The sequence below is a fragment of the Amborella trichopoda genome, chromosome 1, assembly GCF_054954075.1.
Source record: "Amborella trichopoda isolate Santa Cruz 75 chromosome 1, AtrichopodaSantaCruz75HAP2 v2.0, whole genome shotgun sequence".
NCBI classification, from domain to species: Eukaryota; Viridiplantae; Streptophyta; class Magnoliopsida; order Amborellales; family Amborellaceae; genus Amborella; species Amborella trichopoda.
Window position 1 is genome coordinate 16,715,112 of NC_142336.1, and position 50,617 is coordinate 16,765,728.

A 50,617-nucleotide genomic window follows, 5' to 3' on the forward strand; every position below is an offset into this window, starting at 1 on the left:
CTCTTGATGAAAGCATGGGAGCCACTTCAACAGCCAAACCCCCGGTAGGGGTTGCGGATCATGAACCTAATAAAAGCACTCAAGGATCCGCAACCACCTATGATCTACCGACTCATCTAGGGAAGATCCAGACTCAAATCTCCATCTTGGAGATGCTTGAGAATTCACTGGCACATAGAGTGAAAATTGAAAAGGTTCTTGCTAAGACCCACTTCCCGAGCAACACACAATCGGATGAGTTGTGCGGGATGATCAACCAGCTAATGGCACCAACGCCAATCATATTCACGGACGATGGCATCCCGACTAATGTTAATCGCTTTCACTTTCAGCCTCTTCATATCACTACTTTCATAAAAGAATATGAGATAAGGAGAGTTCTGGTTGATAATGGGGCATCCCTGAATATATGCCCTATGAAAATGGTGAAGCAGATAAGCAAAAGCTCGGATGACTTCGAACCGTGTTAGCAGTTAACCATCGCTACATATGATGGGACCAAGAGGTAGGCTGAGGGCATATTGCCTCTCACACTCAAGATTGGCCCCACCATTCAGCTGGTAAAGTTTCATGTCTTGGACATAAAACCTTCTTTCAACATGCTGCTAGGAAGACCTTGACTCCACGAAAACCTCGTGGTCACCTCCACACTACATCAATGCCTAAAATTTCCAACCAAAAATGGCGTTGTAAAGGTTTGTGATGACCCCCTTCTTTTCTTAATCCTAGCACACATAGTGGAAAGCTGGCCATAGGGGTTGAGCTTGAGGAAAGCTCACTCGCTTCCTTGGAGCAAGCTGATTGTGCCACTTTACGCCTAGAGGCTGACGACCCCGTTCTTCAAATTTTGCTAACTTCCGCATCGATGGAGGAGATTATCCAATGCCAACTTCGATACGGCTTCGGTTCCCTCGAAGCTTGGCACATGCTCCTCTCCCAAGGCTTCCAACCATGCTAAGGCTTGGGAAGTCAAGAGCAAAGTGTAAAGGAAGCGATTTCTGCATCACCTGAAGCCAAAACAAGAAAAAGGGATCGAAGAGGGCTCGAGTGTACTCTCACCCTATTTCAAAGCCAGATAAAGCCTTCAAGCCCTCCGTGCTTCATATCATGGGGCATTCAAAGCCTTAATCCTCTCGATGTCCGTCCTCCAAAATGGCCGAAAGTAATCCTCGAATCCCCAACAGGGGATAGTCCCTCTTCCACATCTCAGCACACAAAAGAACTAGGAATTGAAGACCTATTTGCCAACCTAGATCTAGAGGAGGTGTGCACAGTTGGCTCTAACACAACCAAGGGTGCTCATCCACCAACACCAACCCAGGGACGGAATTGGTCGATCATTCATTTATCTCAAGAATCGCTGAAAGCATACCAGCGGTACCTTCAAGTCCTGATGCCAAAAAACTGATCGGCACAGGTTGGCCATCTAACAGCCCTGTGAGTCCGGTCCCCAACATTTCTCTAGCAAGTCCCATAATGGACACCTCTTGTGACATTTTAAAAACCGTGGAAAATTCAAAACATAATAAAGCTGATAATAATGAAAAAGAATTTTCAAAAAATGGTAATCACTCAAGATGGCCCTATAACGGTGCATAATATCCAAGACGATGAATTGGACGACCAAGATGAAGATCACGAGAGTCAAGAGTCTGAAGAAATCTCTCAACCTAAGGAACTTACTTCCCATGTTGAGCAATTCAAGAAGACGTTCGATGGTGACCCAACGGCTATCATCGAAGAGACGATTGACGTAAACCTAGGAATTGAGAAGGACCCAAAGTTAACCAGGATTGGAACCTCCTTATCTTCTGAGGAGTGGGAAAATATGATTTCCTTTCTCGAGGAATGTCATGATGTCTTCGCCTGGTCATACGATGATATTCCAGGGCTAGATCTCACATTGGTGCAACATCACCTAATATTCAACAAAGGGGCAAAGCCTATAAGGCAGAAACTCCGACATCAAAAGACCCACCTTGAGCTCAAAATCAAGGAAGAGATCAACAAAATGCTCAAGGCAAAGTTCATTACCCCCGTCGAAAGTGCATCGACTATAGAGACGAGAGGATTTGAATGTGCATCGACTATAGAGACCTCAACAAGGCATGTTCAAAGACAATTTCCCGTTACCAAATATAAGACAACACTACGGGTCACGAGATACTGTCATTCATGGATGGCTTCTCGGGTTGCAACCAAATCCTCATGGCAGAAGGGGTTGCAACCAAATTCTCATGGCAGAAGAAGACCAAACCAAGATGTCATTCATAACCCAATGGGGAACCTACTTTTACAAAGTCATGCCCTTCGGTCTCAAAAATCGCAGGAGCAACTTATCAGTGGGCAATGACTAGCATATTCCACGATCTAATCCATACCATTATGGAAGACTATGTCGACGACATTCTGGTCAAGTCGAAGACCAGGTCTGATCATTTCACCAACCTAAGAACCATTTTCGAAAGACTCCGGAAACATCAACTCAAACTCAATCCATAAAAATGTGCATTTGGAGTTGAATCTGGCAAATTACTAGGCTGTATAATAAGCCAAAGAGGCATTGAGGTGGACCCGTCCAAAATACGAGCCATCATTGAAATGCCTCCTCCCTGGAACATCAGAGAAATCTACGGGCTTCAAGGTAACATACAATCCATAAGGTGTTTCATTCTACAACTGGCAAATAAGTGCGCACCAATCAATAGACTCCCATTCATATGGGATAATGAATGCCAAGAAGCGTTCGATCCAATCAAGGAGTACCTCACCAAACCTCCCATCCCTAGTCCTCTTAGTCCAAATAAACCCTTGATCCTATATATGTCAGTGAAAGATAAGACCATGACGGCAATGTTAAGACAATATAATGACCATGGAAAAGAACAAACGATATACTATATCAGCAAAACAATGGTCGACTATGAGACAAGATACACAGATGTGGAGAAACATTGCTTAACACTTGTGTGGGCTATACAGAAACTAAGACATTATGTCTTATCTTATTCAGTCAAGCTCATATAAAAAATTGACCCGCTCAAGTACCTAATGGAGAGGCCAGTCCTCAACGAACGTTTGGAAAAGTGGAGAATGTTATTGAACGAGTTCGAGATCGAGTATGTCACTCAAAAATCAAAGGACAAGCCATTACTGACCACTTAGCTGAACACGCACTGCCAGACAATATTCTCGTTAACGCGAATCTCCTTGATGAGAACCTCAGCACAATTGAGGACTCGATTTGGAAGCTATACTTCTATGGTGCAAAGAACGAATACGGGTCAGGTATAAGAGGTATACTATGCTCGCCCGAGAAGATTTTAGTGCCAACAGCCATTAAGTTGAATTTCCCATGTACCAATAACATTGTTGAATATGAAGCCTTGATAGTTGGGCTCGAGAACGCCTTGGGAATGAAACTCCAACAAATACGAGTGATTGGTGACTCCTTACTCGTCATAAACCAAGTTCAAGGGATTTGGAGGGTGAAAGAAAAAAAGCTTAAACCTTAGCAAGAAAAGGTGGAAAAGTTGATTTCGTATTTAAAGAAAATCACCTTCCAGTACGTGACTAGGGAAAATAATCGGTTCGTCGACACCCTTGCAACCCTTGCCTCAATAGTTGATAGTCCTCCAGAAATCACCATACTCCCATTCTACATCAAGAACAAACATGACCCTTCCCCATCAAGGATCGAAAAAGAAATAGAGCAAGAAAATGAGAATGATGGGGAAGAGCCTCTCTTGGCTTCAGATGCACTAGTTAAGGCAAAACCATGGTTTCACGATGTTCTGTCCCTGCTAAAAGATGGGTTATACCCCGAAGGAGCCACCAAAAAGGATAAAGAAGCCCTTCGAAGGTTTTCTATGAGATTTTAAGAAAGAGGTGTTCTCCTATTCAAAAATTCCTTCGATGACATCATTCTACGGCGCATCGATCTGCTACATATTGACCAAGTACTAATAGAGCTGCACAATGAAGGAGGTCATTCTGGAGCAGTTGCCTTAGCTCAAAAAATTAGGCGCCAAGGTTATTATTGGACCAGCATAGCTGAAGACTACTAGAAGTTCGTTAAGAGGTGTCCCAAATGTCAACTCTATGGAGACCTCATCTATGCACCGTCCGTATCACTCAACTCAACACCGCCCGTATGGCCCTTCGCCATGTGGGGTCTTGATATCATCGAAATGATATCACCAAAAGCCTTAAACGGTCACCGTTTTATATTAACGGCTGCATAATACTTCACCAAATGGGTAGAGGCCGCATCATTTGTTAACATTGAAGGCCAACATATTGCCTATTTCATAAAGAATAACATTGTATTTAGATTTGGAGTTCTTGAGTCAATCATCATTGACAATGGATCCAATCTCAAAAATGAAAAGGTCACTAAGGTGTGCAAAAAGTTTAGGATAACACAGAAATTCTCCACACCTTACTACCCTCAAGGAATCAGACAAGTAGAAGCCACAAATAAAGGACTTCTCATAATCATAGACAAAATAATAGAAGGTGGGAAAGATTGGCACGAAAACTTAAACGACACCCTATGGGCCTACCGGACAATTGAGAAGACTCCTACTGGCATGATCCCAAACTCATTGGTGTATGGTATGGAAGCAGTGCTACCTATCGAGTTTGAGATACCATTCCTTTGAGTCCTTATTCATAAAAATTCAGATGAGGAATAAAAGATTGAAGCACGAATCGCTTCCCTCATTAACTTAGATTAAAAAAGACTATGAGCAACATAGAATACCATTGCTTACCGTTGTAGATTGCTTACCGTTGTAGAACCGAGAGGGCATACCAAAGAAAAGTTGTTCCTCAACAATTCAGAGAATGAGACACGGTACTCAAGAAAATCTTCCACACTCCTACAAATCGAGACCCTTTAGGCACGTTCAAACCTAATTAGGAGGGGCCATTAGTGGTTACCCGAGTCCATGCAGGCAATTCTTATAAGGTCAAAAATCAAGAGGGGTACGAACTCAATGACCGCATTAATGCAATGTATCTCAAAAAATAATACCCGTAATGGGCTAAAAAACATGGTAAAAACCTGAAAAGGCACCACAAAGAAAACTAAAAACATATAAACATAAAAAAAATATAAAAAAACTAAAAAAATAGACATGGTGAACACCTGAAAAGGCATCATGGGTAACAAGAATAAAAATATCTCCAAAAAGGAGCTTTCGATACAAAGCATTCAAGTACAAACAAGTACTTGTAAGGTCCAATAATACTACACAAGCTAACCCTGAGGATGAAGACTCCTCCAAAAACCCCGCAAGTTTCCAACATAACCAACTCAAAAAGATGTAGGAGGGTGACATGAATGAAAAACCGAAGTGATTTTGACGAACCCTGAAAAACGTCGAGACCCTCCAAGAGGAAAGCCCGGCAAGAATCTAGAGGACTCTTCATGGATCCATGAAGCAGAAGATGAAAGCTCCAAAGGTAAAAAGACAACTTCGTGATTTCTGAGTTCTCACGATCCGGCAAGGGAATCCTTTCATCATCTCTGGGTAAAATATAAAAAAAAAAAATTACCACCAAAGGGGCCACAGGTGGCAAAACTGTAAGGCCCATCCCTTTTGAAAATGATGTTTCAATTTGATTGTTAAAATCATCCATTTTCAAAAGCTTTCGCCTTTTAGAAGGGACTTCCTCCATCACTACAAAAGGTTAAACTGTTAGTCAATCTGGCCTCTTTCTCAAAGCCAACTTCCTACGCCTATTATGAAGGCTTGAAACTAGTCAGGCACTCCATGGTTGTATGCGTATAACTACCAACTACCACATATCGGAGATGGGCGAGGTGAATCTCGTTAATGACGATATTGGCTAGTCCGGGGGCGTTTTTCTCTCGACTGGATCTCCTAAGGCAAAATGAGTCAAGCTCATCCCCGTGCATGCGTACGATGTTCCAATAGCTGGAAATTCGAGACAAAGACCTTACAACTAGGGGGCTGAGTAAGTAACAATTCAGTTTGGAAAGTGTGTGCAAAGAAAGTGTTCTACTCTACTTCAACGAGTCAACTGCACACGTATAAGTTAAAAGACCCCCCAACAGGGACAATAAAAATCAAAAAAAATCAAAAAAATAAAAATGCTCCTCGGTGACAGGAGCCTAAACTGTCAACCAATTTCAAAAATAAAACAAAAAAAAATTCAAAAAATAAAAACACTCCTCGGTGGCATGAGCCTAAACTGCTTACTAATTTTTCAAAAAATTTCAAAAAAAATCAAAAAAAAAAAAAAAACACTCCGCGGTGACATGAGCCTACATTGTCAACCAAGTTTCCAAAATTTCAAAAAAATAAAAAATAAAATTAAAAAGAGAGAACACTTCCCTGTGGCAAGAGCCTAAACTACCAACCAAAGTCCGATCCAGGGTATAACCACCCTGTTTCAATGAAAAACGTCAAACTCGTGCGACATTAAAGAGCCGAGACAAGAAAAACTTCAAACTCATGTGACGTTGAAGAGTTGAGATAGGAAAACGTCAAACTCATGCGACGTTAAAGAACTGAAACAAGAAAAACGTCAAAGTCGTGCGACATTAAAGAGCTGAGAAAGGTAACATATAGCCCCGTATGATGTAGAATGCCGGATGTGTTTAGGGCACAACCACCCTGTTCAATGTGTTCAGAGCACAACCACCATGTTCAATGTGTTCAGGGCACAACCACCATGTTCAAATGTCTAGCCCGTATGACGCTAAAGGTCGGGTATATCCAGTTCAACGTCAAACTCGTGCGGTGTAAAAGAGTCGAGACAGGTAACGTCTAGCCCCGTATGACGTAAAATGTCGGATGTGTTCAGGGCACAACCACTCTGTTCAATGTTGTTCAGGGCACAACCACCCTGTTCAATGTGTCCAAGGCACAACCACCTTATTCAAACGTCTATCCCCGTATCACATAAAAGGGTCGGGTGTATGGTCCATCGCTGAATGACATTAAATTACTTAGAGGACTTTAAGGTTGCAGGAGTCAAAACTGCGAACCAACTTTATTTTTCAAAATATCTTTCTCTTTTAAAAACTTGCACTATATGTCTTGTATTTTTAAAACCTTTAATTTCTTTGTCAAAATCATGACATGTCCCTGCTCCGGGTTCTATTTCAAATCTCCCCCTACTTTCAAAATTTCTAATACATTTTTTAAAAATGAAGGAGCTTGGACACCCGTACATGACGAACACCATGTTTACCGTGATTGCCGCGTTGTTGCCTCGTCTCACTTCGAATTCGGCCAGACAAGTCTCTTCCTATAGAAAGCCTTTCCCTATAGACAACTTTAGGAAACCCTAAGGAGATCAAAGAAAATGTCAGGGTTAAAATTCAAATTGTGAACACCCCTAAAGTTAGGTGGCATGGCCAGAAAATTCAACTCGAGTTTCAAGCTTGTGTAACTCATTGACATCTCATGCCGAAAACCCTTAGAGGAAAATGCCCTATGTGGGTGAGCTCGGTGAATGCAATGACTTGGAGGGATAATTGGTATGCCCCCTGACCATGTGACGTCGGGATGAAATTTAAAATTTACGCTTTATCTTTTACTATCGCCTGCCCCCTGAAGGATAGGGATCGCCAAAGAATAGGGAGTGCCAAAGAGGGGCAATTGTAGACAGCCCATTTTAAATCTAGAAAATTCTATAGTTTCTTGAACTTTTAAGATCATACTTAACCTAAAAAACCCAAATCCATAGCTCACACAACCTATCTTGTGACCCGAAATCAGTTTGTCTGCCCGAAACCCTATAGAAACCCTGTTTTGAACCAGATTTTTGTAAACGCCCTGTTTTACCAAATAAATCATTAAAAATAGTAAGAAAATCGTTTTTGATCCAAATTTTCTCTGAGAGATTCACAAGAGGTTGAGAAAGAGATCCAAATTGAAAAAGATTAATTTAAACAAGTTTTGGTTTAGGCGGCACGATGCGTGTTGCCCAAGCGACACAAGGGGTGTCGCCCAAGTCATCCTGCAAATGCCCTATTTTATCAAAAAATCCATTAAAAATAGTAAAAGAAATATGTTTTGACCCAAATATTTTTTAGTAGCTTCACAAGAGGATGAGGAATACACCAGAAGTGAAAAATATCAATTTGGATCAAATTTGGTTTGTGCGACACTGAGCAAGCCTCCCAGGCGACACGACCCATGCTGCCCAGGCAACACGACCCATGCCGCCCAAATACGTGCCCCAAATTTTGATATGTTTGACTCGGGATTTATTGGTTAAGGATGTATATCCTTTCCAACGGGTCTTGGTCCCTTGTATATCCCTTTTTCGTGGCTACTTAAGGGCAGATGAAGTTAGAAATGGGGGGACAGACGGACTTCTTTGAAAAAGGCTGAAAACCCTAGGAAAGAGTTAGCTTCAAAAACCCTAGCCTCATGCAACCCTAACCTTAAGTCAAAAGCCTAGATATCTAGGGCACAACAACCCTAGTTATCCTGTACATCTTAGATCTTCTAGTCAACATCCGGATAAGAGAGGCAAAGAGGACGCTGGTGCTGATACGGGCGAGCCCACGAAGGCTCGGGAGTCCCAGGGCATCCAGCCTGGTTTGGTATCATTTTATTCCTTTGTTTTACAACTTTAATTTTATTTTGATCTTATTTTGGTTAGTTTTCTTTAAAAAGTTGTGTTTTTTATCCCTTGGATCATGCTAGCTCCACCACAGATTTGAGAGCAGATATGCTCGTTTCTAGGCAGATTTGGCCTTAGATCTGAATTCAATTTGTCCCACTTATTTCCATTTCATATTTATCAATCTAAAGTGTCAGATCTGAGTGATCTACATTCACAGATCGCTTCAATTTTGCACTATAAACAATGGAGCAGGAGGCCAAGGCGTCTTCCTCAGTGATCTAAGGTATGCTCTTTGTTTGTGATAGAGAAGCTAAAATCTTGATTGACCCTGGTTCCTCTCAATCTTGTGTTGCACCTCATTATGCATGTCATCTAAATATTGAACCTTCATGTCTTGATTATACTTTAGTAGTGTGCACACCTGTGGGGGATTCTATGGAAAGTGATAGGGTATACAAACAATGTGAAGTTTTACTTGAGAGGTGTGACTTTCCCAGAGACCTAATACTTTTAAATATTCTGGATTTTGATGTTATACTGGGCATGGACTGGTTATCCACACACCTTGCTACTGTTAACTGTTATGATAAGATTGTGACCTTTAGACGCTCTAATCAGCCTGAACTGCACTTTGTGGGTACCAAGGATGCTCCCCCTCTACACTTTATTTTTGCCCTTCGGGCTTCCTGTCTTCAAGCTAAAAGATTGTTGGATACTTAGCCTATGTAGTAGAGAATCGGGACGTCCAGTCCAAGTTAGAGGAGATACCTATAGTAAGCGAGTACCCAGAAGTTTTTTTCTGAGGAATTGACTTCCTTGCCTCCAGTCCGGGAGATAGAGTTTGCGATAGATGTGGTCCCTAGCATTGCTCACATCTTTAAAGCCCCTTATAGAATGCCCCCAGTAGAATTGATGGAGCTGAAGGAGCAATTGCAAGAATTGTTGGAAAAGTGATTCATCTGACCCAGTGTGTCACCTTGGGGTGCGCCGGTTCTGTTTGTGAAGAAGAGGGATGGGTCAATGAGACTTTGCATAGACTATAGGCAGTTAAATCAGGTAATAGTAAAGAATAAGTATCCTTTGCCTAGGATTGATGACCTCTTTGCTCAACTTCAAGGGGCCCAAGTGTTCTCTAAGATCGACCTCTGATCAGGTTATCATCAATGGCATGTCAAGGAGGGGGATGTTCCCATGACCGCCTTCAAAACCCAATATGGTCATTACGAGTTTTTAGCAATGTCGTTCAGACTGACTAACGCCCCAGCTGTCTTCATGGACCTGATGAATAGAATTTTTAGACCCTTTCTGAATGATTTTGTTGTGGTCTTTATTGATGACATTCTAATATAGTCGAAGAGCCTCGAGGAGCATGAGCAGCACCTGAGAGTGGTCCTTTAAGCTTGAAGGTCGGAGAAGTTATATGCCAAGTTAAGCAAGAGTGAATTCTGGCTTCCTAGTGTGGCTTTCCTTGGGCGCGTTGTTTCTAAGGATGGGGTTGCAGTGGATCCTTCTAAGATTGAGGTTGTACTCAAGTGGGGAAGACCGATAAATGTGACAGAGGTCCATAGTTTTCTAGGGTTAGCATGATATCACCGGCGCTTTGTAGAAGGATTTTTAAGATAGCGCTCCCTCTGACACGTCTAACCTAGAAGAATATAAATTTTGTGTGGTCTGATGACTGTAAGAAAAGCTTTCAAGAGCTAAAGAAAAGACTAACCACCTCTCTTCCTTTTAATGATTATAAATCCCTCTTCTTACCTTCCATAAGCCTTTGCACACACACACACTCTCTCTCTCTCTCTCTCTCTCTCTCTCTCTCTCTCTCTCTCTCTCTCTTGCCCCGCTCCTTAGTCTTGAGGACTTGTGACCTCAAACCCACCATTCTTGGAGCTTGGCCTTGTGAAGTGCCTTAGGAGTTCCTTTCATGTTGTAAGTGGATTCAAGATCTATGTTTCATGATTTGTTTGAATGCATGTTCAATTTAATTGTTAAAGTATGAAATTGAGTAGAGATATGAATGTATTTGAAGAATCATGTTTATGAAATTGGGTTAATCAAGCACTCTATTTTTCCAGAATTATGACTCTCTTTTGAGAAAATGTTTGAGCATCGAGAATACTTCCCTTACCTGTAAAATTTTGTGAGGAGCTATCTCTTTGAGTCTTTTTTTAAATGGAAAAGACCTCATATCAATATCTATTGTGATTAGAAAGTTATGAGACTTTTGCTAGAACATGCCAAATCTGTGACATAAAATTCCAAGATCTTTAAATGTTTTTATATAAGACTGTTCACTGGCCAAATTATATCAAAATGAGCGTAATCTACTTTTGAAATATTAGTGAATCTACTTTAGAAATTGATTTGGAACCATATCGAAATTCTCTATGGTTTGGAAATTATGCTCCTTTTCTATGAAGGTGTCACTGTTGTGATTGCAAAGAATTTCCAGAACTGTTATATGTTTTTGTAATAAACTGTTTACTAACAAAATTATGTCCAAATGAGCTCAAAATACTTTTTCATGAAATATGAGTAAACTACTTCAAAAATGGTTTTGGAACCATGCCGAAATTCTCTATAGTCTGGTAGAAGTCATAAGCAATAGGATTGGCTTGGCCTGATGGATAGAGCTTCTACTCTGGGAGCCGGTGAATTAGGGCGTGAGTTGGTTAATGCTTGTTAAATGTTGCTTATACTTATTAGGCTTGTTGAGTTACAGTTTTGATGCTCAAGATAGAAAGGTTTGGTAAATGGCTTATTGTCACACCCCAAGAATTTACAATACTGTTATTCCTGAGATGTGACAGACAAAACATATATACATCTATTGATAGGACAAATTTACAGTGGCGACGTCTTACAAAGTAAATAAAGAAAGCTAGCACAACAACAGTATCTTCCAAGGTTGATCTTGACTAGCACTCAAAATGAATCCGCAGTTATCCTGAAAAAATGTTTACCATAGTTTGATGAGTTTGGCTACTCAGTAAGTGATCATCATAATCCTAAAAAAATAATCATGGTTGAAAGATATCAATATTTTCAAAAAGAAGACCTATTAACAGAAATGCATCAACAGTTTCACTTTCAATAAATGCATAATTAAGTATAATCTGAATAATTGAAATGCACATAACACTTTAACGCGTCAATGCATAATTCAAAGGATTTCACAAAATACCCTACTGGCGTCCCAAGTAGGTCACCTATATACCCCATCAGCGTCCTGATAGGTCCACTTAATCCCTATCGGCGTCCCAGATAGGTCTACTTAATCCCTGCAGGTCCACTTATACCTCACCGGCGTACCGAATGAGTCCACTTAATCCCTACCGGCGTCCCGGATAGGTCCACTTATACCTCACCGGCGAACCGGATGAGTCCACTTGCATACTTAAAGTATTTCAAAATCTCTTTAAACATTCGAAAGTAGCAAATATCATGTACTCAACATATCACTGAAATCACTAATATGAATTTCACTAAAACCATTAATAACAGTCACTTTCAATAACATTTCAACCAATCAAATATTTTGGGCTCAAATTTAGAAAGATAGCAATTCGTAAAGACATTCTAGCATAATTGCCAATCTAATATGTATAGGAAAACTCTTATAGAAATTCAAGAATACGGAATTATCACAATTTATGGGATGTTAATTTGTAAATAAACATTTCACAACAATGCTATAATCAAATGCAAAAATATCAATTTTCAGATAATAAGGCAGTCATTCGCATATGAAATTTACAATGTCTAAATATTTAAAAACAGTAGAAAGAAATCTCACAATTTTACTAAAAGCAGAAATAACACATTTATTTCTAATAATTTGATAGTATCTAAAATTTTCTAACAATAGACAAGAAAAATAAATAAATTTATTTTTCTAAGAATTTACAGCATTTAAAATTTTCAACATAGATAAAATATCACAATTTTTATTAAAAAGATTATTTTTCGAGATAATGAGGTCGTGTGCGCATAAAATTTATCGCACCTAGAATTCATGATAATAAGTAGAAATAATTATTTCATTTTATTTTTAAAAAGAATGGGTTATTTTTCAAGACAATGAGGTCACTTACACACAAAACTGATAAAATAAAGATCCTAAACGAAAATATCACTATTTATTAAAAATAAACTATTTTTCAGAAAGACGATGTCACTTACCTAAAATATTTGAGGGGGAACTTCGATAAAATTCGGCTAGAGAGAGAAGAGCGGTGAGAGCACCATGGGTAAAGTCCTTAAAAGAAGTAAAGCCTAAAGGCTTTTCAGTGACACTCTTTAGACCAAAGGACAACTTCTTTTATAAAACATACATGGCTTAACACGCATGATGCAAAACGTCACACATCATTTAAGTGTGTCAATAGAGGGTTAACTGCAATATATGGCACTGCCACCACACAATATTACAATTAAGCAACATCTTATGGAGGCACGTCAGCTTTACTTACGCTGGCAAGAAGAAAAGTTTTGGACGCTTGCATACAATTATGACAAAAGAGCTGGTGGACCAAAGGTCCACCTTAAAGGAATGGACTAGCAAAAAAAAACTATTTGAAAAATAGTAACTTTGAATTATTAATCAAATATCCAAGAAGCCTGGGTCCATATTTAAATTGAGGAGTATTTTTTTTTTTTTTTTTCTGTAAAATATTTCAAGATTATTACACTTATTCTTATGTTATCTACATTGTAATTGCTCATCCTTGAGAAGACACACTGCTTGATATAATTGTAACACATAGCATCTGGACCTACTTACTGGGCTTTGTAGCTCCTTTCTTTAACATCCATCCTTGTAGATTGATAGCAGTAGGTCGAGGACAGCTGGCACGGGGACCGCGACTGGTGGTTGGAGCCGCGCTATTTTTGTTGAAGCTACTATCTATTGTACGTTTCGGAATGGCAGCTTGGCCATAGTTTTTGTTTAATTCTGGAAGTTATGTACTGAAGTGGCCCGAAACTCTTTTGTAATACTTTAGAAAATTTTTGTACAATGTATTTATAGTCTGAGGACTGGATTGTCCAGTTTTTTATGTTTATGTGTGTGTGATGTAAAAGATTTGTTTTTTTTCGTGGTTTGCTTTGATTATCATTTTCTAAGGCGTTGAGCGCACTCCTACCTGAGTGGCATTCACTACCTTGGATCACGGTCTCGCACTCTATTTCCCTCTGGCAAGTACGACAGGGGCCAGGGGGTGGGGTCATGATATCTATAGGATGAGGTATGAAACCTTAGGTTGCTCGTGTGATTTGAGGACATATCTGAGTAAATTGTTCATCGATTTTAATTTTATTTATTCATTATTTTTTTTATTAGGACTAACACTGGTATCAGAGCGAGGCTTGTAGATTTATGTTTGTCAAAGAGGATATCCTTGTAAAAAACAAGTCTACGTTAATAATGTGGTATGTGTCCTAACAACAGTTAGATTTTGTTTTATGGATACGAGCCACTAGATGCATTCTTATCCAATGCATTATCTGTGGTTTTTCATATTATTTTTTACTTACCTTAACAAAATCATGATTGAACGACTGTGAGAGATATTATACAATATTCATATAGATTTATTTTCTATGTGATTACTCTCATATAAATTAGAAATAGACTATGTCTGAACTTATGATTATGTGAATTGCTTAATAGCTAAGTGAGAATTTAGTTCTTGACTTTGAACTACCAATCTTAAGATCATTTCTGTAAAACAAAGGTAGTTATATATCCCAGGGAACAATGCTTGCAATCAATACATTTTTTAGGACCATATGCCCTGATAATTCAAGTCTTGGTCTTTCTTACCTTCAATTTTTTCCAGTTGTTCATATATATATATATATATATATATATATATATATATATATATATATATATATATATATATATGAAGCATGCAACTCACATTGAAAATTCACATTCTCTCTTACCTATTAGAAAAAAAAAAAAGAATCCATTATTTCTTCTATAGGGGTCCTTTAGTTATTCCAATCATGTATGAGTAGTGAAGGATGCTGATAATATAAATCGAGTGTCGGGCACAACAATCCTTCCAATCTATCATCTTTGCATGCCTTCAGATTATATATATATATATATATATATATATATATATATATATATATATATAAAGCATGCAACTCACATTGACAATTCACATTCTCTCTTACCTATTAGAAAAAGAAAAAGGAATCCATTATTTCTTCTATAGGGGTCCTTTAGTTATTCCAATCATGTATGAGTAGTGAAGGATGCCGATAATATAAATCAAATGTCGGGCACAACAATCCTTCCAATCTATCATTTTTGCATGCCTTCAGAGTATTTTATGACCTGGATTTTTGAAGAATATTATGATGATTAATTTACACAAATTCTATTACAAAGCATTTGTAGTAAGCTATTTATTATCTTAAATTAAAATTTAGCAAGTTTTAATTATAAAGCATTTATGGTAAGTTCTTTATTACCTTAAATTAGAATTTGGTAGGTTTCAATTATAAAGCATTACTGGTAAGTTCTTTATTACCTTAAATTAGAATTTGGTAGGTTTTAATTACAAAGATTTTGTGGTAAGTTCTTTTTAAATTAGAATTTGGTTGGATTCAATTATAAAGCTTTTGTGGTAAGATCATTATTGCCTTAAATTAGAATTTGGTAGGTTTCAATTATAAATCATTTGTGGTAAGTTCATTGTTGCCTTAAATTAGAATTTGGCATATTTCAATTATCAAGCATTTGTGGTAAGCTCTTTATTGACTTAAATTAGAATATGGCAAGTTTCAAGTATAAAGTTTTTGTGGTAAGTTCTTTATTGCCTTAAATTAGAATTTGACAGGTTTCAATAATAAAGTATTTGTGATAAGTTCTTTAATGCCTTAAATTAGAATTTGTCAGGTTTCAATTATAAAGCATTTGTGGTAAGTTATTTATTGCCTTAAATTAGAATTTGATAGGTTTCAATTACAAAGCTTTTGTGGTAAGATTATTTATTCCCTAAAATTTGTTGACATTCATTAACAATATAGGTATATTTGTGCGAAGATTTTATTCACCTTTCTGTCTACAAGCATTAAGAATATTTTGTTTAGATTGATAATGTTGTTTATTATTTTTAACCAAGTTGTGACGCACTTTGAGTCATTTTTTGCTTAGTATTCTTTCATTTATTTAGAAAACTAAATTTGTACCCATGAGGATGTGATGCTGAGCTATTATTTTCAATGAGATTGAATTATCATATTGGTGATAGCTATTCATTAGATAGTGAGAGTAAATCATCATTTGTCAAATTAGAATTGAATTTGTTAGCTCTATAATTATCAATGCACATTAAGAAAGTGAGAGCAATTACTGATCTAGCAAGCTAGACTATATCGGACTAATTTTTGTTATTATTAAGACAACCACATATTAAGAATAGTGAGAGCCATTATTGAATAGTTTGATAACATCATCGATTTGAAACTTATTGAGCATGTCAAAAAGAAATGATATTATATTTCTTTATTTTATTATTGTTAAGGTTGAGGCCACTTAAAGATTTCTTTATATATATAATAATATCAACAGCTTTGTAAAATTAATATTGATTTTATTATTTTGACTTATAATCCGAATCTGAGCTTTGGACTTAAAAACCAGTTGTGGACAACATTTTTAAGAAACAAGTGAAAATAATAGGCCTTTTTTTCTCTTGGCTAAAAACCAGAAGTAACATGTTGGTGAATAATTGGCAAGGTATATAAAAAATCTCATATAGATAGCATGAGGCAATGCCATATGCAAAACCATTGAGGCCAAGGAATCTAAGTGTGTTGTTTGACTACATGGACAGGGTAAATGTGAAATCACACGCATGTAACATGAGGCAATGCCATATACAAGGTTATTGAAGCTAAGAAATCTAAGTGTGGTGCTTGACCATATTAGTAAGGTATATGAGAAATTCCATACAGGTAGCATGAGACAATGCCATATACAAAACCATTGAGGACAAGAAATCCAAGTATTAGTTCACTAATGACTCATATAATAGGATGCCAATTAAGCATTCACACAATTTGCAAGGAATTCAAAAAGAAAAAAAAAATCGCCCTCTCACTTGTGGACTAAGCATCGTTGTAAAATGTTTAGTGTAATTGTTGTTTCTCAGTTTTCTAAAACTAATATCTAAATAAAATTTAGAGGGTTTATGTGCCTTATTGGGCTACATATTTATAAAATACAAATATTGATTAAAAACATAAACAAAAGCAAAATATCCAATTCCACAATCCTGCATGTGCGTTCCTAGTCTCCGCAATCCTAGATGAGAGAAGGACCTGGGTCTTTTGCTTGAGGGAGTAAGTGTACATGTACTCCCGCGAGAGCGCTGTGTACACGTGAAACTTTTCTGTTGCTAATTTTTTGCCCTCGTACAGGTTAAACCTGCAGAGAGAGAGAGAGAGAGAGAGAGAGAGAGAGAGGTTTTTGATTTTCTGGTAGAGAGAGAGAGAGGTTTTTGGAGGTTTTTGATTTTCTGGTTCATGGAGATAACACTTAACCCCATTTGTAGTTCCTGCTCTATGGTACAGTTTGAGACATTTCAATATGTTCAAGTTTTTTCCGTGATTTTGCTAGCTTCATAGTTCTTAGATTATCTTTTTTATTTGGTTTGTTCTGCATTTACATTGAATTTATCTAGGAATTGCTAAAAGGAAATTACTGAGTGATTTCCTGTAAGTTTTTGCTAATAGCCATTAACTGTATCTTTTCCTTGGTTTATTCTTCATCCTAGTCTTCAATTTTTGATTTATTTCACTAAGAATATGCATTGTACCATTGAAAGCTCCAATGAGTAAACTACAATTTGTTAATAGAAGACAGACTTAATCTCCATTTCTTCTATCATATGTAGTATGGGTTCTTGATTTAGAAGTGATTAGAAGATGTTTGTTATTTACTTTTATGAACATATTCGAATAATTCCTTCAATTTTCAGTGGAAATTTTTGTTCAGAAATTTTAACTCTTCCAAATTTCTTTCTCGACCAAATCGTAGTTTTATTTGTCCAAATATTTAGCTGACACTTGGAATATTTCTTGAGCGTAATACATACATCAGCCTGTTCGAGACCTGAGGACGGTAATTTCCCAAGTTTTGAAATTTGTAGTGGGAGGTGAGTGAACTGTGTGATTGATGTTTTCGGTTACCACATTCATCAGTTTAAACCAAGACAGCAATGTTTCAAGACTTGACCAAGTCCACTAGGACTCGGCTCCTTGCTGAGCCGAGTACTCGGGTCCAACTCGGGTCACCTAAAAACATTAAAAAATCATAAAATATATAAAAAATATAACAATCAATGTAGCAAAATTATGTATGTAATTTGGATTTTCTTTTTTTGGTTTTTGTCTTTTACAATGATTTCTGAGTTTTTCTTGTCATATGGCCTATTTTTATATTTTCCTCTTTTTTAGAATTTTCTAAAATACTTCCAACCATGGATCAATTTTTTCTAAATTCATGTTTTATATATAAATTTTTAGCTCTTTTGGACTTTTTATGTTACATTTGGTTTTGTTTCAGTTTTACAATTTTTATTTTATTTTATTTTTTGGGTCCTTTTGGGCCTATACACGACTCAGCTGAGTCCACTTGGACTCAGCTAAGTTACTCGCCTCGGGCCAGGGCCAAGTCCATGGTCCGAGGTCCTAGGAAAATTAGAAAAACATTGCAAAACAGGATAGGTCATTATATATAATTTTAGTAGTTTTCTGTTTTTTCTAATTCAATTGCAAAATTTGATGTGCCTGTGACATTTTTATGCTTGAAAACTCATCCTTTGTTCTACAAAATGATATTTGGAACCGAACAATGGGTTATTTCTGGGGTTAGTTCTAGTTCTGTAATGAAAATTATTTGGGGATGTTCGAAAAATAAAAATGCCTGCTAATAATCAGATTTCTTTTCCCTTGATTAATAAACTTAAATAATTGATGAGCAAACAAGAGAAAGTATGGGCAAGGATATGTTTGCATCAGGTAATAATTAGTAGATAGAAGGTTCTATATTTCTTAAAAAAGTTTGCTGCTAGAGAAGTGTGATATGCTGGCTTCTATTTTGATAACAATATGGTTCCACATTCGTGGTTACTGGTTTTTGGCATTGTTATTTTGTATTTCCCTAAATCAGAAGAATTTTTTTTGTAATTTGATGCAGATGGCACTTCGAAATATGGTTCCGCATTGTCAAAGGCCAGCATTGTCTTTTTGTCCTAGAAATGCAACGCTCTCCAAATCCAGATTTTCTTGTCATATGGATTACGGGCATCAGGAGTTTCCTATTAGGTGATAATCGATATGTTCAAGATCTCACTTGTCTCCGGCTCTGATTGTTTTTCCTTTCCTTACAATATCATTTGTGCTATTGAATAATGGAAGTTAAATTCTGTTTTTTTCTATTTGATTTTTAGATTGTATCAACATTATGCCTCTGACTGCAATGGTTTTGAGATTTAATTTTGCTTATGTTTCTGGGCACAATTATTTTGAGTTTAGTTTATGTAATGGAAGAATTGTAGTTTTCCTTATATGATATTGCTTTGCCTGGCGAATATCTAGTTGGTTGGATTGATGGTTCAAATTTAATCAGCATCGCATTTATCATGTCATGTCATGGACCGCAATCTACAATTATCTCTGAAATAACTTTTTGATGAAATGTTTGGCAAATTTGCTTTCAAATTTATCAGGAATAGTCGGTGAGATAATGAAAACCTTAACTCCAGGAACCATAGGGTAATATTGCTTAGGGAAGGAGACTAGTTGTTAAAACTTTAGGGAGTTAGAATGTAGCCCTACTAAGATTGGTGGCCAAACTTGGGCAACTTGGCTAACCATAGTTATTTGACTCCAAAATTAGCGAGAAGAGAAGAGAATTTCAAATCTGAGAACTGTATACAACTAAAGTTTAATCAATCAAGCAAATATTAAGAAGAGGAGGAAAGCTCCAATTATGTGAATCTTGTCTGAATATGTACATATGTATATATGTTGTTTGACATGGGGACTTGCTTAATATGGAAAGGTGGCTTAGAATGAGGAAATTATTGGAAATTCACTTTTAATGTAAGAGATGTTCTAAAGCTCCCAGTATTTCAAAAAGCGCTAGGCGGTACCTAAGCCGTCGGGCGGGTCCGGACCGCCCAGCGCCTAGGCGGGTGCCCAGAACCTAGGCGGCCTAGTAGAACTTTTTTCTTTTTCTCTCTCTAAAATAGCTTCTAATGGGTTTTAGGTTTCAAATGAACCTAAAACCCACAATTTTTCCCCTTTAGTATTAAAAAAATGACCTAAAATACCCTCAAGGAGCTGCATTTCCGCCCCTAGGTGGGGTGCAGGCCCAGGGCGGCCACTCAAGTGGGTTCAAGTGGGCGCCTAGGCCGGTTCCTGGGTGCCCATGGTTTTTTGCCTATTTTTGGCGCCTAGGCGTGGGCGATGCGCCCAAGCCCCCTGGACCGCCTAGGCGCTGGGCGGTCCGCATTTTGAAACACTGAAAGCTCTTGAGAAATGTTGAAGACCTTGTGGTAAGCCTTAGACTCACTTTAATGTAAGAGATGTTCTAAAGGTCTTGAGAAATGTTGAAGACCTTGTTGTAAACCTTAGAAAGGAGATAGCTTGATATGATGTGTAAAACCTTTGTGATAGGATCTGTAACCCCTTGATATTTGACAAATATGGGGGTCTTTTCATGGCGTTGGTTTCTTATAGTTTGTGACTCCTTATGCACGAGATTAGGTCGTTTGAGTCTCTCCCTCTGTCAATATGTGGTTTGAGGACCCTCTTGAACCTTTCCGTTCTTTCAACTAATTACTAAACTTCTATGCACACTGTATGCTTGCAAGCACGCAAATGGGTGTCCACTCATAGTATATAGATGCCTAATTCTTTTCTCTGCTTGAGTTTTCTACATGTCAAATATAAAACTCCTCTCATTTTTTTCATGAAGCTCGAGTTAGATTGTGAGTTACTAGGTCATGACAATTTGTTTCCTTATCAAGAGAGGGGAAAAGAAAAGGTTATTGCAAGAATGAGTTGACAACTCATACAATTTTAATGGAAGAAGATTGAAAATGCGATGTGCATAACTTCATTTCAGGAATCCTGTCTTAAGAAAATTGAATAAAAAGTTTCCAGCTGTGGTGAATGCTATAACCCCAGGTACAAAGCATGTCAATTTCCCAACATAATTTGATTAATCCATTTCATTGTTCTTCCCTTTGATGCTTCTACTAGTTTTTTGTCATCTACAGGTGTGGAAAATGTTGACATATCTACTAGTGCTTCTGAAAACTTCGCAGTTGTTGCTAATGTCTCTAAAGCTAGAGAGATAAAGGTAATAATCAACTCAGTTAATATTTGTGGAAAATGCTAGTACTTGAGATAAACTGCTTGGTTTGAAATATCAGACTTAGAGGTGTTTTGTCCTAGGTACTGTTCTAGTAAGTTGGATTTTGAACTTGATCTCTACCAGGATTTATTTATTTTGTAAATAATAAATCAAAACAACTTTTTTTTTTTTTTGAGAAAGGTTAACTTTGTATTACTGGTTTAAGTAATGTACAATAGAGAGGAGGCCAAGTTCACCACCTACGGGGTGGACTGGAAAAATACAGTTAGTGTATCATATACAAAAAGGCTTATAAGACCGCCCAATGTATTGTTTTACATGAAGCTTTCTAAAAATACAATAAATGAGGAGGCCGAGAGAGGCCAGGTGATGTGCTAAGGAAGCGAGCTGAGCCAGAGGTCTTGTTCAAAAAAGGAGACGACCCCGGCTTGGTCTTGTAATTGCCTATTAGCATCCTCTTTCGCCAAGCGATCCACGTAGACATTGGACGTCCTCCAAGTATGCCACCATAAGATGTCCATATCCTTGCAAAGGTGATCAATTTCATCGAATGTAGTGGTTAGGTACCATGGCCGAGAAGAAACCCTACTATCCCATGAGAGAACATTCTTGGAATCTCCTTCAATGATGAGGTGTAATCCCCAAGAGCGATTAAGCTCTTTCAGGCCTTGAAGGAGGGCCAGGGATTCAGCTATATGTGCTTCCATGATGCCAAGGTGCTCTGAGAAAGAAAGAAGAACATTGCCAAGGTGGTCTCTAAAACCCCCCCAGCCCCCTCCGGTCCAGGGTTCCCTAAGGAGCAGCCATCAAAATTTAGTTTGATGGTTCCTACTGAGGGTGGTTGCCAAAAGTTGGATCTTTGTGGCTGTCTCGGACAGTGGAGTAGAATATTCTTCCATTGGGGTAGGAACTGGGTCCTTAGTATCCCCGAGAAGGTCTTGTGGTTTGAGGCCCAAAAGGTCGCCATGGAGATTACCTTGCTCAGGAGAGAAGAAGGCTGTAGTTTTGAACCTCAGAAAATACGGTTGTTTCTTTCCACCCAAATGGTTCACAGGGTTGCCGCTACAGTTGCCTTCTACATGGCTCTGCCAGCCATTGGCCAAGGGGTATGGAGCTTATAGGAGATGAGCGCTTTTACCGTAGGTGGAGTGACCCATTCGAATCAAAACAACTTAGTTACCAAGTTTTAATGCCTATTGTATTTAAATTGAAGAAAAGAGGATAGTTCCTTTCTTCTTTTGATTGGTAATGCATCTCAGTGCTTCTGCATTTCTATAGAACCTGGAAATCTTTTGTAAGTCATCTCATTACTGGAAGCAAATCCTTCATCTGATTATTTGAAGTGAATCTTTGAGCTAAACATTTCCTTTTTTAGTGTTTATCTTTATGATTTTCCTTTATATATTTGTTTTATGATAATGACTTAAGTGGAATGTTGTAGGCATATATCATATCCAAGAGTTTGTAGACCCCTCACCCTCATTAGATAATGGTGTTGGGATTCTTGGCAATTCAATCAAGGGTACGAATACATATAGCACCCCAACCTCACTATACTATGGCTTCTGAAAGCTCTTCCTTTGAGGGCCACAGACTTCCACAATATTATTATTTTTTTCTCTTAAATTTTCTTGTTTCCATAATTTACTTTTAAGTTTCAACCTTTTATGAATTAAGGTTCACTGAAAATTTTGCTGCATTCTCGTGTCACCAAAAGGGCTTGCTTTTCAACCCTAGAGGGATTTTCAACCTGGATGAACTGTGAAAGAATTCATGGAGTCTTATTCTTTTTTTGGCACTTTGCTTTGGCCTGCAACAGAAAAGCATGGATGACTATCTTCAAGAGCTTTTGGATTTCCTTATTGTTGTCCCATCTATCATCTATCTGTTGGTCATCATGGGATTACATTGTTGCATTTCATTGCCACTGAGTTTTGCATGTCTTTTTTCTACCCTGGATCTGGTCCTTTCTCTCTTTCCAAATTTTCCACTGGATTCTTGTCATCTTTGTTTCTCCTTCATGCTCCATGGGATTGGTTTATCATATAATGCTGTTGCTCTTGAATTCCATCGAAGCCATTCTCGTCCCTGCACCGAAAGATGAAGAGACTAAGAAAAAAACCATTATATTTGCGAAGGCCTAGGATACCTTGACAAATCTTCCATGATTAGAGGAATTAGTTATTTGCATCTCTTCCACATTCCAATGCAACACAATTTTGTGCAAAAAAAAAAAATATCATTTCTTGTTTCTTTATTAGATTTCTATAATATGATATGATTTGTTGCATCTACATAAAGTTTTTAAAATCTTGAAGGGTGGGCTCAGGACTCGCCTTAGGAACCCAGCAAGACTTTTCACGAGATTTGCACAAGTCCATCCATTTCTAGGCCTTTTTAGACATAGACTTAGCGGAGCTGACTCACCTTGACTCGAGCTTAGGACCCCAGTGAGTCCCGACCTGACGCTGAGTTTAGAACACTAGTCCACATAAAATCAGGTGGATCCTTATCTTTCTTACCTTATAGCTACACTAATTTACTAATGTTATGTTCTGGGTTGTCTTGTGTTCAGATGAAAGTTGTTGTATCTGGTGCTAAGACGCAGAAGATTTTTGATGAAGTTTTTTCCAAGCTAGTTGAAGCTGCACAACCCATTCCAGGGTTTAGAAGGGTGAAAGGAGGTGTGTTTATTATGACTGGATCAGGCATTTGTGGGCTAGAACTTGAATTTTACATGCTTTCAAGGGGGATAAATTAACACCTCCTTTTTACTGCACCATTTGAAAGTCTGATATCTTTAGTACTGCTGTTCTCTCGATTCCTTGGCATGGACATCTTGGGGTACTCAGGAAAGACACCTGATGTAAGTATAAATTGAAGAAATCATTTGCCATTTTGTTTTGTATATGATACTTATTGTTTTAGAAATCAAGATTTTAGTGTTGGCTTTTCCTTGTATTGCTGATGACTTAATACTGGCTGAATAGAACATTTTATGGCAATCTATTTTATCCATTGTTAGAAAAACCGGGCGATCTAACCGCCCGGTTAGATTGGAACCGGCCAGTGGTTGGTTCCGGTTTTGGGTGGTTTTGGTGATCAACCGGTATTTTTAAAAACAAAAAAAAATTCAAAAATTGTATATAAATTCCCAAAATAAGGAATTTGGTTTGTAATGCATTTTTTATATTCTTTACATTATGGTAAAGATTAAAAATTGTTTTTGTCATTAATACTCACTTAATTCAAAAATCGATTCATTAAAATCTAGTTTTTCATTAGTTTTCAACTTCATTTGAATGTGTTTTGTTTTAATCATTCTTTATATGTTTTTCATATTTTAGTAGATTTTTTTTATTTTTCCAACACTTTTTTGACCGCCCGAGACATGCCCGGTTAGAATGGTTGAATCGGCAGGTTTACCGGTTAGGCCGGTTAAACCGCTTCCGGGCCCATGTCTGGTTAACCGTTCTGGTTCGATTTTGCGAACACTGATTTTATCTACTAAAGCTCACTTGATCTCTAATGGCATCTTATAAATAAGATATATGCTTCAAATTCACTTTGAAGTGCATTGCAACATTTATTATTTGTTCCCTTATCAATATGATAAATAAGTAAAAAGTGTATATTATCATCATCATCAGAGATTTCTCCCAACTAATTGGGGTCGGCTACACGAATCCTGGTGCGCCATTTTGCTCTAGCAAGGGCCAGACCCTCAATGAGACGATAAGTCCTCATATTTTTTCTTTTTACTTCCAACCATGTCCTTTTGAGCCTACCTGTTACCCTTTTTGAGCCTTCGACTTGAACTAACTCGCACCTCCTAGAAGGTGTTGTACTGAGTGTGCACTGCACATGGCCAGCACGCATAAAGTCTACTTCTCTCATCTTATCACCTATTAGTGCCACACCTAAATTCTCGTGAATGTATTCATTTTGAGTTCTATCCCCTTTTGTCTTGCGACTCGTCCATCTCAACATCCTCATGTCAGCTACACTCATTCTATGGGTATGTTATTTCTTGACTGCCCTACTTTTCACCCCATAAAGCAAAGTTGGCCTCACAGCTGTCCTCTAGAACTTGCCCTTAGCTTCATTGGTATATGACGATCAAATAAAACTCTTGTTGCACATCTCCACTTCGTCCACCCAACTCTAATTCTATATGCCACATCTTCCTCAATCTCTTTATTTTTCTGGATTATTAACCCAAGATATCGAAAGTGCACTCTTTTTGGTATTTCTTGGTTGTCAATCTTAACTACTTTCTCATATCTACTCCTATTATTAGTAAACTTGTATTCCATATACTCTGTCTTTCTCCGGCTAATTTTAAAACCTTTAGACTCTTGAGAATCCCTCCAAAAGTTTAACTTTGTATTGATTTTGTTTCGGGTCTCATTGATCAAAATTGTCGTCTGCGAACAACATCATAGCACCTCATCTTGTAGGTGCCTAGTTAAGTCATCTATAACTAAAACAAAGAGGTATGAGCTCAATGTTGACCCCTGATGTAGACCATTGTCACTGAAAACTCACTCATCTCTCCACTCGTTGTTCGCACACTAGTTATCGCTACCTCGTATATATCTCTCACCAAGTTGATGTAATGTCTGGAGACTCCTTTATTTTCCAATACCACCAAATCAAATCTCGAGATACTCTATCATAAGCTTTCTCTAGATCCATGACACTTCTGAGCAACAAGTCCAGGCTCTTCTCGTATTCGTCAAAGCCTTTCAGTTAGTCATGGGGTTCAAAATGAACTTGAACAAAATCAGAATGATGGGGGTAGCCATCGATGCCCAACACACTGCCCATTTTGTACATTCTTGGGGCTGCGGGGTAGATTGTTTGCCCACTTCATATCTCGGCCTACCCCTATGTTTAGGGAAACCCAAAAAAACCTATGGGGACATATTATGGACAAGGTCGGTCGCAAATTTGCAGGTTGGAAGGGCTATTATCTCTCTTTAGCTGGGAGAGTAATGCTCAATAAGGCAACTCTATCAAATGTCCCCATTTATCAAATGTCCCTATTTCACATCCCTGCTGATTGCAGCCTAACTAGAACAGGAGGAATTTCCTTTGGTCAAGGGATGGCATAGCCAACAAATATCATCTAGTGGCTTGGGACAAGGTGTGCAGGCTGAAACGGTCAGGTGGTTTGGGCATCCGGAGTATAAGAGATTCCATTACTGCAATCCTTTCCAAATGGTGGTAGCGTCTTTTCACTCTAGTGGGCCACCTTTGGCTGGAGGTTCTACACAGTAAATACAGCATTGGCCCATCTAGATGGCTGCCCCCATACTAGGCCAATAGCCTTTCCTCTGGCTTCTAGGGCTCCATTCTTCGCTGCTACGATCTCTTCAAAACTCACACAAGAATCCTCCCTAGAACCGACATTCGAACACTTTTTTGGTCTGACATTTGGGTTGGCGACACTCCCTTGAGGGACTCTTTTCCCGACCTCTTCCTGCTTGCCTCTGATAGAGAAGCTTCGGTCCTTGACCACTTTCCCCAATCCAACCACAGTCGCTCTTGGTCCTTTTAGATGCACCCTGCGTGACCAAGAGGTGGAGTCTTTCCTTCAACTCGAAGCCCTTATGCATTCCATCTACCTCCCTCTCACTGGCACAGACAGACACATTTGGTCACCCAACCCCTGGGGTCATTCACAGTTTCCTCATGTTGCTTGATTTCAGTGTCATCTCGCAGTCCCCTTCAGGCTTTCCCCTCTTTGATCAAAGCATGGTTAACTTTTATTCCTCCAAAGCTACAAGTTTTCAGTCGGCTGACCATTTATCAAAGGGTGCTCACTGTGGATCAATTACAAAAGCAATTGATGTTCTATGTGCCTAAGCACCGAAGAGACGAATGCACATATTTTCCTTCATTGCTCTGTCGCCGAATATCTTTGGGGGCAAATCCTCCAACTCTTTGGGTTTGGGTCACCCCCAGTCTGTCCCAGCCCTCTTCAACCTTTCCCAATTCCTTCCATGGCCTATTAGGGGTGATACTTTGGAAGGCTACAGTCTCTGCCACCTTGTGGTCCATTTGGATCGAAAGAAACCGTAGAATGTTCAGAGGTGAAAGCACTACGGCAGTGAGGCTCAAGGATAAAATTATAACCATGGTCATCTTTTGGACCAAGAACCACAAGCAGTTCAAAACCTCTTCCACATCAGACTTCTGGTTAAGTTGGCAACTGCTGATCCAATCCACCACTCCGAGGGTTGCTCGTGCGTCGCTGTGGAGACCTCCAGAACTGGGCAGGAGCAAATTAAACTTTGACGGCTGTACCATAGGAAACCCAGGACCAGCTGGGGTTGGAGGCCTCTTCAGAGACCATTTCGGCTACACCATCTGCTCTCTCTCCAAACACATAGGTTTTAATGATAGTATTACAGCTGAGGCTAGTGCTTTACTCGAATGCCTGGGGGCATATATATCTGATTGAGGCGACCAAATTGCAATTGAAGGAGATTCTAAATCTATCATTTCTTGGGCCATGGGCTCTGCTGCTCAACCTTGGAGGCTGGCTCTCATTTTCCATGAGATCATTGACATCATCAGCCAGATTCGTGTTTTCTAGGTCCACATTTGACGAGAAGCTAACTCCCTAGCTGACTCCCTCACGAAAGAGGGAGCAGTAGGGTCTTTTGAGAATGGAGCCCAATAATTTTTTGTACACAGCCAGAGTCTTGATTTTTCAGAATGAAAATGTATAGAAATTTTGTATCTATTGACCTTATTGGTGACATACGACCCTATTAAGGGGTCCTTTTTGTATACTCATTCCTAACTCTTAATACCGGTAATCATTTAAAAAAAATACAAATAAATAAAGACCATGTGGTGGTTTTTTCCCCTCACCCTAAACTTCTCAATCAGTTGCTTAAGTAGGAAAATAGCCTCAGTTGTTGACCTCCCTGGCATAAAACCGAATAAAAATAAATAAGATCTTAATAGCTTTGTATGTATAAATATCATTGCTACAATACTCACTCAAGGCTCTCGGTGCAAGGGGGAGGTTCTCATCTCTCATAGATAACGCTATCATTCCCATTCTTTTGGACCGGTATGTGAGTATCTAGATTCTAGAATGATATTTTGGATTTTCCAAGTTCTTCTCCTATGACCACTTGAATGTATTGATTTTGTTATTCTTTCACCCTCCGGTTCCTATATTACCAAGGTACCCATATTACGATAGGTTATCTACCCTTCACATTCTATTAAGGAACTTGTCAGAAAATTGCTTTTTCAACCATTGAAGTGACCATCGAGAAGGTATTGAATCTGCATTACACTATCTGGTGAATGTGATGGGCAAAATTACAAGTAGTGAATAGGTGGTCTTGGCTTTCATTTACAGATTTGCACATGTAGCATATGTTATCCACGTGAATGCCCCTTTGGATTGTATCATGTGTGAGAAGCGTATTTTGGTAGCCAAGTAAGAGAACCATGATGAGATAGGAGGACGGATTTTTCCATATGGCCTTGTTTCTGTTCTCATGCACTTCAATCCCTTTGTGAACACTCTTGAGGTACAAGTATCCATCTTGAGAGGGAATCTAGCTGATTTCTTTACGCCCATCATCACAGATTACTCTATGGGAATGCTCATCCATGATAACTAAGGTGCTATGGATGCCTTTCCCAGCCTATGAATTTCTACTTGTGGTCACAGATTCCCAAAAGTGGTGCATCCCAAGATACTTTTTCCTAGTCTCTTCCCCACTTGAAGTTAATTTCCTTAATTCTTCGATACCAAGCCCCATCTTCCCTCTTATGTTTACATACTGATGTCCATTTGACAAGGCTTGGGTATTTTTGGTTAGATTGGTTGCCCCAAAGGAAGGCCATTTGGAGCTTCCTCTTGGAACACTAATGGGGTTTGAAAAAGTTCCATTTTTCCATTATTTAAGCCTAGACATGAACTTTCAAATAAAAGTTAACAAAGGTCACTAAAAGAAGTTATTGCAAGTAGATTATTTGCGAGTACCATGATGGGAAAACAAGAATATTTTCAATACTTCAAAAATTTAGGCTGTTAAGTTCATGTTTTAATTAAATCATTGCAGATACCCAAGCACATTCTCTTGCAGATCCTTGGACCATCAAAAGTTTATGGCCATGTAATCCGAGAGGTTATTAACTCCACTGTTGCGGAATATGTGGAGAAGGTATGTGATCTCCTAAATGATCATGTTTTGGAGCACTTTATTTTGATGCCCAAAAGTTTTTGATTTATTATTTTCTAAGCCACTTGCCAAGAAAAATATCAAGGCAGTTCAGATCGAATATTGGATGACTTGTTACTGAGTTCTGGACCATTAATCCTTCAAGAGTATATCTGAACTGTTGAATTATTATGTCATTGCTACTCGGTTCGTGCACAAACATTTCAAATAGAAATAGGAGTGGAATATAATGGTCAGAATTTCACAGAAGAGTTCATAATTCAGTTGCTATTAATGTACTATTTGCTCAATATTTAGTATTTAATGGGCTGTTTAATTGGGAAATAACCCATTTTTTAAAGCAATAGCCCAATTATGCATCGTTCTATAATTTATAACTCATTTTTCCCTCTTAAATTGTTTTCGCAATACTCCCCATGTCCAAAACTTTGTTGGAATTATCCATCAATATTTTCCATTGCTGTGGTCTTTTAAGTACTTTCCAGGTCGCCCCAAAAGATCCCATAAAGTTACTATTATGTTTTTTATTAGTAGATGTTCATTTTTATGCAGTGATATTATTTTGAAATGCCAGGAAGAATTGCGTGTCACTGAGGATCTGAGAGTTGATCAGAGCTTTGAAGAACTTGAAGCATCTTTTGAACCAGGAAATGAGTTCAGTTTTGATGGAGCGGTTTGGTTACACAAAATGGATTCTTAAAAGTTGTGCACCAGTAATTATTGGTGTATTGTTATTTTTGAGAACTTGCTCTCTCTCTCTCTCTCTCTCTCTCTCTCTGCTGCATGTTTTCTTGTCATCGGCCTCTTGTTGTTGTTGTTGTGTGTCTCATTTGTATGATACTTCTCAATTCGTTAATCTCTGCTGCGTCTTTTCTTGTCATCGGCCTCTTGTTGTTGTTGTGTCTCATTTGTATGATACTTCTCAATTCGTTAATGATGGAAAAGAATTAGTTGATGAGTATGACCCATTCTCTTGAAAATCTTATATCTTAGCTTCATGGAGATCACATGTGATGGTTGAAAACTTGAACTGCAGTTGAAAAACAAACAAGAATAATCTTTCCTCTTTGGATTTTTCCTCTTTAGAGAAAAAGGGCAATTCTTTTAGCTTTTTGTTGAAGTTCATGCAGTAAATATGCTTCGGTTGTGGCTTTCTTATATTTACTAGCTTAATGCACACGTGTAAATCAAATTTAGTATATTGAGAAAGAGCGCGTATCTTGACAAAGAGTTAGCTGGTGATCAAGTTTAAAACAATACAAAATAGTAAATGCAAGAAAGTGTTCAAGTTTAAAACAATTCAAATTAGTAAATGCAAGAAAGTGAGCACACCCCACAATAGGGGATTTTCAATAAAACATTGAATGGTATGGGGTCCTATTAATTTCATAGGCAAGAAACAATAGAAAATAAATAATCCATCAGCTACATAAATATAAGAGAAAAAGACAGATCTTTGGATAAAATGTTAAGGTGAAGACGCCCATCCAAGACGGTCCTCATTCATGATTAGACAAAGGACAAAGAAGAATTGAAAACAATAGAAAATTTTTGATGTACCTTCCAGCAAATTAAATCTTAATCCAAAAAATGAATATGAGCTTGTTAGATACATTTATACACAACCACATCCAAAAAATAGTAGTTACAAATGTTTGAAATCTATTTGTTGTTGCAAAGGGAAATATTTTCAAAATGTAACATATGCACGTGTGAAAAGAACTTAAGTCCTCTTTGCGGAAGTCTTACTCCCCAGCTCAAACTTGTTCAAACCAGAGGTAGGTGCTGCCATTTTTTGTAACAAAAAAAATTGATATATTGAATTAATAGAGTAGAAGTATCAAACAATTTTTTTGTGTAATAAGCTTTAACATGTTCAATATTTTTTTTTCTTCCCAATATTTTAGTATTTTCCATACATATTTCTCCATAGAGTGCTACGTAACAAAATGCAATAACACCGAGAAAGAAATCAGATAGCATAAGGAATAACGAAGCTAGGTACACATTTTTTTAAGAGAAAAAGTGGATACTCTCTTTTCATGTTTAGTAAGATACTTTTTTCAGACACATATAGAGAGTGTACTTTCTCTATTAGCATTGGAAATTATCAATTTAAGGGTTGAAGACTTATTTGTACTATTATACGTACCAAGAAAGAAAATATCAATTAGTGAAGGTCCATCAAATACACTATAGCACTTGATCATAACAAATACTCATAATATTTCATTTTGTACATTGGTAACTTGGCCCGCAATCTCTTCTCATCCACACCGTCGTCAACTCCAAGATAAAGTAATTCATTTGAAAACTGAACTCCGAGGCAAGTACAACATCAAATGTCATACTTAACAGCCTCAGCAGGCCTCCCCTTTCTCTTTGTGTAACTCCACAATCCACTTTGCAACAAAACCTTCTCACCATTGAAAATATATCCACTCTGCAACAAAATTTTCTCACCATTGAAAATATTTCTCATGATTGAAAATTAACAATTGTTACAGCTCTTAAAGCTAAGTCTCTCCTCAAAATCCCCATCCCAAAATTATGTTTCTCTCTCTATATACCTTTCATTCTCTAGAAACTGAAACTGCAATGAGAAGCCCGTATGATTACCAAAACAAAAAGATGGGCATTGTCCTCTCTTCCTCTAAGAAACTGAAACTGCAATGAAAAAATAATATAATTACCGAAACAAAAAGGTGGGCATTGTCCTCATTTCCTCTAAGGAAACACGTTCTTGTAAAAAATAGAGGATAAGATCCACAAATGGGGTTATTTGTAGAGAAAGAAAATGGATAATAAAAAAAATAGAGGATAAGATCCACAAATGGGGTTATTTGTAGAGAAAGAAAATGGATAATAAAAGCCAAGAGGGCACTTGGGGAGAGAGAAAGTGGAGAATAAAAGCCCAGTTGATATTGCTAAGTCGGTTGATTTTTATAACATATTTTATTTGTAATTTTTGAGAATTTTTATCAAACCATCATAAGATGGCTCCACTATTGTCTAAGTCGATTGATTTTTATATATTTTATTTGTAATTATTGAGAATTTTTATCAAACCATCATAAGATGGCTCTACTTAGTACACCAAACATTACCCAAACTCCAATGGAATTGACTAGATAAGCTCGAAGTTAGCAAGTTGGATCACTACAAACTACCATTGTAAATTAATCCAAGTATAAAAATCAATTTTCTACTAATCTATCACAACCATAACATATCCCGATAAATTCTTTGCAAGGGCAATCTATATTTTTAGTGAAAATGAGATTCTACAAAGAAATACCTTGCTTGTCTTATCTATAAGTATGATATATGACAAAAAAGCCAAATCCATGAAACAAATAACCATTGAGCGAATAAAACAAACAAATAAAATCTACCATGAGAACTCATTCATCAAATGTTCCAACTTCCAAGTGAAACAAGAACAAAATAACTTGAACTTTGAATCAACAATGGAGATGCATATAGTAGAGAGTAGTAATAAGGATCATAATATATGGGATTTAAAGGGAGAAGAGAAAACATACCACTTCAGCAAAACTTCTACCGTCTTCCAAATCATGGTAGCCCACCTTATTGAGTTGTTTGAAAAATGGAGATGCATGAGGATCTTTATTTTCTCTTTCGTCATTAATTAGTTGTTAACTTGTTGTATGCAAAGTCCATTTGTAATAAGGAGCATCATAGTAGACATGGTATATCATTTCTTGAATGAAGTAAAGTCACATATTCATGTCCTACCACCTTTGTATCAACCATCGACGATTGACTCCTAATACTTTTGAAAGTAATATCAGTGTCATCTTATATCTTAGCCATCGTCTACCTATTAGAAATTATGGTATCTATCGTTACATTATACGCATGATAGAAGTAAATGCCTATTTCTCATATATGGAGAGCATCTACAATTCAATATTGAAGTAAAGCAGAAACAAAATTCACTTGAAATTTTTGTCAACAATGGAGATGCATAGAGTAGAGTGATCTCTAGTAATAAAGATCATAATAGACATGACTTAAAGGATAGAAAATATACCATTGCAAGACTTCCACAGTTCCACCTCTTTCAAACCAAACTTCAGCCAAACTTTTATGGTTCTACCTCTTTCAGACCATGACGGCCCACTTTATTGCGCTATTTTGCAAATGGAGATGCATGAGGATCTATATTGGATAAGTCCATCTATAATAAGAAACACTATAGTTGACATGGCATACCATTTAAATCACATATTCACATTCTTATCCACCTTTGTATCAATTATCGATAATCGACTCCTAACATTTTAGAAGTTAATATATGTGTCGTCATATCTTAGCCATCATCTACATAGTAGTAATGATTGTATCTATCCTTGCATTATACCCATGATAGAAGTAATGCCTATTTCTCCATATGGAGTGTGTACAATTCAAGCTTTACACACTTCAAGAGGAGTAACACGATCTTGATTTGACGAAGTAATTTAAAAACATTTTAACTACAAATCGAAGCAGTTCTTAGAAATGATCCCAAAAAAAATGATGTGCAGTGAGTAAATTTCCAGAACTAAAAACTTTCATTCCTAAAGTTTGATACCCATAAAATTTACATAAAAGCATTTAATTGGATAGGCTATTGTATTACTAAATATTTCAAATTTTAAAAGTATAATAGTCATAGATATCTTTATAAAAATTCTTTGGAATGTTCTTCATTGTGCTCTTATGACTCTTAGAAAACCTGCAACTACAACTCCAACTATCTCCTGAATACAGTGGTATTGTATTAAAGAGAAAACAAAACAATATTGCGGATATTCAATATTAATGGAACTCATATTTAAGAAAAGAAAAAAAATATAAGAAGCATTTCATAGAGGCAAAAATACATATAATTCTCTATTTCTCTCTCTCTCTCCCCACCATGCAACATAAACATGTATTGTTTAGTATTAAATGTAAATCTAGTATTTCCCTTATACAACACTTAAAAGTTGTTGCCATAAAAATTGTGAAACACACTTGCATACATAAATTTAATTAATTTTAACTAAAATTCAAATTCAAGAGAGCTAAAGACAACATTCATTCTATGTATCTATGAGGAAAACTTATTGGCAGTATTTAAATAATGAAATTAAGAAAACCAAGCTACTAAGGTAGTGCATAGTTTGTTTGTATTTATTGAAGATTTTTTATAAGACCATGGTAAGATGTCTCCACTCAAAACCCCAAAAACAACTCAAATTCTACTGAGATGATTGCACAAGCTTGAAGTATGCAGGTTGGATCGTTGCAAACTGCCATTGTAAATTATCGAGGTACAAAAACTCAGTTTATACCAATCCATCACATCCATGACATATCTCGATAAATTCTTTACATGGGCAAATCTTTATTTTTAGTGAAAATGAGATTCTACTAAAAAATGCCTTATTATGTCCATAGGTAAGACAGAAAGACAAAATCCATGAAACAAATAATCAATAAAGTTAAACAACTTCCGAATCCATTGACCTAATTCACTTGAAATTTATGTCAACAATGGAGATGTATAGAGTAGAGAGATCTCTTCATAATAGATGGGATTTAAAGGATGAAGAGAAAACATACCACTTTAAGACTTCTACAGTTTCACCTCTTTCAAATCATACTTCAGCATGACTTTCATAGTTCCACCTCTTTCAATCCATGGTGGCCTACTTTATCGAGCTAATAGAGATGCATGAGGATCTATATTGGTTTTATGCAAAATGCATCAAATATAAATTCATCTATAATAAGGATTACTATAGTTGATATGGCATACCATTCTCTAATGAAATGAAGTCACATATTCACATTCTTACCCACTTTTGCATCAATTATCGACATTGACTCCTAACACTTTATAAGGTAATATCTGTGCAATCATATCTTATCCATCGTCTAACTAGTAGTAATGATGGTATCTATCCTTGTATTATTCTCCAATCAAGACACCATAATTAATTCAAACTGTACTAAGATGACTGCACAAGCTCGAAGTTTGCAGGTTGAATTACTACAAATTGCCATTGTAAATTATCGAAGTACAAAAACCAAGTTTTGCCAATCCATCATATCCATATTATCTCGATAAATTATTTACATGGGAAATCTTTATTCTTAGTGGAAATGAGATTCTACTAAAAAATACTTTATTGTGTCCACATGTTTGACAAAAGGCCAAAATCCATGGCGCAAATAATAAATAAAACTTAACAGCTTCCAAACTCATTGACCTAATTCACCTGAAATTTATGCCAACAATGGGGAAACATAGAGTGGAGAGATATATAGTAATAAGGATCATAATAGATGGGATTAAAAGGGCCAAGAGAAAACATACCTGTTTATAGTGTGAAATTGAGAAGATCTCAAATCTAAGATCCCCATATCTATCGCTATAAAACTAGTTAATTAAATTTTTGATAGAGAAGTGGGAATGGTAGAATTATTAGTTAAAGACTAATTGACCTCGAATGACCAATTTCTCTTCAAATCATTGGCAGTGCCAGCATGATCTTTTCGTCAAAATAAAGGAAATCAACTGCAAAATTAAATCTGCCTAAAAATAATCAAAATAACTAAAATTAAAGAAAAGAATGAAAGAAAAGTTTACTTGCTCGGGCCGGGTGGCCTGGGACACCCGAAGTTGGTGGTGCCACGTGTATCAGGACCGCGGGTTACTTATGCCTCTTTTTCTTGCCTTCACTTTTTCTCTTTAAACTTGGTTGGCTTTCCCGTATTCACACAATGGTCCAAGCTACATGACCCTAAACTATAGCACATGTCCTGGCTGCATGACATTAAACAGCATCGCATCATGGTCCAAGCTACATGACCCTAAACTATAGCACACGTCCTGGTCGCATGACGTTAAACTGCTTCGCACAATGGTCCAAGCTACATGACCCTAAACTATAGCACACATCTTGGTCGCATGACGTTAAACTGTTTCACACAATGGTCCAAGTTATACGACGTTAAACTATAGTAGACCTCCTGGCCATATGACGTTAAACTGCTTCGCATGATGGTCCAAGCTATACGACCCTAAACTATAACACACGGTCCTGAAGGCACGACCCTAAAACTTGCCTCCATTCGGTCTTGGTAGATGACCTTAAATCACACCAAATCGATAATCACGAAGGCATGACCTTAAACTTGCCTCCCCATGGTCACGGCGGCAGGACCTTAAAATCGCCCCCTCAAAAAGATGAACATGACAAAAACCTACAAGGGAGTCATGGGTAAAAGAATCAAAAGAAAAGAAAAGAAAAGAAAAAAAAAAGAAAAAAAGAAAAATAAAATAAAAAAGATGACGGACATGGTGTGCATTCCGAAAGCCACCATGGGCAAAATATGTCAAAAATGAAAGAGAAAATACAGCCATAGTGAAAAGCCATAAAAGGTACTAAGGGCAAAAGTGTCAAAATAAAGGGAGCGCTATGAAAAACCTTCGGGGAACTTATTCTCAAAATAAGGACGTGTTGATCCTATTCTACAGGTCAAAATTTCATGGTCTTCCGTCCCTATGGCATGATGTTAAATTGCACAACACAGTCCGTTTACACGACTACAAACTGCTTCTCATTCTTACATATCTCTATGGGTTGGTCGCATGACACCCTGCTAAATATCGCCCCTATCATGTCCCTCTTCATAATTTCCCCAGTGAAAGAGCATGATCACTCCTAGGTGTTCTCCCCAGTTGAGATATACCACAGTTACGACTGTGTGACCTCAAAGAATTCAATCGCCTCTCCATAATGTCATATCCCTAGTGGAAGAGTGCCATCACTCCAAAGTGCAATCTCTCCAAGTGAGGTGTACCACAGTTCTGACTATGTGTTCTTAAAGCATGCAACTACCTCTCTCTGTGAAGTAGCAATATCCCTAATTAAGGCGTACCACAGCTTTGATTGTCTGACTGCAGGTCATACTGTTGCCTCTTCGTAAGTACCCCCAGTGGAGGAGCACCACTGCTCCAACATTGTCAAAGGAAGAGCATTGTCGTTCCAAATTCAATACCATAAAATGCTCTCCCTGAAAGAGGCGTACCACGGATCCAACTGTGTGATTGTAGACCGTGCCAATGCCTCTTCATAAACCTTTAAAGCATGTAACCGCCCCTTTTACACAAAGAAATATCCCCAAAAGAGGCGTACTTCAGTCTCAACTGTGAGAATCAAAACCATGTTTTTCATCTCTTCATGAACTCCCCTAGCGGAGGAGCACGATTACTTCAAAACTCATCATTTCCGGTGCTACTCTCAATGGAGGCATACCATAGTTCCCAGCTTTGAGACCTTAATGCTTGCAATCGCCTACTCATAAAGATATACCTCCTATGGAGAAGCATCATTTCAAACCCAACATTCCAAAGTGGTGTTCTCAATCGAGGCATACCGCAGTCTCGATTGTGTGACGTTATAGCACGTTGCCTCCTCATGAAAAACAACCATATCATCCCCGATCGAGATGCACCACAGTCTTGATTGCATGATCTTTAAAAGAATGCAACCGCTTCTCTAGGTGAAACCTCAATATCCCCAGTAGATGCATGCCACAATCTCAAATGTGTAAGTTTATCCTATCCATTTCATACATCACCTCATCTATGAGCATTTGCTTCCTGTCAACCACTTCATCTCTCATGACTCTTCTGGTCTCCATTTCCCCAGTTGGGGTTACACCACTCGTGGCTCTCTTGAGCCTCCGTCATTCATGTTTCAAGGCAAACCATCGAACCATTACCCTAGTCCCGAACTGTGTGGCACCCCAAATGCCTTGTGTGACCCATTTTTCCATAAGCCATTCTTCACCTTATTGAGAAACCTATAGTGTCCCTTGAACCCTGCACCTTATGGTGCCCATGATCCCATTTCATGTCATGTGTGCCCCTGCTTCAATAGTCCAACATGGGTAGGGACTATAAAAACACCCCTATCGGTCTAAAGTGGGTGAAGACCTTAAACTTTCCCTCAACACGTCCAATAAGAGTGATGACATTAAAAGGCCCTCGAGTTCGTCCATCAGGGGTTATAACGATTAAAAACCCCATACATATGTCCAACAAGGGTGAGGACTTTAAAAGCACCCTTACTTTGGTCTAAAAAGGGTGAGGACCTTAAACATTCCTTCAATGAGACAAACTCGTTGGGTTGATCCATCCACTCCCTAGTGGGTTGATCCATCCACAATCATCATGAGGCTACCACTCTCATGTAAGCCCACCACCAACCGTGAGAGTAAACCATCGCTCCCCACCAAATCCCAACTCTTGAGCCTACCACTAGCATACAGATTCACATCGCTCATCATCCCTAGGGAGTCCTCACCTCCCTTAAGCACCATGTAAACCCTTGAATGGTCGCCCCTGCCTGACCACCATTTCACCCATCAACTCCACCTCATCTCCCTCCCTCTCTCTCTCTCTCTCTCTCTCTCTCTATCTCTTATACACGCATCTCTGTGTACACGCAACGCCACGGTCCCATCATGCCTCCTCACACGCCACCATGGCCCTGTCGCACCTCTTCAAGCGTACGTGTGCCCCCGTTAAAAAATCTTTTTTTCCCTTCCTTTTGTGCACACTGGGCTATGCAAATGTTGTGTGGCTCTGTCAAAGGAACCTTCGCCCGCACTTCACGCGTATGTGCATGTCGCGGCCCTAGTGTACCTACCTGCACAAAACGCGAGCTCCATCACACTTTCGCCCCCAGCTCACCCCAGCAAGCCTTATGCAAATATGACCCCTCTGTCTTGTATATTGTCAAAGAGAAGTTGAGCATGATGAGCATCCAATGACGATCATCATGAGTAAAAGTGAAAGCTTTAGGAGGACATAGCCATGAAGCTATAGGTGGGCATGGCCACGAAGCCCTGAGTAAGAGTGTCATGAAAATAAGAGAACCGAGCATGGTGAAAACCCTCAAGGGCGCCATGAGTAAATATAGAAAAATAAAAGGTAGACGGGACCTCAAAGTCACTGATAAAAAAGCCTCAATAAAAGGAAGGAGTTGGTAAAAACCATTTTTATGGCACCACTCTTATTCAGTTCAGGTGAAAACCTGAAAGGGCGCTTAGACTAATAAACAGGTTGATGCAGTTTTTGACCAAAGACGACCTCAGTTAATTACAACAAGAAAATCGCAAGGCGCTGAGTAAAATCAAGACCGGTCCTTCACCACCAACTAGATTGGGACCAATCTCCCACCAAGGGCACCCACTAGTCGGCCCCAGAGCCAAAAAATTCACCACGGACTAGATTAGGACCAAACTCCCAACAAGGGTACCCACTAGTCTGTCCAGAGCCAGAATCAAGTTCCTTCAACACTAAGATCGACTCTGTCAAATGACCCTTAGTTGTTAACAACTAGATTGGAACCAAACACCCACCAAGGGCACCCACTAGTGGGCCCCAGAGCCAAAGAACACCACCAGCTAAATTGGGGCAAGCCCGCCAAGGGAATCTACTAGCAAGTATCGATGACCCAGCATCTCGGTATGAGCAATTAATATTTGTTGACCATCTTTATTGCTGAACTAATGACATTACTCATTCTAACTAGCATCAAAGTCATTCCAAATGTCACCAAAGTTTTGATGGTCCAAAAATCACATAAAACCAACCTAAAGGCTATCATGGGTGGGTCATTTTTACCTATAAATAACCCTTTTTACCTCATTCTGAAGGTCTAGACTCTCAAGGATTTTGAGCCTAGGTTAATCCCAAATTCCCTTAGTCTTGATCCCAAGTTTGATCTTGAGAGAAAAGCCCCAAGGTGCGCCCACTTGTGCAACCCCCATTCTACCAAATCCAAAACCAAAACTACAAACTCCGTCAAGCTACACAATCAACTGAAGGCAATCCAAATAATCTGACCTTCTGAAACCTCTTCCTCATACTTCTACTTGCCCCATTAAAAATAGAGAAAGTTTAGGATTGACTGTGCAACCATACGATTTGAATGTAGGTCGACTCTGGGCGTTGGGCTGGGGGGGGCGGCTTAAACGTGGTTTTCATTCTTCTTTCATTGGTTTTTCTAGCATTTATTTTCATTCATAAGCTATAGTTATGGCTTTCTTCATTTTCTTTCTCATTTTATGATTTAACCTTTCTTTTTCTCTTCCTTGACTTCTTACATTTATTTCTTTCAACTATTTTAGTATGTTTTTCCTCGTTTTCCTCTATTTATGATCCTACTCATGTTTTCTTCTCCTTTCATTCAATGTGGTATTCATTATCCATAGGTTAGTTATCTTTGATCCTCTCTTTTTTCTTTTCATCTTCTCATTGCGTGATCATTTTCCCTTTGTTAGTTTGTATTTATTTCTTTTTTTTTTTGTTGCATTTATTTCTCTTCTTTACTTCTTTATTTAGTGGCATAGACCTTCTCTTCTCAACAAACCCTCTATCACTCATCCTCTTCATTAAATAGTTATTCTTATTTTCTTGATAACATTTATTTCTAGTTAGGATTGTTCTATTTATTCATCTTTATCCTTTTATTCATTTGATAATATAGTTCTCTATCTTTAATTTTTCCCTTCATGAAATAGTGATTTTCCTTCCTTTTCTAATGAATATTCTTCTTTGTTTGTTACATTGATATCCCTTCCTTGTTTCTCCCATTTGATAGTATAGGCTATCTCTTCTCACCCCAGTCTTTCATCTCTTTTATTGTGTGGTGGTTTTCTCTTTTATTGTTGTATTTATTTCTTTTAATTTGTTGTGTGTTTCTCTTTTACCTATTACTCATTTAATAATGTAGATCTCTCACATCTCTCATCTTCTCTATCTAAGTGCTTGTTTGTTCTTCTTTATTATGCTTTTTCCATCTTAATTAGGGATATTTGCTTTAATCTCTTTTATTTTCCCATTATTTTGTAGTTTAATCTCATCTCCTCTATGCCTCTCATTCCCTACTCTCTTCTATATTTACTTCATCTCTTTCTCTTATATTTTGTTCAATAGTTTAGTCTCTCTCATTCTCCTCTTGTTGCATCTACTTTTTCTAGCCTTTTATTGGTAACTTGTATTCACCTATTCCTCTCCCCCCCTTTTCAATTTGTCATTTTCTATTTCTCTCTATCTCATTTATCTTAACACTCTTTCTGCTATTTCATTCTATCTATTTTCTTGTATTCAGGTTTATTACTCTCATTGTATGCTATTTATTAGCATTAGTTTTCTTGCCTCTTTCTCTCATTTTATTCCCTTCAATGTTACATTATTATCTTTATTCTCATCTTATATTTATATCACTTTGCCTCATTGATGAGAACATCATCTCTTTCCTTCTTAATAATCATGCTTGTATCTCCACAATCTTCTCTCTCTCTCTCTCTCTCTCTCTCTCTCTCTTATTCTATGTTATACATGTTTAGGTTAGCCTTATTCCCTTATCTCCATGCTATTTAATTCCTTATTCCCTTATCTCCATGCTCTTTAATTCCTTATTCTTCTTGCATTTTATAGGTAAATTCTTTACCCATGTTTATTTGCATCTCTTTAATTTAATTGTTTATTTATGGTTCTCTTCCCTTGTTCTCTTTCTAAATCCATTTTCCTAAATCTTTTTTTTATCCCAAATCCCTATTTGAAAGCTTTCTTTGTTGAGTTCCAATGGTGAAGTAGGATGGAAGACGGCTTTGTCAGCAGTCCGAGAGGAATAAGGCCTTAGGATACGATTCTCATTCAGAACGTAATTTGACGAGACTCATACTCTTCCAACTCTTCGATTTGTTTGCACCCGAAACCAAGATAGGGGCGAACTCCCTTGCCCTCATTTTCGAGTATAAACAATTGGGCATCCGAATCTAATTTCGAAGCTAAGATGAAACACTTGATCAACAGCTGGTCATGAACCTGCTCACATTTTACTACAGAAACTTTACAACAAAAGTAAAAGATCATACCTGAGACGATATGCTTCCTTTGTACAAGACGATATGCTTCCTCTATGCCAGATATGGTGGCAATAGAAACTTGATTTTATAAAAGGGGTGTTGCTAGGAAGGAGAGAGAGTTGATGCTAAAAAGGGGGAGATCAGTGGTATTGGTGGTGGGTTTTATGAGAGGAGAGAGAGTCACTGAGAAGGAGAAAGAGTCAATGGTGGCTTCCAATGAGAAGGGAGTCCATGGTTTTATTTTTCATATGACCCATCCGAACCTATTTTCGTAGTATTTATTAGGCATTTGAATCTAACTCCGAAGTTAAGATGAAACACTTGATCAACAGTTGGTCATGAACCTGCTCACATTTTATATTTAAAAGATTCTACGAGGAAATTCTTGCAATTTAATGCCTTTTAGTTTATATTTGGGAAATACCAATAAAATGGTCAAAACACTGCAAAATATCATTGAGGTGATTAAATCGACTAATTTACTGATAAATTGGCCATTTTTTATGAAGTCATTCAAGTATCTTTCAACTATTTTTTAAGAAAATACCCAAGTTGTTGTTCAGGGTATGGAAATCTTGAACAAGTGAGGGCATAGCTTAAGTTACTCAAGTAAAAGGATTTAAATACCCCTATTTTGTTTTGGGTCCAATGATGAGAACATGTTTCTCATTACAATCTTTTTTCATCGGTTTAGAATTCAGATCATGTATTTATATATGTTTCTCTTGGCTTGATTGAGGCCAAATTACCAAATTAACCCCACTTGTTCTGGGTTCATAAATTGAAACAAGATTTTATTTAGTCATTTGGCTCAAATGACATTACATTTTAAGGTATAAGGGCAATTTGAATAGTTTTAAGCATGACTCTTGAGCACGTATTGCATGCTTCCTTTGGAGCACATTGTACGCATATTCCCACAGGCAAGATAGCTACTTAAGATGATTTCTTTTATTTTGGGATACACCAAATAACCAGATGATTATTTCAAGAGTAGGGGATTATCTGGAACCTAGAAGTTCCAAGTCACTGAAAGCTGAAACTATTGATACGGTAAGGCTTTTAAGTATTTATTTGATAACTTATAAGAAATCCTTAAATATATTAATTAAGCGTCATAGTGATCTAACAAAAAGATTTACAGAGATGAGAGAGAGAGAGGGGGCACATTAGAGAGGGGCCAAAGCAAGGACATTTAGAGAGAGAAAATGAGTTAGAGGGATAAATGACGCAATTAGAAAGAGAAAATGGTACATTTAGAGAGAGAGAGAACATAATTAGAGAGGGAATAGGGTTAAAGAAAGAAACCACATGATTAGAGAGAAAAATAACTTAGAGGGGGAGAGAGCGAAAGCACATACTTAGAAAGAGAAAGAGCACTAATAGAGAGAGGAGCTAAATAAAGGGCATGATTAGAGAAAGAAATTAGTTGGAGAGATAAGAAGAAGAGAAAGGAATTATAGATGCGAAAGGGCACGAATAGAGAAAGAGCCAACAGAGTGCGAAATGGCACATTTCAAGAGAAAAAGGACTTAAAAGAGAGAAAGGGTATAGTTAGAGAGAGAGAGAGTCAAAGATACAAAAGGCACAATTATTGAGAGAAGATTTAGAGAGAGAATATATGGTTAGAGAGAGAAATGAGTTAAATAGAAAGGACAAGAAGCAAAAAAGAAGATGATAGAGGTGAATTTCTTATAAAAAAGGATAAACAAACTTCAATTTTTATTTTTTATTTTTGGTTGCGGTGCCGAGGGTGGCAGAATTGTAGTTTTTCATTTTTTGAGAATCCATAATTTCCTAAAGTCAATTTTTTTGTATATCCCTCTATCATCAAAACAAGAAGTGATGCAATGAACTAGAACTTCCAACTTCTAGAGTTGGAACATTTGTTTATAAAACATGCCCTAAGAAACAAATTGAATTTTAGTTCTTAAGGACTTAAACCTCACTATCTGAAAATTAAACAGTCTTTGTATAATCTCATGATGATGATGTAGTTGTTGTTATTATCATTATTGCTGTTATTGTTGTTATTATTGTTATTATTGTTGTTGTTGTTGTTGTTGTTGTTGTTGTTGTTGTTACTATTATTATTATTATAGTCGCTGGTTGAAAAAAGTCACATCCTCAAAATTTGAGGTCCTAAATTCCATATTTCATTCGAACTTTTATTTGTAGGAAGAAAGGTTTTAAAAATTGATGAGCTAGATTAGAATTGTCCTGGTTACCATGGAAATGGAAGCTTATTGGGTTGATTCATGCCTAGTCCTAGGCGAGTCCGTTTATGAACCCATTCTTTTCAATTGAAAAATTAGAAAAAAGGTCACGTAAATACTTCTTTAATTTGTCATCACTAGAACTTTTTTTTTTTTATCATGTGTGCCCCTGTCAGATCTATACATGCCTCAAATTTTGCTTAAAAATTACCGAAAACTATGAGCCGTTTGATCAAGATTTGATGGTTAAGCGCTAGCTTGTGAGTTGTGACAATGTAACTCAAGCCATCTCACCACATTTACTCAGATCTGACGGCTGAGACCAAAAATCGCATATACCATACCAGAAAAACACACTTTTCAACACATTAAAATTTCCATAGAACAGCACACTTTTCAACACCTTACAATTTCTATGTGGGGTCACATAGAAAACCCTCCCTTTAAATAATAACCAACTACTCTCTCTATCCATACGAGAAAAACACACTTTTCAACACATTACAATTTCCAAATCACTATATTACGAAAGAGACATCATTTTGAAATAAAAAAACGTATTTTCTAAAGCAAAATACAACATAATATAGAGCACAGACGTATGCGCTTGACAAAGTAGAGCAAGGGGTTCTTGGATCTACAAGAAAGGCTACTACAGCTTTGAAAGAAATACATATGTGATCTTTTGATGGTTAAATACAATTTATTTATTTATTTTTTAAATAATAATCACCCCTTATAATTTTTGGCAACAAGATCACTCACAGATGGTTTTATTACAAACAATAGAAATTCCAAAAAATAAATAACACATCAATAAAATAAATCTCAACTACTTGATGTCATTCATACAACCTAATACTGTGCTTGAGAATATAAAAAGAAAATATGTCGGAGATTACCTCAACCGGGCTTTTTACACCCCACACCCAGTCACCACATCCAATGACGCGGGATATGTGGTTTAGCTTCAATCTCGAAACGGGATAGCTGATTTAGGCTAAACTATGTAACCACCACTAAAATCTTTACTAAACCTTAACCCCCAAAATTAACTTAGCTCTTAGTTTATTCTTAGGTCTAGAGAAGAGAGATAGTACTACCTAGGATTTTGGAGAGAGAAATTGAGAGAGAGAAATATGGAAGAGAGAGTGGGGCATGCCCCTTTAGGAGGGAGAGAGAGAGAGAGAGAGAGCTTAAGGGAGAGAGAGAGAGAGAGAGAGAGAGAGAGAGCTTAAGGGAGAGAGAGAGAGAGAGGTTGTATAGAGATGGGGAAGAACACCCTTATTTATAGTGAAATTTAGGTTTAAAGTTTCTAAAGGTTTTCCCATAGTTTGCCTCTTTCATGAGATTGAATCTAGACCGTTGATCAAGGTGACTTGTGGGGTGAGAGATCAGAGTCATCCATTCCATAGATGGGCCATCAATATTATGGAAGGTGCATGGACCATTATCCCCCTTTCCTTAAACCATTTTTCCATCAATATATTTAAATAGGGTAACAACCCCAAATTCTCAGGTGTTCAAGGGAGGGAGTACGATCTGTGAAAGTTTTGTGAAGAGTAAGTGGGGCAGCTTTGTAGGAGTCCGGTTAAGGATGTAACATGCCGTTAATACGACTTCTCTCCAAAACTCCAATGAAAGATTTGCATGTCCCATCATACTCCTTACCATTTCCACTAAGGTCTTATTCCTTTTCTCAGCTATACTATTTTGTTCAAGAGTTAAGGCATGGTATATTGATAGATGATCTCATTTTCAATGCATAATTATTTGAAAAGATCAGATGAATATTCCCCCCCTCTATCGGTTCTAAGAACTTTAATTTTCAGGTTGGTTTGAAACTCAACTTAGGCTTTACATTCTTTTAATTTTTCTAGGGCTTCTGATTTTGAATGAATAAGGTATACATGGCTATATCACGAGTAATCATCTATAAAAGAGATAAAATATCTTTTTCCACTTTTGGTGGTCACAGTCATAGGTCCACGTATGTCACTATGAATGATTTTCAATATGCTAGTAGCTCTGTTTGCCATAATGGTATTTTTCCTTATTAATTTTCCCAGCGTACAAGACTCACACACTTTCGATAAATCTCCCTTATAATTTTGAAGAATCCCGTCCTTTTTTAATCATTCCAGTCGTTTGATATTAATGTGACCTGACCTCATATGCCATAGGGTAGCAACCATTTCATTAGGGGAGGTGACATAAGCAATATTATCTTTTATTTCAATAGTAAATAGCCCATCTACAAGTCATCCAGTCATGATCACATCTTTCCCCCTTTTGACTACCACTTTCTCTCCAATGAAAGTGGTTATTTCTCCCCAATGAAAGTGATTATGAATCCATCCATAGACATCTTAGGGACCGAAACCAAACATTTCCTCATATCAGAAGCATAAAGTGATTGCTGTAGGATCAATGTGCTCCCACTCTTTAGTTTCAGCTCAAAATTTCCAACTTCAAGAACATCAGTCTTTTGATTTCCTCCCATATAAATATGCTGCTTTTCTGGCCCCATGGGAGTAAAAGAACAGAACCCATCCTTGGTGTTTGTGACATGAACCGTAGCCCCCGAGTCAAGACACTAAGAGGCTCCCTTAGGGTCAGCCAGCATAAACTCAAAAGCCACACATGTCAATTCTTTATAGGTCGCTTCAGATTAGTTGAACCCGACAACTATTGGCTATGTGGCCCACCTTCTTGCAAATAAAGCAAGTTCGAGTCTCTCTCCTTGCTCTCTTATTTCCAAAATCTTCCCTTTTGAAATCTATTTTCTTTCCAAAATTATTTTTTCCCTTTCCCTTCTTAAATTTAAAAGAAGGTGCAGATCTTACCATATGCACAGCTTCCCTTGGAGTTGTTGTCAGTATTTGTCTCGAATTTTTCCTCTCCTCTTTTGCTTTGATTGTAGTGATGAGCTCCTCCAGTTTTGATGCTTTCCTTCTGGCTGAGTGGATGATATGAAGGTCCCTCATGAATTGGGAAGTGAATTCATAAGATGAATCCCTTGTCTATGTTCATTAGGTTTCATCCTAGTATCTTCTAGCTCTCTGAATAACGATCGAAACACATGCACATAATCTGTAAACTTAGTACCTTCTGCCATCTTTAATTCGTTATACCTCCTCATAACCATGGTTAGCTTTATAAGAGAGGGTCAGCATACTCTCTCAAGTTTATCATAAATTTCACTTGAAGTATAGATTGACTCATACTCAGAAGCATATGAGTCAGTCATGACAAATAAAAGAATGTGTTTTCATCTTAGATTCCTCCTCTTCCAATTGGCGTACTCATTTTTAATGACTCGAGAAGAGTCGACAATTGGACGACGAGATTGGTCCTCAAATAGTACCTTATGCAAGTCTTCCTCATAGAGCAGAAATTTGATTTTTTTTTTTCATGAGACAAAATTGGTCCCATCAAACCTTTCGGTTTTCAGGATCTCTGAGATGAAGGTATGAGCAGCTATATATTTCTATTCTCAAGCAAAAATAAGAAAAGACTCCTAACGGCAATCAAGTAAAACTAGCTTTGATACCAATGAAAGAAAGACCTATGTGATCTTTTACCGAAGAAATACGAATTTTTTTTTTTTAATAATAATCACCCGTTAGAATTTTTAGCAACAAGATCACTCACAGATGGTCTTATTACAAACAATAGAAATTGCAAAAAATAAATAACACATCAATAAAATAAATCTCAACTACTTGATGCATTCATACAACCTAATATTGTGCTTGAGAATATAAAATGAAAGAAAAAAAGAAAAGATGCCGGAGATTATCTCAACTGGACTTTTTACACCCCACACTGAGTCACCACATCTAATGGCGCGGGATCTGTGGTCTAGCTTCAATCTTGAATCGGGATAGCTGATATAGGCCAAACTATGTAACCACCACTAAAATATTTACTAAACCTTAACCCCCAAAATTAACTTATGTTTCCCTCTAATTTTTCCAACCCTTAGTTTCTTCTTAAGTCTAGAGAGGAGAGAGAGTACTACCTAGGGTTTTGGAGAGAGAAATTTAGAGAGAGAAATATGAAGGAGAGAGAGTCGGGCGTGCCCCTATAAGAAAGAGAGAGAGAGAGGTTGTATAGAGATGGGGAAGAACACCCCTATTTATAGTGAAATTTAGGTTTAGGGTTTCTTAAGATTTCCCATAGCTTGTCTCTTTCATGAGATTGAATCTAGACCGTTGATCAAGATGACTTGTCGGATGAGAGATCTGAGCCATCCATTCTATAGATAAGCCCTCAACATTATGGAAGGTGCTTGGACCATTATCCCCCGTTTACTTAAACTATTTTCCCATCAATATATTTAAATAAAATAAATATCATGCATTTCATAAAATTACATGATCCATCTCACATATTCCATAAAGATATGTCAAAAATTATAAAGCAAATAAATACTACCAAATATAAATAAGATAATGTCAATATTTACTATCTATTTAAATTGACCATATTCCTTTAAAGCAAACTTGCTATAAAACAAATAAAGTTGTAGTCCATATTTCCCTTCTAAGATTTGACTACATGCCACAAATCAAAGTTACCATAACTCAAAGACTTGAACATAAAGCAAACAAGGAATCCAAAGGGTGGGACATGCCACCCCCTATGTGGCACATGTGGGCGCCCACCCACATGCCACATGGTTGGCCCATGTGCACTTTGGGCCCCATGGAATTTTATAAAAAGTTTTAAAATTAAATAAAACGAGTTAATATATATTTGAATTTTTACAACTTTGTAAAATCAATAACTGTATTTTTATAAGTCCAAAAATCATAATTAAAATATTGAGATATTCATAAAAATTCAAATAATAAAACTAAAATCATTTCAATAATAAAATGAACACAATTAAATAAATATGATGGGACAATGATCCATATGGTTATAGGAATTCAATCTGTAAATATGGGGTATTCCACTTTCAACTGTGGACTACAGACTACACTAGCTTCATTGAACCGACCCAGTGTTTCTCATGACCCACAGTCCAAGCAAGGACTCATTAACGGGTCACCAAAGTCAGGTTGATGAATCAAGGGGTCGCAATCCCAGTATGTGGATTACAGGTCCTCCCCTAGAGACTAGTCAAGGTCACTACGACCTGATGCGACCACGGCCTTATGGCGCATATGGGTATCTCTTGCACATGCATATGCTTCACCCAAAGGTGGATCTCTAGCTTTTTCGAACGATCTATCGATATACATGCCGTGTGATAGAACATAGATGAGGTTTTGGTCCTCGTCTCAATAGGCCTACCATCACCCACAAGGATCACACAGTCCCTCGGCTCACTCATCTAAGCACAAGCTCCGACCTCATCAAGGGCTAACCTAAAACCCTCCTCGGTTAATTATTTATGACCAGTGACCTTGGGTTTTTCAATCAACTAGCCTAGATCGATAAGCACAGTCCAGTATAAAAAAACATCACTCACTTAGTATGGTCCTGGAGAGACCATACTCCCACTGAGTTTATGTTTCACTATAATAAAAGTATTTCAATACATACTCATAAGGCTTTTAAAGGCCACATAAACCCAACATCTCCCATTTGGCCTTTGAAGGCCTTATATTCTTTCTTCCTCACTTTTTCTCATCTCCATCTCTCTCACATGTCTTACAAAAACATTAAGGACAACTCCCTTAGTCAGAGGTTTTGCAATCATCAAATCTGTAGATATATAGTTAATCTCGATCTCTTTCAATCTCACCTCATTTCTCAGGTGATAAAAATAAAGCTTAATATGCGCTGAGTTCTTGTGAAACCGAGGCTCCTTAGAGACGCAAATAGCCGCAGTGTTGTTGCAAAAAATTCGTACTGCCTCATAACGTAGAGGATGACAATTAAGTTGATTAAGAAACTTCTTAATCCACACGACCTCCTTGGCTACTCGACAGCATGCCACATACTCGGATTCCATGGTGGACAAGGCCACAATATCTTGTTTCTTTGACTTCCAAGAAACCGCACCTCTTCCAAGCATAAACACATACCCAGATGTAGACTTCGCATCATCTGAATCCTCGAGATAGTTTGCATCTGAATATCCCTCTATTGCTATTTCAGTTCCCCCTTTATAAGTGAGCGTATAGATCATGGTCCTTTTTAAATATCTAATAATTCTTTTTATAGTTTTCCAATGCTCCTCTCCTGGATTACTTTGGAAA

General features: G+C 37.5%; 1 protein-coding gene across 10 annotated transcripts; it reads left to right on the top strand.

Moving 5' to 3' along the window:
• Positions 1-17,058: 17,058 nt before the first annotated feature.
• On the top strand, positions 17,059-30,202 carry LOC18425752 (uncharacterized). Of its 10 annotated transcripts, none has more exons than XM_020662198.2 (8): positions 17,059-17,202; positions 18,836-18,963; positions 20,771-20,832; positions 20,925-21,007; positions 23,598-23,706; positions 23,827-23,888; positions 29,122-29,223; positions 29,816-30,202. In XM_020662198.2, exons 1-8 carry the CDS (start codon positions 17,161-17,163, stop codon positions 29,939-29,941), a joined length of 714 nt encoding a protein of 237 aa, XP_020517857.2. In that variant the 5' UTR covers positions 17,059-17,160; the 3' UTR covers positions 29,942-30,202. The 10 variants fall into 10 exon arrangements, with proteins under 10 accessions (XP_020517857.2, XP_088709207.1, XP_088709227.1 ...); XM_088853081.1 differs by having other exon boundaries at positions 17,062-17,202; positions 23,875-23,888; XM_020662197.2 differs by lacking the exon at positions 17,059-17,202 and adding an exon at positions 17,916-18,657.
• Positions 30,203-50,617: the final 20,415 nt, after the last annotated feature.

Excerpts from the sequence above, each read along its gene's own strand:
- LOC18425752 (XM_020662197.2), top strand. The coding sequence starts at position 18,613 with ATGAGCAAACAAGAGAAAGTATGGGCAAGGATATGTTTGCATCAG. Across the intron at positions 21,008-23,597 it reads CTAAAGCTAGAGAGATAAAG|ATGAAAGTTGTTGTATCTGG; the intron begins GTAATAATCAAC and ends TCTTGTGTTCAG. Across the intron at positions 23,889-29,121 it reads ACTCAGGAAAGACACCTGAT|ATACCCAAGCACATTCTCTT; the intron begins GTAAGTATAAAT and ends AAATCATTGCAG.